This window comes from Malaclemys terrapin, chromosome 10 (genome assembly GCF_027887155.1).
Source record: "Malaclemys terrapin pileata isolate rMalTer1 chromosome 10, rMalTer1.hap1, whole genome shotgun sequence".
Lineage (NCBI taxonomy): Eukaryota > Metazoa > Chordata > Testudines > Emydidae > Malaclemys > Malaclemys terrapin.
The window spans coordinates 41,899,265-41,958,682 of NC_071514.1; the positions used below are offsets into that span (position 1 = coordinate 41,899,265).

A 59,418-nucleotide genomic window follows, 5' to 3' on the forward strand; every position below is an offset into this window, starting at 1 on the left:
TATTTCTCTGGTATATGTAGGAGATATGAGGTGTGTGTGTGTTTGGGGCATATCTTAGTACTGGGGAATATCTGGGGGGTCTGAAGTGTAGCTGGGACATGCATTTGTGTGCAGTAATACATCTGGTGAGCAAGGTTTTGTCGGTACTGGGGCTAGATCTGTGAGGCCGGGAGTTGGGGAATGGTTGGGTGTATGTGGTGATATAGGGCGGGGCTATGTGTGCTTTTATAGGTTGTGTTACTTTGTATGGTTGTTCCTCATTGGGTGCACATCTCTGGGTTGAGTGCTGTCTGCAGTCTCAGGTGTTTAGTGGGAGACCGGGGAGTGAGCTTGAGGGCTGGCTATCAGGTAAATGTGATTACTCCCTATGTAGCTGCCAGGCTGGCCCAGTGTCAGTATGTGCACTATGCTGATGTGCCAATGTGAGCAGCTAACACTGGGCTCGGGGGTGGGTGCGGCCTTGGTCATAGAGTCTCACTCCAAGGCCCCTCTCAACAGGAGAGTTTTGCTGAAGTTCCTCCTCATGCCTAAGTTACCCTTGATGAGATCTGTGCCCTAGGCTAGGAAGGGGCATCTCATTCCAGTCATTTCCCTTTTGACAGGATGGTCTTTGCTTGGTAGTTGATCTAAGACATTTCCCCCCAGCACGATGTCATCTTTCTCCAGTACAAACGTCTCCTCTTCCTCATCCACTTCTGTAAGTGATAATGAAAGCAAAATAAACCTCTTACTCAGCACCAGCTCCTCCGACCTGCCCTCGAGGCCACAAGCTGAAGATTTCACCAAGGAGCTGACCTGCCCTCTGTGCCTGGAATGGTTTAAGGAGCCGGTGATTTTGCCTTGTGGCCACAACTTCTGCAGACCCTGTATTGAGGAAATCCGGGGCAGGGCGGAGGTCTGCCTGTGCCCAGAGTGCCAAGCACAGTCCCCAGACAGGCAGTACATAGGGAACATAGTGCTGGAAAAACTAGTGGAAAAGATCAAGGGCTTTCATGTAGGGAAATGCCAGCAGAAATGCAGCAAACATGGTGAGCCTCTCAAGCTCTTCTGGAAGATGGATGGGAAACTGGCCTGCTTTCTCTGCAGAGATGTCCAGAAGCCTGAAGATCAAAGCTCCCAATTCCTACTCCTCCCAGACGCTGTGCAGCTCTATGCGGTAAGGCTTAGTCAAAGGCAGGTGTGAAACATTCTCTGCTACTTTAGCACATTTTACAGAGAGTCCTTTCCACTGAAGAGAATGTGGAACATTCGATACGTTACAGTGTTGCCAACTCCCACAATGTTATTGAAAGTCTTGCCATATTAGATATTATTCTTAAAGTCCTGGCTCCTGGAATTCTGTGATCTTGTGAGACTCTCAGCTTTCATTTCAAAGTAATAATAGGATCCTAGCCTTCATGGTTCTGAAGAAATACTTGAAAACATTACCCAAGGGAACCCCAAAGGCTCCAAAAACCAGGATGTGAATAAAAAGAACCCCACTTATTATTTTTTAAAAAATAATTATTTTAAGCCACTCTCTTGATTTTAGGGATCTGAGTCATGATTTTTACATGCTAAGCACTGTCCATGCTACAATTAAAACATGAATATTTATGCAGTATGTCACTAGCCAGAGGATTTTATCTTCATCACCAGGGCTTGAAGTGCTCACAACTCTGGAGGTGGGGTAAAGGTTTAAGCCTCCTAGGTTATAGGGCAGCTTGAAATTCTGAGGGATAAAAGTGAGAGCCAAGAGCTGCATTTACATTAGTAAATTTCATAGCTGGAATTCATCGCCAGTGGTAGCAACAGTAGAAGCTGTTGAGGATGCAGGTATTTTTACCATCATATCATCCAGCTGTATTAGGTAATAAAATTGCTTGAGCCTTGTGCATACTCTAATTTCCAGCAGTTGCACTGTCCCAGTGCTGAAGGATGGACTATGAAGTGTGTCAGTTATAAAGTGGAGTTAACATTCCACTGTGATGAACACTACTGCTCTTGGGGTAAATTCTGCCTCCTCTTTCAATGGCAGTGGAAGGCTCTCTTGTAGTGGCCCAGAACCAGCATAGTTTGTCTGTGCAGGGGACAGAACAGGAGTTGGATAGCCCATGCAGGATAGGAATATCCCTGCACACTATGAGGCCTAGTTTCAAGTGGGGCTGCCTCTGGACCCCACTGTACCAGGAATTTGGGAGCAGGGTGATCTACTTACCAAAAACTAATAACCGTGTGCTGCTCAGGCTTTTAAGTTGATTGGCTGATATCCTCAAAGGTTCTGAACCCACATTTGTATTCTGAAGGAAATGTGACTCAGTATCAGTTTTATTAATGGGATTAAATCTATTAACTAAACAAAAATAAATTGAGAATACATCTAAGCTACTATCGGTACTTTTAAACTAAACTAAAAATGGTGCATTACAACAGTCAAATCAAAATCAAATCCACACAGTCTCAATTTTGGATTGGAATTAAATAGTCAAATGAATGCTAAAAATAATCAATCCTTATCAATTCTAGAGAAGATTCTAAGAAGGTGATTCTCTATTTTGTTTTTAATTCCAACTAAAGAATTGTATCTAAACCAATCAAATTGAGGATTTAAAGCTCATCAAGAGCTTAATATGGAAGCCAATTACAAAGCTGCCTTCTTAGAATTCCTTTCTTATGTGGTGGCTAACAAGATCTGCTTCTTTTATAATACAGACTTTAACACAACGCTTTTGTACACATCCCAATGGGTAATGGTATGATCCACTATTCAGAGCTGTTTAAACCCGAGGAACTTTTCTTTCTGGTGCCTTCATTGTGTGAACTTTCTGAGGGTGCTCAGACACACATGAATGGTCATAACCACACTTTCCCACACTAAAATTAAAAAAAATTTAAGCAGCTGGGATGGCTTCCAGCTAATAAAAGTACAAAAAGGAAAAATAAGATAACAGGGGCTCATGAACTCTCAATTCTTGCAGTCTTCTGGACTCTTGTAGAGTAAGAGCTGGACCTGCAGGCAAACAGCCAGATGGTGATGTTTTGCTGGTGCAGCGCTACACATTAAAGGGCCTTATTTGGGTGCTGATCAAAGGCTGTTTGTTGATGTCATGATTTCATGTTCCCAAGATGGCCAGTCTTGGAGATTCTGGAAGGTCAGCCTTGCCTCAAGTAGCATGTTGACCCAAAAGGCAAAGCTTCTTAGCCTTATCCTTGATCCTTATAGTTTGAAAATTTTGCTTGCTCAGTCTTGCAAGGCCTCCCTCCAAGTTCTTTGGACAAATCAAGTTCTGGGCCAACCTTGGAGTCATGCAATTTGCTCCAACAAGGTTCCATTTGGGTAATTTCTTAGCAAGTGTCAGCCTGGAAAAGTCCCACTTAAATCAGGTTTCAGAGTAGCAGCCGTGTTAGTCTGTATCCGCAAAAAGAACAGGAGTACTTGTGGCACCTTAGAGACTAACATTTATTAGAGCATAAGCTTTCGTGGGCTACTGCCCACTTCTTCGGATGCATATAGAGTGGAACATATATTGAGGAGATATATATACACACATACAGAGAGAGAGCATCAACAGGTGGGAGTTGTCTTACCAACTCTAAGAGAAATTTTTTTTTTGAAGTGATAATCAAGCTAGCCCAGTACAGACAGTTTGATAAGAAGTGTGAGAATACTTACAAAGGGAGATAGATTCAATGTTTGTAATGGCTCAGCCATTCCCAGTCCTTATTCAATCCTGAGTTGATTGTATCTAGTTTGCATATCAATTCCAGCTCAGCAGTCTCTCTTTGGAGTCTGTTTTTGAAGTTTTTCTGTTGTAAGATAGCCACCCGCAGGTCTGTCATTGAATGGCCAGACAGGTTAAAGTGTTCTCCCACTGGTTTTTGAGTATTATGATTCCTGATGTCAGATTTGTGTCCATTAATTCTTTTGCGTAGAGACTGTCCGGTTTGGCTAATGTACATGGCAGGGGGCATTGCTGGCACATGATGGCATATATCACATTGGTAGATGTGCAGGTGAACGAGCCCCTGATGGTATGGCTGATGTGATTAGGTCCTATGATGATGTCACTTGAATAGATATGTGGACAGAGTTGGCATCGGGCTTTGTTACAAGGATAGGTTCCTGGGTCAGTGTTTTTGTTCAGTGATGTGTGGTTGCTGGTGAGTATTTGCTTTAGGTTGGGGGGTTGTCTGTAAGCGAGGACAGGTCTGTCTCCCAAGATCTGTGAGAGTAAAGGATCATCTTTCAGGATAGGTTGTAGATCTTAACCTGTCTGGCCATTCAATGACAGACCTGCGGGTGGCTATCTTACAACAGAAAAACTTCAAAAACAGACTCCAACGAGAGACTGCTGACCTGGAATTGATATGCAAACTAGATACAATCAACTCAGGATTGAATAAGGACTGGGAATGCCTGAGCCATTACAAACATTGAATCTATCTCCCCTTGTAAGTATTCTCACACTTCTTATCAAACTGTCTGTACTGGGCTATCTTGATTATCACTTCAAAAAAAATTTTTTTCTCTTACTTAATTGGCCTCTCAGAGTTGGTAAGACAACTCCCACCTGTTCATGCTCTCTGTATGTGTGTATATATATAACTCCTCAATATATGTTCCACTCTATATGCATCCGAAGAAGTGGGCAGTAGCCCACGAAAGCTTATGCTCTAATAAATTTGTTAGTCTCTAAGGTGCCACAAGTACTCCTGTTCTTTTTCCACTTAAATCAGTAATTGAAAACAAATGTGGTGTTTTGCATACCACAGAGACTGACATCTGTGATCCCTTAAAATTAGCAAAAATCTGGATTCATGAGACCACCTTGGGGAAGCTGGTCTGGTTGTAACCAGGTGAAAAGGTCTTGAGATGACATTGTGTCACCAGTTTACAGGAAAGTTCAAAATTAAAAAGTCATATAAAAATAACTGATTGAAAAAAGAACCCTAGCAACAACCAATCATAGAATATCAGGGTTAGAAGGGACTCCAGGAGGTTATCTAGTCCAACCCCCAATTAAATCCCTAAATGGCCCCCTCAAGGATTGAACTCACAATGCTCAAACCACTGAGCTATCCCTCCCAATCACTCAACATTCACCCAGCAGCAAAGTTAAAGATAAATTCTTCAAACTATGTCCAGTTTCATCACCTCCAGTTCCTTTAGAAGTGATGAATGTACAGTAATTTTTTCTATTTTAGCACTGGGCTATAAGTCAAGCAGTTTATCTTTTGGCATCTTCATCTTGGTAGAGGGAAGTTACTTTAAAGCCTGTCAAGACAAAAGTCATTTAAAACAAACTGAATTTGTATAGGATCTGTACTCTCGAGCTATTCCTTTCACACCTTCACGTAGTGGGAGCACAGGTGCTGCTCCTAAGGCTGGAGTGTCAGACACCAACTGGCTCCACTGAATGACCTGGGGGTTTCAGTAAGTCCCCAGCACAGAACAGGCTGCTCAGGCTGTATACTGGTGGTAGGATTTGGGCCTTTGGCTGTTCACAGTTATTCAGTGTGACTGCAGACTCTAGAAAACAATACTGCAATTGATTACATGAGGCCCATTCAAAAGGGATCTTCCCAACCATAAGGGCTAAAAAAGCTGAGATTCTCCAAATCCTAATGGGTAAGGGCCAGTCACCAGCGCAAGTTTTTGATTCGCCATTCGTCAAACCCCGATTCAGCTTTCATTAATCTTTCTCACCACATGTTTTGCTTTGTACAGATGTTTGCACTGAAGAGACATTTGCTCCCTCTCAGATTTGTCCAGCAGGGAGGTCACAAAAACGCAGTGTGTGATGTCATAATCATTTCCATTACAACAGATTGTGACGCCAGAAACCCACAGTAATGACTGTTGCAGAATTCATCGGCAGGAAGAGATAGCGTGAGAGGGATGAAAAGCTCCCCTTTGCTTTGAATGCAAATATATCTATAGAGATCTGAGACAGATACTGGCTGAGGGACTGGATTTGTGTTTAATTATTCAAGCTTACCCAGCCAAAAGTCTCTCTTTAAATTCTGTTTAGGACTCTAGTTAACTATTGTGCAGTGATTAAGATGCTAAGGGAAGTTGCTGGTATCTCCCCAGTGTATTGCGCTCTCCTGAGAGGTGGGCTGTAGGAATCTCCTCTGATTCCTACCTTTTGTATAGCCTCAGGAGTGGAGGGCTTGTGCTCTCTGGGATGAGGGAGAGGTGGAGCCCTAGGTGGGTGGCTCACTGGTCTCAGAAGGCAGAGTGCCTGCTGGCCTGTTCCTGGAGCACTTCAGGGAAACATTCACAGTGGGTGTGGAGTAGATAGCATGCATGATGATGCCCTTCTTAGAGGGGGAGGGGCGGGGGAATGCTGCACTGATCCACAAGGACAGTAACCTGGGTTTGGAGGGCTGCAGCAGCCATCAAAGAAACATTTTAAAAGAGAAGTACCAAATATGATCAGCAATAGGCTATGTATTCATGGGCTAGTGTCTGCCATTCTCTTGCCCCCCACAAGGATTCCACTGCACAGCAGCACTCCTATCTGCAGGGAGGCTGTGGACTGAGGTCACCTAACCCAGTGGCTCTCAACCTTTCTAGACTACTGCACCCTTTCAGGAGTCTGATTTGTCTTGCGTACCCCCAACTTACACCTCACTTAAAAATTACTTGCTTACAAAACCAGGAATAAAAATACAAAAAAGTGTCACAGCACAGTTACTGAAAAAAGGCTTTTTCATTTTTAGCATATAATTATAAAACAAAACAATTGGAATATAAATACTGTACTTACATTTCAATGTTCAGTACATAGAGCAGTATAAACAAGTCATTGTCTGTATGAAATTTTTGTATGTACTGACTTTGCTAGTGCTTTTTATTTAGCCTGCTTTAAAATTAGGCAAATTTAGATGAGTTGATGTACCCCCTGGAAGACCTTTGCATACCCCCAGGGGTACATGTATCCCTGGTTGAGAACCACTGACCTATTTCCTGCAGTCTTTCCATCGATTACAGAGAATAATCTATGTGCCTCTGGTACCCCCAATTTCAACTGATCTCCAACATAACAACTGGAAAAGTGCAGGAGAAAAATTAGGTCTCATTAGGCCCATCTCCCAGACATCCATTTAGCTTCAGCTAGTATAAATAACTACATACGTTACAGCATAATGCCTGTGTTTGTCATACCAACAGGAAAAGCTGATCTCCACCAGAACTCAGTTGGAGGCCACCGTGCAGGAACTAAAGACTCTGAAGAATGCCCAGCAAGAGAAGATCTCTTGTCACAAAGTGAGTAGCATTCATTCAAAAAGACCTGATTTTAATGCACTTTAGGTGGCATTCTTGATGAGATCAGCACTCAGGGGTTTCTTATTGGAACAAAGAGTCTAGAGTGAGTAGACAGTTTACTACTAAGAACAAAATGATGTGCGGTCAATATGTGGAGGTATATATTAAGCATCTTAATGCACATTGAAATGTGCCTGCATTAAAAAAATCCTTTGCTGCATGGGCATTCAAAAAAAGCACTTGGAGAGAACTTCATTGGCTTTGTCCTCTAAGTCCCTCATCAGCTGATTTTCCAGAATCCAATATGCATGTTCAACTGTTTTGGGCATCCTAGAAATGTAAGGCTGGAAGGGACCTCAAGTGGTCATTTCATCCATTCATTGCACAGAAATCCCAAAGGTCTGGATAAGTCTGATTAACATCTGAATGTTGGGGCCTTACCTGAACCAAACCTCTGTGTGTTTGAGGTTTCTCCATCACTGCTGAAGGCGTCACACCTGACAATGCACCCAAGACATCCTCTATTACCTACAAAAACTGCACACCATGTTAATTTCTTAGCAATGGGAGTAGAGTTTGGATCATTAGCTTCCTGAATGTGCAGAGTAAAGAAACTGCTCCATCAGGTCTAACCAGGAGACAGTTATAAATATCTACCATTCTTACCAGATCTGCTTATTTCTAGAGCCCTGCAAAGTGTATGTTATCAGTTCTAGAGCTGGGTGAGAAATGTTTTTCTTGTCCCACACATTTTAAGGACTTCAGAAATTGTTCCCATTCCAGAGCAGGATGAAACCAAGACTTCTCACAGTGTAATATTGGGGGTCAGGGCATTGCCTGAGATGTAGGAGACCTAGGTTCTTGTCCCTGCTGTAAATCAGGCAGAGCAGGGGATTGAATCCAGGTCTTTCATATCCCAGCAAGTGTCCTAATCACCAGGCTGTTGGCTAGCCTGAGGTACAGGTTCTCTATCTCTCTCACTTTGCCCAGAAATTCCCTTCTGGGCCTCAGAAACCTTCCCAACAAATTTTTCACCAAAACTGACCCTTTTCTATTGAAAGTTTCAGTTTTGATGAACATGCATTTTCTGGCAAAAACCATTTCATCAAAAAATTCCCGTCCAGCTCTAATGGGTTCAAAAAGGTTTGTGGAATATTTCTTTGGTTATGATTTGCAGTTCAAACTAACTCAAAGTGAACTCAGTCAGATTCACTGAGTTTCACCAGTTCTCACCGGAAAACCACAGTTGCTCCTGAAACAACCTTACATTTATTGAAATATTAATGAGTTTCAAGACAGCAGCACAATCAGGAAGCACCTGTTGACAGACTTTCATAACATGAGGTTTGCTCAGCTCTGCCTCTTTTGCATCCTCTTTTGCTTCTTGAGGATGATGCTTTGACCACTAGTAACATTTGTGTTTTGCTTTAACAGGGTAGCTAAATATAATGCTTCACAGCATGAATGGATCACTGTAGGAGTCAGGAAGGAATTTGCAGCATTTCACAATTGGTCAGGGGCATTTTTCCTTCTTCCTATGAAATATCAGTTCTTCTTTGAGTGATTGCACATATCCATTCCACTTCAGGAGTGTGCGTGCCCAGTACACAGTTGTCAGAGATCTTTCTCTCAGCGGTACCCATAGGGGGCAGTGGATGCACCCTCTGCTTCCTCGCGCAGCTGTGCGATGGCATAAACGGTAGAACTATCCTTGACCCCTCTTAGTTTCTTCTTACCGCCCATGATGGTTGTTAGAATCTGTGGTCTTGCCTTCTCAAGTTCCCCCTTTTGTATATAGTTGGTGCCTGTTTACCATGGGTTTAGTGTTAGTAGTTTGAGTGCTAAGTTTTCTTTCAGAGTATTTTTACATTTCAGTTCCCCCTTTTTTGAGTTCTGCTACTGGTACCTGGACATGCCTCAGTCACTTGGCTTCAAGCCCTAGTTTTCTTGTAATAAACCTATGCCCATGAATGATCCACACTCCAGTTGTCTAAAGTATCTGGGTGACTCTCAGGTACGAGATCGGTGTTGGATTTGTAGCGACTTTAAACTGAGGAACACAAAAGACAGGAAGGCCAGGCTGAGGATTTTGCTGATGGAGGCAGCTCTGCGACCTTTGGAGGCATCCTACTCAAAGCTTGTGCCAAGCACTTCAGCTTCTGTGAGGAGCACTCTCCCTGTGCTGGACAAATCCTGGAACTGTTCACGCTCCCCAGGACCAAGGAAGAAACATAGGGCCTGTAAGGAACTGACTGGGAGAGGGAGTCCTCTGGGTCCCAAGTCCAGCAGACATGTGGACAGAGGTGCGAGTAGTGTGCACTCCGAATTGAAGCACTCCTCGAGGCAGTCACTGGATCACAGGGTGGTTGACTCCAGCACTGGCGCAGGCCCCATTGAGTTTGGCCCCAGAAGTGGTTCCTTTGTCTTTGGTAGTGCCCTCATCAGTCTGAGGCTATCCCAGGGCTGTTCATGCCAGAGGCTTATGTGACAGCTGTGTGGGTGTGTTTGTGTGTGTTCTCTCAGTGTGCTTAGAGACATAGAATATCAGGGTTGGAAGGGACCTCAGGAGGTCATCTAGTCCAACTCCCTGCTCAAAGCAGGACCAATCCCCAGAGATTTTTGCCCCTGATGTCCAGCTCTGTGCAGACAGCTGGTGCAGCAGACCTCGATAGTACTATCCAGAGTTGTTAAGTGCTGGAGGATGGACTGTCGTTGCTTTGGTAAGGCTGTTTAGGCTGCTCAGGCTTCTGACCTTGGAGCTCCAATGTTATTAGTAGATAGCTCAGCATGTTAATGTAGCACATCTCGATGTTATTCATAAAGGAGGACCACAGGCTCAGTTCGGTGGCGAAGGCTCTCAGTCAGGTTTGTTGTCAACGATACGGACTGCTGCATTAGACCTGAAAGCTCATCCAAACATGACAGTGTGAAATTGCCTCAGGCTTTTAAAGGCATATGGCCTCATGGACATATATAGTCCAGCACATCAGAGTGTGTCTCAGGAAACTGCAAGGATGGCTGGCTTTGGTATACTCACAGACCTGTCACCCCCTAGACATGTTGGTGCAAGTACCCTCTCAGATCTTAGCCTCTCTGGACTGGTGGACAATCCCTGCCAATGTGTGTGGGGGGTTCCCTTTGCTCCTCTTTAGCCAACGTTAACCTTAGTAACAGACACTTCTGCTCTTGAATGGGGAACCCTCCTGGGTTCCCCGCACAAACAAGGTTTATGGTCCACTCGGGAGTTAGCTCTGAGTATAAATGTGAGTGAATTGAGAGCCATTTGGCTGGCATGTCAAACCTTTCTTCCCCATATCAAGGAAAGAAATCTGCTTGTTCTTACAGGCAATACAGTGGCCATCTTCTATCTCAATAGGCCAGGTAGTCTTTATGATGCTAAGAGGCAGCAAGCAGTGGGACTTTTGCATTGCCAATTCAATTGACCTCCAAGCCTCTGATCTTCTGGCTGTGCAGAACAGCTGTCAGACCAACTAAGCAGCTCATTTACGAGTCACCATGAATGGTCTCTCTATCTGGATGTCACCTAGGGCATTTTCCTGCTGTGGGAGAATCCCCAGGTAGACCTATTTACAATGAAAGCCAACAGGAAATACCAGCAGTTTTGTTCTCAACAAGATCACAGTCTGGGGTCCCTCACAGATGCTTTCCTGTCACCCTGGGCAAACAAGCTCCTGTAGCCTTTCCTCTAATCCCACTCCTACCCAGAGTGTTGTTGAAGATCGGGCAGACCATACCTGAGTTATTCTTATAGCCCCATTGTGTCCTCAGCAACACTGGTTCTCCATTCGCTTGTCCCTGTTGGGCATAGCTCCACCCCCTCCACCATTGGACCCATACCCAAGGGCGGCTCTATGTATTTTGCCACCCCAAGCACGGCAGTCAGGCAGCCTTCGGCGGCATGCCTGCAGGAGGTCCACTGGTAACGCGGATTTGGCGGCACGCCTGCGGGAGGTCCGCCAGGCCTGCGTCTTCAGTGTACCCACCGCCAAATTGCTGCCGTAACCGCCCCCTGTGCTTGGTGTGCTGGTGCCTGGAGCCGCCCCTGCCCAGACCTAATTTCTCAAGAACATGGTTTCCTGCTCCACACCAACCTGCAGGTTCTCCACCTGACAGTCTGGAAGTTTCATGGCTAGACCCTCAAGAAGAGGAGACGTGTTCAGGATGTGCTTTTAAATAGTAGAAAACTATCTGCTAGATACACTAACATGGTAAAATGGAAGCCAGTCTCCATTTAGTCCTGATGAAAAGGGGTTTCACTGGTCTGATCTTCAATACAGCATATTCCAGACTATCTGTTATTCCTAAAACAGGGTGCTGACTGTTGGTTCTAACAAAGTCCATCTGGCAGCTATTTTGGCTTTCTACCCTCCCATTGATAATTGTTCTGTAGTTTCCAATTCTATGTCAATAAGGTTTTCAAAGTGGCTGGAACAGGTGTAGCCACAGGTACAGGTACCCTGTTCCTCTTTGGGACTTAAACCTGGTAGTGTCAAAACTACTGAATTCTCCCTTTGACCCTTTTGCTACCAGATCCTAACTACATTTCTTGATGAAGGTAGCCTTTTTGGTGGCTATTACATCAACCAGAAGGGTAGGAATGCTACATGTTCTAATATCTAGCACTCAATACACTATTTTATTTAAAGACAAAGTTTATCCACCTCCATATTCAAAGTTTGTTTCAAAAGCAGTGTCTAACTTCCATATCAATCAGGCAATATGTCTTCTTTCTTCCCAAAACACATGCACATAAAGACGGGAGAGACTTCACACTTTGGGTGTCAGGAGAGTGTTAGCATTCTACCTGGACTGGACCAAGCAGTTTAGATCATCCTAACAGCTGTTTGTGGCGATGGCAGATGGATGTAAGTGCTCCCAGTCTGATATCGGAGGATATCATCTTGGACATCCTCATGTATTCGCTTGTGACATGGCTTGGCTAATATATCTCCACAAAGCAGGGTAACACCACATTCAACAAGATTTCAGGTGACCTCCACGGCTTTTCTGGCTCAAGTGCTAGACATTTGTAAAGTGGCAACCTGGTCTTGAGTACACACCTTTGCCTCCCATTATACCATCTCACAGCAATCTAGAAATGAGGCAAGGTTTGGATGGATAGTTCTACAGTTACTATTCAGGTAGATTCCAATCCCACCTCCAGATTGAACTGCTTTTGAGTCTTCTAACGTCAAATGGACATGTGCAATCACTCACAGAAGAAAAAATGGTTACTAATCTGTCCCATAACTGCTGTTCTTTGAGATATGTTGCATATGTCCATTCCGTGACCCATCCTCCTACCTCTCTATATCAGAGTCTATCTGGTAAGAAGGAACAGAGAGGTTGGAGGTCATAAGTACCGACTCCATGGGTGCTCTGGGGCTCAAGCACCCAATGAAAAAAATAGGGGGTGCTTAGTACCCATGACCCAACAGTAGGTGACAGGAGCATGTACATGGCAAACAGTGAAACCAGAAGGCAGAGAGCACCCCCTGGCAAAAACAAAAGTCAGTGACTGTATTGGGGGTGACTCTGCATTTATGCCATTGCATGGCAGCATGAGGCAGCAGATAATGTATGCGCTGCCTCAACGGGTACCTCTAAGGGAAAAATCTTTGACAATAGTACACTGGGCATGCACACACTTAAAGTGGAATGGACATGTGCAACACATCTCGAAGAACAAAAGTTACAGAACATGTTAGTAACCATTTTTTATTTGTCCTGGCTAGAGTTCAATAGCAGACTTGACAGACCAAGGGTCTGTCATAGAATCATAGAATATCAGAGTTGGAAGGGACCTCAAGAGGTCATCTAGTCCAACCCCCTGCTCAAAGCAGGACCAATTCCCAGCTAAATCATCCCAGCCAGGGCTTTGTCAAGCCGGGCCTTAAAAACCTCCAAGGAAAGAGACTCCACCACCTCCCTAGGTAACGCATGCCAGTGTTTCACCACCCTCCTAGTGAAATAGTTTTTCCTGATATCCAACCTGGACCTCCCCCACTGCAACTTGAGACCATTGCTCCTTGTTCTGTCATCTGCCACCACTGAGAACAGCCGAGCTCCATCCTCTTTGGAACCCCCCTTCAGGTAGTTGAAGGCTGCTATCAAATCCCCCCTCATTCTTCTCTTCTGGAGACTAAACAATCCCAGTTCCCTCAGCCTCTCCTCGTAAGTCATGTGCTCCAGACCCCTAATCATTTTTGTTGCCCTCTGCTGGACTCTTTCCAATTTGTCCACATCCTTCTTGTAGCGTGGGACCCAAAACTGGACACAGTATTCCAGATGAGGCCTCACCAATGTCAAATAAAGGGGAATGATCACGTTCCTCGATCTGCTGGCAATGCCCCTACTTATACAGCCCAAAATGCCGTTAGCCTTCTTGGCAACAAGAGCACACTGTTGACTCATATCCAGCTTCTCGCCCACTGTGACCCCTAGGTCCTTTTCTGCAGAACTGCTACCTAGCCATTCGGTCCCTAGTCTGTAGCAGTGCATGGGATTCTTCCGTCCTAATTGCAGGACTCTGCACTTGTCCTTGTTGAACCTCATCAGGTTTTTTTCGGCCCAATCCTCTAATTTGTCTAGGTCCCTCTGTATCCGATCCCTACCCTCTAGTGTCCTTGTAAAGCAGATTCTACAATCCTCTGAGAAGGTATAAATGGTTCACAGGATACACTGGCAATTATAAAATATGAAACAAGTGATTTGTAACTTGTGCTTTATGAGCTGGTAGCAATTAGTTATCTTAGTAAATATTTTTATCTGAAGCTGCTGAGTACAAGATATTTCCCGTTTAACAAACTGTGTGTGTTTTCCAGGAGAACAAATTTCATCTTCAGCACCACATCTCCTTAGAGTTTCTGAAACTCCACCAGTTCCTTCATGGAAGGGAGAAAAGATTAATGAATGAGCTGCAAGAGGAGGGGAAAATCCTCCTCCAAGAAATGGAGGCCAATCTAAACAAGCTCCAGGAAAAGTGGCAGCGAGCCAAGGAGACAGTGTTACGCATTCAGTCCCGGCTCTACCAGCACAGTTCTATCGACTTCCTTACAGTGAGAAATCTGGACTTAAAATATTAACACAGAGTGAAGTGTAGACTGACAGAGTCATAATTTGGGGAACATGAAGTTCTATCTGCAGAGCACATGGGAGGGAGAACTGGAGAAGGGTGATCCAAGTCACCATCATTGGTGTTTACCTCTTGATATTTCTAACCCCAGCTGATTCCTAATGAGATGCTTTAAAATATTTATTTAGAAACATTTGTCAGCTAATGCCTGGATTTTATTATGAAGGAAATGTGCATGAAAATAGGCTGATTGTTTTTGTTAAGAATTCTGCTCTCCTGCTTATTCCTCACCTGAAAGCCTGATCCTCTGTGATAATCCTGATACCAAGACCTGCATTGGGACAGCCAATGGATTGTGATTTTGGTTGGGGAATAAGTAATAGGAGCAGATGAAACCTCAGGAAGAAAGGATTCTGATTGACTTGTCCTGTGTACTAAAAGCTGAGAAATTCAAAGGAGCTAAAGTGTGCCCAACTCCTATGGACTTTCCTTGGTATTTGGGTGCCAAACTCCCTTCGGCCCCTTTAACAATCCCAGCCAAAGAGCACAGGAAAGGAAATAGAAAAAGTAGGATATATTCATGGAGCTGTTTCTAAGCAGCACATTTCCCATAATTCCCTCTAAGGGATTGGTTGCATCTCCAGTATCAAAACCAGAACAAGCTGTGAAATACCAAATATCCTGAGAAGCATGTTTGCTGAAATCACCCCTCAGATCTTGGTCAGGAGGGAGAAATGGAATATGCTCTGGAGGAAGGCTAGAGACAGTTTCAGAGGAGAGGCTATGGCAGGGTCATCTTCTCCTTCGAGAGTTCAAAAAAACTGTCAATTTCCTTTCCACTACAACATATAGCTGCCTCCTGGGGTTCTAAATACCATTAACGTGCCATACAGAATTAGACAGTTAATAAATGGCTCTTCTTACCTTTCTCTTTTTTTCCTTTGACAGGGCATAAAAACCTTCATGGAACAGTAAGTACAAGTTTATAGTATTCTTCAGTCTCTGTTAGAGCTGGGCAAATAGTTCATAACAAATCATTTAGTTGACAATTTTTGCTTCTTTCTGTTTGCAAAACCATTTATGAACAAATTGTGAAATTCTCAAATTTAGCAGTTCATAATTATTCACAAATTTCTTCAACAAATGATTGCTGGTCTGCAGATTGTTCGCAAACAGCACCACATGAATATTCAGAAAGTGGAATTTGTATAGGGTTGGTGCCATACATAAGTCACGTGGTATTGTTCTCATTCCCAGATTGGATGATTTATGCTATTAATCAATAAAAGAGTGTAAATTCTGAATTGCATGATTGGGTGTGAAATTCCACTTTCTGTTGCTGTTGATTAGTTTCACCAGCTGACATTCAGTTTTGGTGAATATTCAGGTTTCAGATTTGCTTATCCTGAGTATTTGTGCTTGTCACAATGTCTGGTATGGGTCACAGCTGAGAAGGTCAGTCTCAGGTCAGACTGTCAAAGAACTGGGCAGACACTCCCTCACTGCAGTATAACCTATAATTAGATTTAACCAAATCAGCAACAAATGTGTGCTTCTGGATCACTATACTAGCTTACTATGGAGCCACAGACAGTCCCCCTAGACACTCCAGCCTATACCACCATCCAGACGAACTGGATGTCTGTGATTAAAGCTTATTAAAACCCCAAATCACCATCTTTAGGTTTTTACAGCCACCTTAAAGAGACTTATGCTCCAATACTTCTGTTAGTCTATAAGGTGCCACAGGACTCTTTGTCGCTTTTTACAGATCCAGACTAACACGGCTACCCCTCTGATACTTAAAGAGACCGTCACTTACCCCCAGGTCAATGGATGCTCAAAAGCTCACTCCAAAGACAATGCTGTCAGTCAATTTCTTGGTAAACTAACTAAAGATTTATTAGATAAGAAAAAGAAATGAGAGTTATTTAGAAGTTAAAGCAGGTAAAATGTGTTACAGGTGAATTAGAGTTTGTAAGTCCAAAATGATAGCAGGGATGTTCAATCTGCTAGTTTTCTATACGTCTCTCTGGGTTTCCCAAATAATTTTTGGGGACCTCCATCCTTTTGTTCAAAAATTCTTTTGTCAGAATTCACCAGTCCAGAGATAGGGTAGGAAAGAGGTAGCCAGGGGGCCTTCTTCTTCCTTTTTATATGTTGACCCTTTTTGAGGGAAAAATCTTTGGTGTGTCATGGGGTCAGGCAGTTCAATCGTGTCTGTGCTTTGCCATCAGTCCTTCATATGAATTGCAAATTTTTGCTTGCACCTTCTGTGCACGTGCCCATTTGAGGTGTCTTCAGGAATGACATGCAGAGGCTCTTGTTTACAGTTCCTTTTTTATTCCTGAAGAGCTAACCTGTGGGCATTTCTCAGACTCACAACATGTTTGAATTACAAACATACAGCAACATTTCATAACTCCACACACAATGTCGATAGACACAGTACAATAAGATAATAATACTCAGCAGATTATAACTTTTCCAATTATACCTCACAAGGCATACTTTGTACAAGATTTATCACAATTTTGTAAAAGTGGTGACCATATTAGATTAGACACAGTGGTCTAATTAATCACAGTGCCAGTATAGCTTGTTTGTTAGAATGTTCACAGAAAGGAGAAACAAAAGGGCTTGAATCCAGTCAAAGAGACTTTCTTTAACATTTTACCAAAGACGCTACAATGTTTTTTGCAGCATTAGTGCATCTGTAGCCTCTGTATTTACCAGACACTGTAAACACAATCTAACAGGCAGTGTGCTTTGTGTCCTGCACAGCTTAGAGCAAAAAGCAGGCACCTTATCTCTGGGTGCACTTGTCTGTCGTGAAATGAGCCTGGGACAGTTCAAGGGTCCAATTCAGTACAACGCATGGAAGGAAATGAAATCCATCCTCGGACCAGGTAATGAGATATTGCTTCATTATTTGCTACAGCCCATTTGACCCATTCCTGCCTTTTTTCAGTCCTGGTTTTATTTTTCCTTTTGTGTTGCTGTTCCACCCTGATTTTCAAAATGCTGAGCTATTACATGCAGTTTCCCCCCTAGTTTCTTGTCTGTTTCAATCTTTAATTCACATGCAATAACAACATGCTGATATGCCTAGAGTCCCAAAACTAGAGGGAAAGGTTTAAATCTAAACAAAAAAAAAATTTAAATTTAATTTTTGAAAATTATTAAAATATTTCTAGTACTGTTAGATTTTGTAAAACTCAGAGGGGTGCTGGGAAGATAAATTCATTCATGTGTATGATCAGATATTATGATGAGAGCACCACAGAAATGCCCAGCAGGGAATTAATAGTTTTGGGATTTGGATGGTGTGCAATAAATAAGGCCTGGAGTCACACCCTGAATGAGGAGAATGAAAAACAAAAATGGAATAACTAGTAATTCACTTTATGAAGTCCTGTGGAAGAAATAGCACATGATCATGTAATTATAGACAGTATTATGATGCATACACACAAGGGAGCCAAATTAAGGTTGAACAGAAACCTTAATTCTGATATTTCCTAACATTTGAGTGGTTGGTTTTACAACCTTAATGTTTTTTTTAACATATATAAAAGAGGGCATATATAATAATATCTTCTGTACAAAAAAAGCACCATAAAGAAATGTTAAGGTTGCAAAGTCATAGTAAATTCAGGAAATGGCAAACCTTAACTCTGCCCTCTTTTGTCTACACCTTATGATTTAGCATTTTATTACATGGCCGTATCCTGTGTCTCAAGTAATGCAATATAATATCATACAAGTTTGTTATGAAATTATAATTGTACATTTGTGACATCCTGTTGTCACATGTGCCACAGCACATGTGAGACACAATTACACTATTTCTCAGATGATACAATATACCCCCCCACACTTTTCTACACTTTAGTTACATATGTGTAGCATATTGTAATATTTGTTAATGTATCTATGCTACTAGGAGTAACTCTATTTTACAGCTTTAACAGATGATCTGGCATATGTTTTCTGAGAGGCTCTGTAGATGGGACATGGCTCTTTCTGGATTCTAGTCCCAGCTGTGCTATAAATTTCTTTTATAACCTTGGGCCACCTCCCAGGTACTCACTTAACCCATTTATAAAATAGGAGAGGTGGAGGAATGTGGTGATGGATGTTTGGGAACCCTTGTTAGATATGGCTTGAGAAATGTAGTGCTAGTCAGTGGAAGAGGTAGGATTAAAATGGCTGGCTTCTTTTCTCTAGGCTAAGAGGTATTTTGGTGGGAGAGCAATGTTGTAACGTGATTAAAGAGTGAAAGCACTTAAAAGGACTATCTGATGTGGAAAGAGGAGAGGGGAAGCATCATCTCCTTTGTTTCCTCCTCTTCTCTCCACCTCTCACCTCATCCCAAAACACAAATGCAAACAATTATAATTATAATAATTGGACTTAAACTAACATTTAGTTGCTAAAATGTTGTAGAATTCCCTGTTTTTAACAGTTGTTTTTAGAGGTTTCTGGGGACCTGAAAGATGGGGCCATACAATTATGGGCCAAGGTCTTACAGGTTATGGGGGCCCAAGAACTACCCTTCAGGGTTTGGGGAAATAGAATCAGAGTGCATAGAGGAAAGTGTGGAATTAATAATAATACAAGCAAATGTAACTAACAATACAAATGTATCAAGAACAAAAATCAACAACAAAATGATTATTAGAGAACCTAACAAAATAAAATAACCCTGATGCATTGGGGACCAAAGTTTTTTGGACACAAGTGGTGATTGATAAATTGGATGGACATGGGGGAAGTAGAGAGAGGAAAAGACATTTGCCCTGTCTAGTGTAGTATCCCCTCTTTTTCTAGACCCAATGCTAGCACAGGACACCACTAGAGACAGACACAGAACATGCAACATAGAACACTGAACACAGACTTTGTCATGACACAATAACCATGGTATTTTATAACTCTTCAGCTGGTACCAGCTCTCCTGATGTTCTGGTTCAGAGCCTGAAAGATAGAAGCTTGGAAACAAATTAGCACAGTGCTTTCACCCTGGCAGAACCTGCTTGGTCTCTGCCACAGTGTGTTTGGTACTCGGGGCTGCACAAATGCTAATTAAATGGTGCATTTTTTTTGTGAGTGTAAACCCTCCCTTTCTCTCAGTAAAAGGGCGTTAACACTCCATCTAGAAAAAAAAAAATTTGTTTTAAAATTTTGAGCCATTTTGCCATGGCCTGGAGATCTGAGGCAGAAGCAGGCCTTGTTGTTAACTGTTTCAATGGCATTTTGGCCCTGGGAGGAGGAATTTACCCAAATATCCCAAATATCCCCCTTCCCAATCTCCAGAGGGGTCCCAAAGGTCTGCCCCCTTCTGGGGTCTCAAATGTTTCTTCTCCTGATGTTACTGCTGCTGTAAGATTTGAAAGTGCTGTTTTAACTCTCTGTACCCAACCTGTTTTCCAGTTTCTTTATCTGTTGCTTGCCTGGGCCCGATTCTGCTTTTTCCAATAAACAGTTTCTTTCCATGGGCACAAGCCTTGTTTTACTACTAATTTAGCAAGGAGGGTGGGCTTTTTAACTAGCACCCACCCTTCCTGGTTCCGTTTCTTAAACATTTTTTGCAAAATTGTGAAATTACCACAATATTACTTACAAAAAACAAAACAAAAAAAACAAACAAACATAAACCACACTACACTGCCCAAACTCCTATATCCTTCAGAGTTTGGCTTAACAGAACAAGATCTGCATCTTATGTTTTTAACCCACTCTGGGCCAGAGGGAGAGACGCTAAGCTTCCCTCTGTATTACTCGGTCTGCTACCACCGAGGGTTCATACACCAATTATACAAATCCTTCCCCGGATTAGATCCTTCCCCGGATCAGAGTGAGAAACACTAAGTTCTCCTCTTTAGCTCAGTCTTGCTACGGCTGAGGGTGTATGTACCTCTATAACACAATTCAAACCTAAACTCCTATATCCTTCAGAGTTTGGTTAATCCTTCCCCGGATCAGAGTGAGAAACACTAAGTTCTCCTCTTTAGCTCAGTCATGAACACAATTTAAACCTAAACTCCTATATCCTTCAGAGTTTGGTTAATTAACTGAAAGTTTACGCTCTTTTTCCTCTAGTGCCAGGCTTGCTAAAGCTGGCGGTGTGCACACCAGTTTTATAATAACTGTGGGTTCTATGCTTGCTCCCCCTTTCTCATTTTCCACCAAAATGTTATACTTAAAGTACTGCACAGGATCTTTTCAGGGGGAATAAGGCAAAACGCCACATTTATTAGTAATACATGTATTCATTAACACTGTATTATATGCATATAATATATTACACTTACACTCACACACACACACAAACACACTCCGTCTTGTTGTTACCAATTAGTTGCTCCCCTTAACTTCACTGGCCAGGTGAGTTAGATGGGGGAGGGGGTGGAGCCGGGCTTCTGCCGATCCGGATCGATGCTCCCATGTTGACAAGATGAGACCCGGGGTCCTTTGCAAGACACCTCACTTTTATAGCAGCTTTCCTCTTATGCAAATCTATACCAGATTTAAACTCTGTGTCTGTGTCCATTGGTCCTTTGTGCTGCTTTCTTTTGAGTGTTGTCCCAATGCTGCAAAGAGGGTGTTTCCAAAAGAAGGTGCTTGCTTCTAACCCCCGAGGCCGTCAGTATGTCTGCTTGTCTTTAATGAGCCCACTTGACACGTTTTATTGTCCTTGGGTCTGGCTCCCAGCCCCTCTCCAACAGTTGAGGCTGTCTGGAGGTGCTGCCTTCCATGCCTTGCTCATCCACACCTCATTCATTCAACAGGGCAATTGATTAAGAGTGGGGGTGGGGGGAAGAGCTCTTGTTCTACTGCTAGCAAACAGAAATTTTTCTTTTATCTTATTCTATCCTTAGGGGCTATAATATTATACCAAGGGCAATGCAAAGTTTCTAAATGAGGCTTTGATACAAAGTTCCATGAAAACAGAGGTCACACGTGGGTAGACCCACCACAAGGTTATATGAAGAGGCACAATGTAAAGACATATGAAAATTATCAGAGATTGATCTACAAGAGTGTCTCGCCCCCAAATAGATTTTCCCCATAGTTTTTCCTTTGGTTTGGTTGCACCTACTTTGCTGGGTCTTTTTGGTAGGGTTACCATTCGTCCGGATTTACCCGGACATGTCCTCCTTTTTGTGCTAAAAATAGCATCCGGGGGGAATTTGTAAAGCACTCACAATGTCCGGGATTTCCCCCCGGCAGAGCAGAGCGAGCGGCTGGGAGGGCTGCAGGGAAGTCCCGGGCTGGACTCAGGAGCAGCTGTAGAGGAGCCGGATCCGCCCTGCATTCTGAGCTGGCAGCTCCCTTGCAGCCCAGTCCGGCAGCACTGTGCAGGGCCAGGGACTGGGTTTTGTTGTGCTGGGGAGCTCAGCCACGTGTCCGGCTCGGCTGCACAGAGCCCAACACCCTGTTCTGAGCAGCAGGGTAAGGAGGTCAGGGGGCAGGAAGGTTCTGGAGGTGGCAGTCAAGAAACGGGGGGGGGCTTTTTGGGGGGAGTGGAGAAAGTTTTGGGCAGTCAGGGTACAGGTAGGGGGTAGGGTCCTGGGGGGCAGTTGGGGGGGGTCTTAGGAGGGGGCAGTTAGGGGACAAGGAACAGGGAGTCTTAGGTAGGGGGTGGGGTTCTGGAGGGCAGTTAGGAGCAGGGGGCCCAGGAGGGGGCAGTCAGGGGACAAGGAGCAGGGGGGGAGTGTTTGGGAGTTCTGGGGGGGGCTGTCAGGTGGCAGGGGTGGGGAGATGGATCGGAGCAGTCAGGGGACAGGGAGCAGAGGGGTTTAGATGGGTCGGGAGTTATGGGGGGGGCCTGTCAGGGGGTGGGGAGTGGTTGGATGGGGCGTGGGAGTCCCAGGGGTCTGTCTGGGGGTGGGGGTGTGGATAAGGGTTGGGGCAGTCAGGGGACAAGAGGCAGGGAGGCTTAGATAGGGAGTGGAGTCCTGGGGGGCAGTTAGGGGCAGGGGTCCCAGGAGGGGGCAGTCAGGGGACAAGGAACGGGGGGAGGGTTGGGGGTTCTGGGGGGGCGGGAAGTGGGAGAGGCAGGGGCGGGGCTAGGGCGGGGCTCCTCCCGTCCTCTTTTTTTCTTGCTGAAATATGGTAACCCTATTTTTGGAATGATTTGGTGATGAACCCTGCCATGTGTGGAGCCTCTGCTTCCTCTGTCTGCTCTGCAGTGCTTCTTAGGTCTGATTCTCCTGAGAGGCTCCCAGGCAAGAGGAGAATTTCTCAGTTCTGGGACAGTTTTGGCAGCATGCCCAGGGCCCTGGTTACTCTGCAGAAAGTACCATGTTAAAATGCTGTCTCTGATAACCATGTTTTCTCTTTTTACCAAGGTCTTTCTTTGGTGACTCTGGACCCAAAGACAGCGCATCCAAACCTCGTTCTCTCTGAAGATCTGCGCTGTGTGAGACACGATGACACAAAGCAGATGCTCCCAGATAACCCAGAGAGGTTTGATTCCAGTGTTGCTGTCCTGGGATCTGAAGGATTCACTTCAGGGAAACATTATTGGGAAGTGGAGGTGGAGAACAAGACCAAATGGACTTTGGGAGTGGTCAAAGAGTCCATCAACCGGAAAGGGAACAACACATTATCACCCAGGGATGGATACTGGCTTATAAGGCTCAGGAATAGGAATAAGTTTAAAGCTTTGGATATACCTGCGAGAGGTCTGACCCTGAGCACTAGCCTGTCTAGGATTGGGGTGTACCTGGACTATGAGGGGGGACAGGTGTCCTTTTATGATGCTAATAAGATGTCCCATATCTACACTTTCATGGACACTTTCACAGAAAAGCTTTACCCGTATTTCTGTCCCTGCTTGAATGACTCCAGTGAGAACAGCGAACCCCTGAAAATCTTCTTCAACATGTAGGAGCAGATTTGCTGATGGCTCCCCCTGTGAAGCAGGGTTCCCTAGACACCAGTAGGTCTGAAACAAGGCTCATAGATTTAGTAACTGATGTTACTAAAAATGTGTTGAATATAGCAGGGTGTGTCCCTTCCAACACACCCAGCATCACAAATGCTGTTTGTAGCACTTGTCTCTGATGCTTTCATAGGGTTTTCCAGGTTTAGGGGCAGTAGTCTGGGGAGTGGGGAGGGTTTCTGGTAGTGGCTTGATGGGAGGTTGGGACTTCTGCCATGTCCTGATTCAGTCTCACTCTATTTTGTTGATGGAAAACATTCCTGAGGCCTGGAAAATACTCCCCACTTGACCAGTTCCACTGGCTGGGACAGGATCCAGTGGGCTGGGATCTTGAAAGTGTGGAAGGTGAGTTGATCAAGTCTAGGCAGGACTGGGTAGGAAACCAGCAGGGAGCTGGGAGTAATAGAGCCAGCTGCAGGGAAGGGTGGTATTTGGGCTGAGCTGTCTCCAAGGGGTTGCCTGAGGGCAATGGAGTTGGGGTATTGGGGGGAAGGAGCTGAGGATGAGTATACTATTCTTCACTTGTTCTAAGGGTTAAGGAGATCCTCTTAGGCAAGGAAAGGGTCAACATTTCTCCTCTAAATAAGACAGGCTCAAATAGCCAAGGCTGGGAGAGAAATGTGCATTGGGACTCCTTGAGTGTAAAAGTTGCCCTTTTAAACCAAATTTTATTCCATTCAGTCTCCTCTTGTCCACCATAAACCAGTATAGAACTCTGCACAGTAACCTAGAATCATAGAATATCAGGGTTGGAAGGGACCTCAAGAGGTCATCTAGTCCAACCCCCTGCTCAAAGCAGGACCAATTCCCAACTAAATCATCCCTGCCAGGGCTTTGTCAAGCCGGGCCTTAAAAACCTCCCAGGAAGGAGACTCCACCACCTCCCTAGGTAATGCATTCCAGTGTTTCACCACCCTTCTAGTGAAATATTTTTTCCTAATATCCAACTTGGACCTCCCCCACTGCAACTTGAGACCATTGCTCCTTGTTCTGTCATCTGCCACCACTGAGAACAGCCGAGCTCCATCTTCTTTGGAACCCCCCTTCAGGTAGTTGAAGGCTGCTATCAAATCCTCCCTCATTCTTCTCTTCTGGAGACTAAACAATCCCAGTTCCCTCAGCATCTCCTCATAAGTCATGTGCTCCAGACCCCTAATCATTTTTGTCACCCTCCGCTGGACTCTTTCCAATTTTTCCACATCCTTCTTGTAGTGTGGGGCCCAAAACTGGACACAGTACTCCAGATGAGGCCTCACCAATGTCGAATAAAGGGGAACGATCACGTCCCTCGATCTGCTGGCAATGCCCCTACTTATACAGCCCAAAATGCCATTACAGATAGATTTGTTTTAAAATAATACAATTAGAAGGGGGCAGGAACAGAACCTAATACAAAGAACAGCAGTGAATTTCTGACAGCTGCACAGAGGCTATTGCTAAACACAAAAAGTAGCAAATGGAGACCAAGAACCGTACTGAAGTTTGAACAGCTAAGAGGTCACTGAAGTCCATTGGCATGAGCCAGTTTTTTAAACGAACGTAAAAGGACATCTTTTTTTCCAATGGAAACAATCATAAGGGATGAGTGAGGAGCACAGAGGCAGTCAAACCATGGCATGACTAAAATACTGGACAATGAGAAAGATGTTATAGAAAAGAAACAAGTTTACTTGAGGCCTGACCCTATTTTCATTAAAGTCCATAGCAAAACTCCCATAGAGCTCAGTGGGTGCAGATCATAGCACTGACAACTCAGAATTGTAGAGCCCTCTAAAGAAGTGTGGAAATATTGGAGAACATGTGAGAAGTGAAAATGTCCAGATTCCAGAGATCTATGAAGGAGCAGAAGTCTTTGATCTAACTAGCACCACCTGTCAACACATTACAATCTAGTAGTCCTTAACATTCAAGAAGCCCTTACATATAGAGCAGTGCTTTAGGGTAGCAGTTTTATTAAATCTTAATGACAAAGAAATAATTTTCACCCCTAAAATTGCTAGAGGAAGTTAAAGTGGACCCCTAAAATTCTGCCATGAATACTTGGTTTGATACAAGGACATATCTTTAGGAATGGAAAATACTCAGGGCCTGATTGTTCTCTGATTTACAGCAGGCTTACACCAGGGTGAGAGAAGAATGCAGTCCTTACTATAAGTGCTGGACACTTGTATTATATTGTTTTTCAGATTTAAAGTTGAAAACTTATATTACTGACAGCTTTTTTTCCTGGTTAATTGTTGTTGCTCATTAAAGTCATAATGATGATGGGGATGCATCCTTACACACTGCTTTTTTGCATCCTCTTAGAATCTAGAGTTTATATTCACTTTTTTGTTAATGTTAAAAATATTTAGCACTTACTGCAGTTCATCTGAAAGCTGTGTACAGTACTAGTATTCTCTTTTCTGAACGGAGTCTGGCCTGGCTGGACTTGTGAGTTTCCGCCAGGGGGCCATTCTTTAAATAAACTTATAATTTACATTTTCCCAGTTGAGTTTATACATACAGGCTCTCACTGTATAACTTTGCTTGAAAGCCAAGTTGTTTGTTGTCTTTGTTCGACTGATCTCTTGACTATAACGTGTTGCAGTTAATAAACAGAGAAGTTTGCAAAAGAGAAATACAATGAATATGACGCGAGGGGTGAGCGTGTCTGTTTAAGGGCGCTGTGATCAAGCCGCATTATGGACTCTCCGCGGCCCCAGGAGAGGCGGTGGGCGGGGCAGTGCGCCAGGCCCCTCCCCCTACAGCCCAGAGACAGCGGTGAGCGGGGCAGTGCGCCAGGCCCTTCCCCCTACAGCCCGGAGACAGCGGTGAGCGGGGCAGTGCGCCAGGCCCTTCCCCCTACAGCCCGGAGACAGGCGGTGGGCGGGGCAGTGCTCCAGGCCCCGCCCCATACAGCCCGGAGACAGGCGGTGGGCTGGGCAGTGCGCCAGGCCCCTCCCCCTACAGCCCAGAGACAGGCGGTGGGCGGGGCAGTGCGCCAGGCCCCTCCCCCTACAGCCCGGAGACAGGCGGTGGGCGGGGCAGTGTTCCAGGCCCCGCCCCATACAGCCCGGAGACAGGCGGTGGGCGGGGCAGTGTTCCAGGCCCCGCCCCATACAGCCCGGAGACAGGCAGTGGGCGGGGCAGTGCGCCAGGCCCTCCCCCTACAGCCCAGAGACAGCGGTGAGCGGGGCAGTGCGCCAGGCCCTTCCCCCTACAGCCCGGAGACAGGCGGTGGGCGGGGCAGTGCTCCAGGCCCCGCCCCATACAGCCCGGAGACAGGCGGTGGGCGGGGCAGTGTTCCAGGCCCCGCCCCATACAGCCCGGAGACAGGCAGTGGGCGGGGCAGTGCGCCAGGCCCTCCCCCTACAGCCCGGAAACAGGCGGTGGGCGGGACAGTGCTCCAGGCCCCTCCTCCACGCTGTCCGCCAAGCTGAGGGCCGGGAGTTCGCTCTGAGGCGCGGGTGTCGGGATGTTCCGGGGCCGCAGCGCCTGGTTCTCGCAGAGCGTCAGCCGGGAACTCCGCGATTTGTGGGGTGAGGGGGGGGCCCGAGCGGCCAGTTATTCTTGGGCCCTAGGGAGCCCCCCCCGGGGGGGGAACCGCCCGCCCGCGCTCGCCGCCGGTGCGTGCAGGCCCGGCCCTCCTCAGGGGAGCGGGGCAGGGGTGGAGGCTTTGGGGAAGGGATGGAATGGGGACGGGGCACGGGCCTTGGGGAAGAGGCGGGGCAGGGGATGGAGCCTCACGCAGCTTTCTTGCTGCCCTATGCAGCTGCGTACTTTGTGCATGGGTCGGGATGGCACTGGCCACACCCCGCTGACGGGGGCGTGAGGTGGGTGGCGGCAGGGTTGGCAGGTTTGTAGTAATTTTGGTGGTGCCCAGGATGCCCAGAGCCCGCCCCCCCCCAAACTCTGCCCCCACCTGCCTAAGGTTCTGGGAGGGAGTTTAGGTTGGGGGTTCAGGCCCTGGGCAGGGGATTAGGGTGCAGGCTCTGGGATGGGGTAGGGGTATAGGAGGGGGTGAAGGGTGCAGGCTCTGGGAGCAAGTTTGTGTGCAGGCTCTGGGTTGGGGGTGTGGCGTTTACCTGGGGTTCCTGGGGGGCCTCCGCATGCTGCTAACCCCAGGCACTGCCCCTGCAGCTTCCTATTGGCCACAGGGGCGGGACACAGACCCACCCTGCCTAGGGGCTGCAGGGAGGGGCCGGTACCACATGGGGTGAGCAGAGAGGAAGCCACTCAGCTCTGCTGTGCTGCTGGTGGTTGGTGGGGGCCCTGGGCCGTTTTAAATCACCCAGGGGCGGAAAGCGGGGCTGAGGGAGAGACTTGGCCTCAAACATGGCTGGAGCCGGGCCCCGGGCCAGGAATATTCCTGGTGCCCAGGCACCAAGGGCCCAAAAAACTCGCCGCCCATGGGCAGTGGCAAACGTTGCTGAGTGGCCCAGCTGGAGAGGGGGCAGTGTCATACCCTGCTGAGGGTGGAGGCAGGCCCTGCTGAGGGGGGCACAGGCCGGGGGTGGGAAGTCAGTGACGCACCCTGCCCTCGGGGGCTGTGCGGGCGGAAGCGCTCTGGGGCTGACTCGGTCTCGGAGCTGGGGCGCTGGGCAGGTGCCTACTGCCAGAGCAGCCCCCCTCCCCCGGCTGGGCTCTGGCCGTTGTCAGGGCTGAGTGGGCAGCAACGAGTGTCTGGCTAGGGTCACCCACCAGGCACCACATTATGACTCTGCCTGGTCTGCCCTGGGGGGAGCCACCCTCCTTCCCCAGGGCAGCCCACTCCCTCCGCATGGCTCAGGTGGGGTAAAAGGACGCTGAGGGGTCCCTGGCGAGGGGTCCCAGCTGACAGCCCATGTCCTACATGGGGCAGCGGATGGGGAGCGTCACCCCTGGAGCTGCTTCACAAGGGCTGTTCCCAGCTGCAGGCATGGCCCTGTGGGCACCATCACAGCCTGTGTGAGGATGTCTGATACTTAGCACAGGGCCAGCTGGTGATAGTGCTTACTAGCAGCTGCGTGTCCCTGTGCCCCCAGTTTCTGCACCCCAGAACTTCTGTATGGTAGTGCTTTGAGACCATCAGAGCTCATTGGGGACCAGGCTGACCGGCTCCTGGCACAGCCTGCTACAATGGGTAGGAAAATTAACTGTGATCATGGGTCGCTTCAGTCTAACTGACACCTCCATAGACTCCAAGGCCAGAAGGGACCATTGTCATCATCTACTGTAACTTCCTGTGTAAGACAGGCCAGAGAACCTCCCCAAAATAATTCCTTGAGCCACCTCTCTTAGAAAAACATCTATCACAGCCTTTGGTAAATTGTCCTAGTGGTTAATTACTCTCACTTAAAAATTTACACCTTATTTCCAGTCTAGACATGACATGCTGCCAGTACTAAAACATCTTTGGCATTTCTAAATATTATAGATAGCAATATTCTAACTCAAGGTGTTGCATCCAACACAGGAGAGTTCTGTATTAGACCTTGTCTTGACAGATAAAGTGGAACAGATCGCAGAACTAAAAATTAATGGGTGCTTAGGTACACATGATCATAACTTGATCACGTTTGTAAAGTGAAAACAGAATAAAGTCTAGACCACTAATACACACACACATTTGGTGCTTTTAAAAGGGCCGATTTCACAAGGTGAAAACAGTTATGAGCCAAATCAACTGTGAGGAAGAATTTAATCAGAAAAATATGAATAATAATTGGGAATTGTTTAAGAACACTTTATTAGATGCCCGAAAGACCATAATCAAGGAAGAATGCCAAGATGGTTAAAAAAGAGACTTGGTTTAGAGGGGAAGTGAAGACAGCTATAAAAAAATAAAATATAACAAGTGGAAGAAAGGGGAAGATGACAGTAATAATTATAAATCAGAAGCTAGGAATTGTAGAAAATTGATAAGGGAAGCAAAGGGACACCAGGCGAACTCTATGACCGACAGTTAATGTCATTGAGAGTTTTTTAAGTGCACTGTGAACAAAAAGACTCCAAACAATGATACTAGTCCAATACTAGATGGAAATAGTATAATTATCAATAATGATGCAGAAAAGGCAGAAGTGTTCAACAAATATTGGTTCTGTATCTGGGAAAAAAACTGATGATGTCATATCATATGATAGCTCTTTTTCCATTCCATTAGTATTGGAAGAGGATGTTGAATAACAGCTAAGGTTAGACATTTTAAAATTAGCAGGTCCAGTTAACTTGCATCCCAGACTTTTAACAGAGCTGGATGAGGAGCTCACTGGACTGTTAATGTTGATTTTCAATAAGTCTTGAAAGACTTAAGTTCCAGAAGACTGGAAGACAGCTGATATGCCAGTTTTAAAAGGGTAAATGGGATGACTTGGGGATAATTATAGGTCTGTCAGTCTGACATTGATCCCGGACAATATAATGGAGCGACTGATACAGGCTTCACTTAATAAAGAATGAAAAGAGAATAACATAATTAATACTAATCAACATATGTTTATGAAAAATAGAACCTATCAAATGAAGTTGATTTTTAAAGAGATTACAAGGTTAGTTGAAAAAGGTGTTGATGTATATACTTAGACTTCAGTAAAGCATTTGATTTGGTAACAAATGACATTTGATTTAAAAAACTATAATGATATAAAATTAACATGGCACAGATTAACTGGATTAAAAACTAGCTAAATGATAGGTCTCAAAATATAATGGTAAACAGGAAATCATCATTGAGTGGGTGTGTTTCTAGTGGGGTTCTGCGGGGATCTGTTCTTGGCCCTACGCTATTTAACATTTTTATCAATGACCAGGAAGAAAACACAAAATCCTCATTGATAAAGTTTGCAAATGAAACAACGTGAGGGAGTGGTGAATAAGGAAGAGGACAGGTCACTGATATAGAGCAATCTGGATCACTTGGTAAGCTGGGCACAGGCAAACAATATGCATTTTAATACAGCTCCATGTAAACGTATACTGTCACAGTTTCAGGGTAACTGTGCCTGTATTCCCCCCTATCCCCATAGTCCATTCCAGGAGTGACCAGACAGGTCTGTAGTCATTTCCTGGCTCTGGCTAGAGACCCTTGTCCCACTCCTTTCTGATTGGGATTTTAAAGCTGCACAGCTGCCTTACACTGTGACATCCCCAGCAAGTCAGTCTGCCTAACAGCCAGCATCTGTTTGTTGGTTTCTCTCAGGGGGCAATGAACAGTGAGTGTATTGCCAGCATTTACAATTAACACACAGCTCTTTCTAAGCAAGTGTCTTTATTCTTAAGGTAAAAGCATTACAGAAAAAACATATAAAATAATAAATGTACATGCTAAAAGCTTATCACCCATCAGTCTTATGGGGCCCTAGTAGGCCAAAGTCTTTCCAACCCACAAGGGTGGCCCCCGCTTCCCGGGCCAGAAGGTCCTGTCCATTTGCTGGATCAGGTTTTTATACCAAAAGCCTCTTCTTTGTTTAAATCTCTGGAAAACACAGTTTGAAGCAATATTTGCAAATACCCCTGGGGGTGATGCTTCTCTGGAGTTGTTTACAATTCCCAGAGTAATCACCTTCCACTGTTTTTAGTTTCTGGATGAGCTGTGGTAACCCTTCCCGATGGACTAGAACACAATCATACATAAACAATTCATAAATTGAATACAATGGTCCCCAAAGATACTGCATGGGATTGCAATATTTGGCACATACACATCTAGGAACAAAGAATGGAGGCCCTACTTACAGAATGGGGGATTCTATCTTGGGAAGAAGTGACTGTGAAAAAGATTGGGAGGTTGTGATGGATAATGATAATCAGCTGAACATGAATTTCCAGTGTGATGCTGTGGCCAAAAGGCTAATGCAGTCCTTGGATGTATCAATTGGGGAATTTGCAGTAGTACAGAGGTTATTTTACCTCTTACTTGGCACTGTGAAATCACTGCTGGAATACTGTGTCCAGTTCTGGATTCCACAGTTCAAGAAGGATATTGATAAATCGAAGAGGGTTCAGAGAAGAGCCAAGAGAACGATTAATGGATTGTAATACGTGGCTTATAGTGATAGACTCAAGGAGCTCAATCAATTTAGCTTAACAAAGACGGCTAAGGCATAACTTGATTACAGTCTAAGTACCTCCATGGGGAACAAATATTGAAAAGATTGGTTTATTAAATATTTAATCTAGCTGAGAAAGTTATTGTGATAAATGAAGGGCAGGGGGTGGGGGGTCATCAGATCATACCTAGAAACTACTCATTTGACACCCCAGATATGTAAGTAGATCAGGAAATGTCTAGGAAGATGTGATTAGGTTTATCCCTGTTTATTTCTTTATGGCTTATGAACTCTGTGCTAACCCCAAATGCTTTCGTTTTGCTTGTAACCTTTAAGCTGCACTTCAAGAAAACCATTCTTGATGCTTAATTATTGTATTTGCTCTTTTAAATCTAGTAATAGGCTAAGTTTTCAGATGTATTTTCTTTCTTTTTCTTTAATAAAATTTACCTTTTTTAAGAACAGGATTGGATTTTCGTATCCTAAGAGCTTTGTGCAAATGTTGTTTAATTACCTGGTGGCAACAGCTGATTTCCTTTGTTTTCTTTCTCAACTCTTCCCCGGGGGAATGAAAGGGCTTGAGGGTACCCTACAGGGAGGAATTCCCAAGTTCTTCCTGGGTTTTCAAAGGGGTTTTTGCACTTGGGTGGTGGCAGAATCTACCCATCCAAGGTCAGAGAGAATCTGTGACCTTGGGAGTTTAATACAAGCCTGGAATGGCCAGTATTAATTTTTAGAATCCTTGTGGGCCCCCACCTTCTGCACTCAAAGTGCCAGAGTGGGGAATCAGCCTTGACAGTTATTATGCGATTTAGTGGCCTGAAGTTGAAGCTGGGCAAATTCAGACTGGAAATAAGACCTACGTTCTTAACAGTGAGGGTAATTAACCATTGGAACAATGTGCCAAGAATCATGGTGAATTCTTCATACCTGGCAACTTTTAAATCAAAATTGGATGTTTTTGTAAAAGAGTGAACTAGGAATTATTTTGGGGAAGTTCTGCGGCCTGTGTTATACAAGAGAGCAAACAATGGTCCCTTCTGGCCTTAATTCATAGATTTTAATCTCTTGTTTCAAAGTGGGGTAGGTCAAAGTGCAATATGGAACTTTTAGTGCACAGCAGCGGAGTCCACATGGACACTTAGTGTGTGGCAGGCTAGTGCTTGCTGTGATCAAAGCAGGGCTTTGGAGCGGAGCCCGGAGCTGGAGCGCGGAGCAGTGGAACTGCAGGTTTTTGCCGGGAGCTGGAGCGGAGCCGGAGCACAGCTCCAAAGCCCTGGATCTAAGTGTTTGTGTGGACAAGCCCAAAGTTAGAGCAGGTTGCTGGCCAGCTCTAAAAGAGGGAGGGGGAAATGTGTCTGCAAGTCACCTTTCCTTGTGCCTTCCATTTCTGCCCTGAGGAGGGCTCATTCAGACTGTGAACCAAACTCCTGCTCTCCAAGTACACCAGAAACAGCCTTATTGTAAACTTCACTTGGCAGGGGCTGTTTTACTCTTGTGAGTTCCAGTGTGAGCCATTGGGGAAGTAGAATAGGGAATGAATGCAAGATTGTTGTCAAGGGAGAATGATTGATCAGGGCAGTTACAATGTGTATAAGTTCCCAAGAACTGAATGAACTCTTTTATATGCCACAGAATAAGAAAGTGATGGGTTAGGAAAATATGCCTTGGTCCTAAGGCCTTGAAGGTCTCCAAATACATTTTTTAAATAGTTTGAGAACTCAAAATATTGCATTTTGGAGATTTTGTAAACATTTCAAATGGCCGAACAATGGAGAAGATAAATTGTAGTAGGATTGCATTAGGCTGAGTAGGATTGATGCAGGAATTATTGGGTGAAGTTCTCTGGCCTGTGTTATGCAGGAGGTCAGACTAGATGATAATAACGATCCCTCTGGCCTTCACCCCTAGTCATAGATTTTTAGACTTGAACTGTCAGGTAAAAAGCAGAAGTTCATATTTTGTTCCTTAGGACTGGAGACATTGACCTCCACAAATATAAAGGTGTTCTGAATATACTGGGGGTAATAATCCTAAACCAAGAGTGCCATATGCGCTCTTTTTTTTGCAGTGGCTGAAGGAGGCGTGATTTCAACTCATCATGGTGCTGATTACCTGTTCAGCAGTGATGCTTCACACCCTGATACACAGAGGTACACTTTGTAGGTTTGACTCTTGTAGCTGTTTGGCTGTGTTCTCATCTGTGGAGTGTTTGTGGATATGCCCTGACCCTAATCACCCCTCCCCTGCTTCTCTAAAAGTGCCTTCAGCTAACAGAATTCTCCTTCCTTTTCCTGTTTTTGTTATGGATTATGAGAATTCCCTTACCATAGTTTTGGAAATATTGTGCATCCTGCCTCTGTTAGAGCTCTGAGAGTATATATCGTATACATCTAACCTTTTGAGTTTTTCATCTGTGCAATTAATTATATACAAAACATAATGCAATACAAACATTATTAACATTAATGAGTGTGTTAAATAACCATCTAAATATTTAATGGCAGTAAATTAAAAACACAGATGGAATTTTTAAAAGTGCTCAACTCTATTCCCATTGAATTACTTCAAAGGGGGCAGTGTTAGGCTAATACTGAGCATTTCTGAAAATCACAACCACAATAAACTGTAGGTAAGATGTCTTGGACAAGATATGTAAGGCTCATAGCAAACCACTTTGGCCTTCCCTATATGCAAAAGTTGTACAGCTTTAACTAGTACAGCTAAAGTGACACAACTTAAAGGTGCTTATACTGCATAGCTTATTCCTGTAAGGTAAGGGGAAAAAGCTATACCAGTAGAAGGCACCTATATATCAGTATAACTGCATTCATAATAGGGGTTGTACTTGTATTGCTATTTTGGTTTAAAAATATATATCACTCCCCTAATCAAAATAGTTATGCTGATACAAAATGTGTGTGTAGACCTGGCCTTTGTTAATAAAAACTTAAATGCAAAAAAGGAAAGTAGTTTAATTTTCCAAACCAGCATTAATTCTACAGTTAAATGAAATGTTTTCTGCTGTTATGCTCTCCCAGCTGGTTTTGTAGCAGTTAGCTGACAACCTCAAATCCCAGAGTGTTGCTGACTTCGTCGCTGAGGTATAAGAACGTAATCAAAACAAGAGACATAGAAAATTCAGTCTTTATAAACAAGGTGGGAGAAAAAAAATCAATACTTTCCAAATGGAAAACAGCCAAATTGCTAGGGAAAGAAATTTTACTTTCAGTCTGCTAAGTTATTACAAACAAAGGAAAGGAAAGGAAATACAAAAAACAAAAGAGGGCTTGACAGTGGGTTTTTTTTAAAGAAGAGTTGCAAAGCTTAAAATGAAGAAAAGACTGTAAAAGATCCTCAATCATGAAGTGAATATTTGTATAGATCAGTGGTTCTCAACCTATTTATCATTATGGCCTGCAGGTTGAGAACCACAGTGTCACCTGTCCAAAAACTCCCTACAGTCCCCTATGCCCAGCGCCCCCCCACCCAGAGACCCTTCCACAGAGTGGGGCCAGGAGCACAACCCTGGGCACGGCAGCTGGACCCGTGGACCCACCATGTGTGGCCAGCAACTGGACCCTGCAACCTGGACCCAGGGACCCTGCCAAGTGGAGCTAGGCATTCGGGACCCCTGGCCAGGAGCAGAGCAACCGGTGTGGACCGGCAGCCAGGATCCCGAGGTATGGGGCCAGGAGCTGAGCCCCATTTAAAACCTGGGGGTGTTGCAGCACCCCTGCAAACCTCTAGTTCCCAATGTGCTCTACTCATGCTCCACAAACTTGCCCAGAGACCCCCACTCCTACACCCTGCCCCCCTCTGGCAATCGCCTGCCCCCTGCTGGCAGGAGTGCTCCTGCAGGCTGCTGGACACTGTCTCCCCCTCAGCCAGCCCACCCCTTGCCAGACCAGAGCAACACATTTTGAATTTATTTTAGCACACAGCTGGGCCACAGCTGTGTGCTAATTGGTCCGCATGCGGGCGAGCTGTGGACCGCTGGTATAGATTAAATGTCAGCTAAATACATTTTACAGATGACACAGGGAATTGTCAATGTTCTGTTAACTTTAGCCATATGTACCACCTTCTCCTATTAATCAGGATAACGGGAATTCAACATGTTATTACCTAAAAACTTTCCCTTTTCTGCTTAGTTTTTATGACATCACTGGCTTCAGTTCTGAAGTAACACCCCATTGTGTACTATGATGATACTACTGCCACAGAAGGCTTTGGAGCATGGTGCTGGCCAACAGGTCACCAAACATTAAGTGCAGGTTTTTGTCAATACTTTGTGGCTTTGAAACAATGTAAAGATATTCACTTCTATTCAAAGGACTTGAACCATTTCTTTAACCGTTTGCACAGCCATGCCATTTAGTATATAAAATACATATTTACCTGATCTGTGGGCTCTGCCTCCTTGCTTCAGTGGGTTGGTGAGGCTGATGTGGCCTTTTTTTCCTTGCTGATTGGGGCCTTTTCCTTACTAGCCACGCACCATAAAGCAAATATATTATTTTCTTTACCAAACTCAAGCTAACTTTAATTCTGTCATTTCATAACTATCCCTACACCTTTGCAGGCATTTACCAGTCAAGTTATGAGCTAAGGATTTGTTTTCCCCAGCTGATAACACTGTAACCCTCTGACAGAACTATGCCAATTATTACCTGTCTGGCATAGTTATATGTAGTTCCGCTTGCATCAACTGTCAGGAAAAATGCACAACCCTGAAGTCAGGACTTGACAGATAGTGAAAGAGAAAATGCTTTTCATATAATTTGTTTCAAAATAAAAATGTATCTGTAATATCAGTTTCCATGCACTATATATTTAATTAATGATTTTGGATGTAAAACATGCTCTATATCGGGGTGGCCAACCTGTGGCTCCAGAGTCACATGCGGCTCTTCAGAAGTTAATATGCGGCTCCTTGTATAGGCACCGACTCCCGACAACTTTCCAATGTGCCTGGGGGAGCTCATTGCTCAACCCCTGGCTCTGCCACAGGCCCTGCCCCCACTCCACCCCTTCCCGCCCCCTCCCCTGAGCCTGCCGGTCCCTCGCTCCTCCCCCAGAGCCTCCTGCATGCCACAAAACAGGTGATTGGGAGGTGTGGGGGGAGAGGGGAACGCGCTGATCGGTGGGGCTGCTGGTGGGTGGGAGGCGCTGGGAGCGGGCCTAATGGGGGGCTGCTGACGTATTACAGTGGCTTTTTGGCAATGTACATTGGTTCTTTCTCAGACTCAGGTTGGCCACCCCGCTCTCTATTTTTTGTGACAGCTTTATATTAACTTTTGAAATATTAATATTTACAACAATTGAAACAATTTAAAGTAGGTCAGTTGCATGACAGTATTCTTATTTATTATTTGACTTATCATAGTGCATAGCAGCCCCAGTTGCAGACTAGGATCCCATTGTGCTAGGCACCATACACAAACAGAACAAAAAGACAGTCTCTGCACTAAAGAGTTTACAATCCCTTTAAACTCATTAGTCACTGTGTCCAGCCTTGGTACACTCTAGGGTTAAATTGATCATTCAAATAATTATGATTTGTTTTTTTCACATTTCTTTTTTATAAAAGCTTTTTCTGTTTTTTTTTTTCTTTCTTCTAGAATACACCAGAGCCTAGATTATATAGAGGGTAAAGCTACAATTTTTCATTCTTGTTATCTCTCTGCAAATGCAAGTGCCAGCTCTGAAATGAAACAGACAGTGGCTTTGGGTCACTTCATCCTTCCCCCTGCCTGTGTACAAGAAGGTTAGGAAAAATATAGAGCATTTAGCATACAGTTTAATCATTGTTTTAAAACCGAGACTGTTGGTGATGTTTAACATACGTGGTCAAATTACAGTGACCTCAGTCTGGGTGTACTGGGGGAGAAGGGGCATAGGGAGTGTCCCAGGACTGGAGGCATCCACAGTTCTGCAGTGCAGGTAGATCTGAATCTACTGCTGCTCGTGGTGCTTACCCCTCTACTAGGTGCAGGTCTAGGCTGGCAGTGTGAGTGAGATCATGCCCATCTCACTCACAAATGCTGCTGCTCCATGAGCTGCCCCCAGTCAGGGCATGTGACATTACACAGGTATTGCTTTGCTAATATGTTTGGCCATTTGTTTCCTAGCAGATGAGTGGATTGGAGTCACCTATGAGTTTGGGATCCTGCAGTTTCCGGTATCTTGACAGTTGATGTGGGGCTGGGCAAAAAGCTCTTCCCTTCCTTTCTCCCCATTTCTCTCTCCTCTCTCCCCTCCCCCCCCCCCGCCTGCTACTCTCCACAAACCTGATTGGTTGGGGGGGGGGGGGGAATGCCATTCCAACCCCACCTTTTTCTCTCCTCCCTGCTACTCTTCACAAACCTGGTAGGCAGAGCAGAGTGCCTCTCCAAAACAAGGACACAGAATTAACTCTGACCCTTGGGAGTCCAAAAGATTAAAAACAGGAAGAATAGGGATGGCATATTGTGTATCAAAATTAGGAATTAATATGTCTAAAAGAATATCCGATTGTGTAGCTGTCATGACAGCTGAACTGGTGGCGATAATGCTAGTGTTAAACTGGATCTGGAGTATGCACCCAGCAGCGGCAGTTGTTTTTTCAGACTCGATATTAAGCCTTATGGTAATAAGAAAGGATGCCTCCATATGTAGAAGTTATCTAATCAATTAAGGGGAGAATATAAATCCCTAGGTATTTAGGAATTATAGTTGGTGATGGCTATGGACTAGCCAGTCAAGTCTGCTATGCCATGTAAAAGAAAAAAAAGAGGGACCCCCCGGGAGGGTTTGAGTGAATGAGCAGATGGGGGACCAACCTGGGAAGATTCAGACAGGAAACAGGAAGAAGCAGAGAGCAGGAACCCTGAGCTATGGGAGACAGGGAGCTGTTTGGAGGGGAGCCAGCTTGTAAAAGGGGACTCTTATAAGTGCTCAGCCTGGACCTGACAGAACAGCTGAGCCCATGCGACAGGACCCATTATTTTGAGCTCATACCGCACACCAGCCTCAGAGAGCATGGACAGGGTGGACTGATCCAAAGGCGGGGACAGATTGCATTGGCATGGGGCAGAGTCACTGCAAGTCTAGCCAGGAGTGGGAGGCCTGTTTTGCTGTTTACTGTGCGGAGACAAAGGAGTCTGTGTAACCACTGCTAGAGATCCTGACCTAGGTACCAATCAGTGGTCATTACAGTTTTGTTTCACACTTGGTTAAAGATCATCTCTGCTAGCTGACTGATTTTTGCTGGACAGATACCACTGTGTAATACTTTTGACATTAATTTATTTTTATTCACTACAGAAATTAGAAGAAAACTTGGTAGTTTTATATGGGAGCAGATGAATGATTCCCTGATGGAACAGGTAAGGTTGTACTAAATGCACATCGGGGTGAAATCCTGTCCCATTGAAATCAATGGCAAAACTTTGCCTGACTTCAGTGGAGGCAGGATTTCATTCCAGGGCTTCAAGTTAAACAGTGGATCAAATGTTTTTGGCTTTTGGGATTTAATTGTGATAATCAAGATGTCTACTACTGCCTTTGGCCTACTGTGTATCCCCCTTCTACTGCATGGTATCCAGGAAGCAATCATTCAGAACTTGCAGGAAATGGAGTTGCAGAGGGATTCACTACCATCACCAGAAAACAATGTCCGTATTCTTAAAAATAATGAAATGGATTGAGAAAAGCCAACAATGATATAAAGCACTCAACCCACAGAAGCAGGTTACAAAGCTTTTGTGCTTTCTCTGGTTACTGCTGGCTGGGTTGGGTAGCTTAATGGTAGTCCTTTGTACTACTATGCCAAAAATTTGGGTTCAGATCTCTTGCTCCCCAGGCAAATTACTGCTATGCAAGAATCTCCTCCTGCCAGAGGCTAAGATTTCTGGACAACATGATCAACACAAGCTGCCTTATATTGCAAAGTTTGATTTTAGTGTTAAAATCCTAAGTAGTAAAAGCTTAGCCCAGCTGAAGGACCTTTCACTGTCCTGTGTCCGCAGCTGAGATAAATGGGTCTGGACTTGATAACAGTCCCAAAGTAAATTCTAGATAGGAAGTAAGGGCTGTAGATGGCAGTTACAGTAAAGGAATCACACAGCTGTGTGATTATTTCCCCCTTGAGGTGAACCCCAGTCCACTCTGTAGGGCAAGGTTAGACTGTTTTGTTTCCACTTCAGTTTTGGTGTTTGTGCGATTTTTAAAGTTTGTTTTGTGTGTGTGTGTGCATGCATGTGTAAAATTTGCATTTGATAGTGCCTATCGTGGAATGGCAGAAAATTGAAAATGATAGTTATCAGAGGAACTTTCCTTTGCTTCCTTATCAAGTCAGAAGGGGCTGTATGCATTTAATCAAAATGTATGTTGACATCCACAGCTTGATGAATTAACACCAGTTGAAATAAAGACTAGCATAAAAGAGGATGAGCAAAGAATAAAGGGCAAAAAAGACCTGGATGGAAGGTATTTTCTTTATTTCCATGTTAGGATTGCTTAGGTCCTGCTGTTTAGGCACATGAGCATATAACACAAGGGTGGCCGAATTTACTGATCTTCCGAGCCGCATACGATAATCTTCAGAAGTTCGAGAGCCGGGTGCACCTGCTTGGGGCTTCTGCCCTGTGGCAGAGTGGTGGGGCTTCCACCCTGTGGGAGGTGCCTGCTGGTGCTCAGGGCTTCAGCAAGAGCCGGGCTGAAGCCCTGAGCCACGGCAGGCACCTCCTGTGGGGCTGAAGCCCTTAGCCCCACCACCCCGCTGCAAAGTAGAAGCCCTGATCTCCTCCTTCCAGTCTGGTAGGTGGAGAATGGGGAGGCATGGGGGGCTCCGCGAGCCGCACTTTAGCCGCAGTTTGGCCACACCTGGTATAACATATCAATTGATCGATAACTCTGAATCCTAATGATTACAGTGTAAATCTCAACCATAATTATTTTGCTGTTGATCATTTTAGCAGGAACATCCAGCTAATGTATTTATCTCAGGATCCCAAACTGTATTCCACTTGTTCCCAACTGTGCCCTGCCTACTTGTCAAAACCTTCAACTTCCTCTCCTGTCAACTTCTGCACTGTGGTTATATGTTCAATACAAAAATCTGCAGTGTAATGAAAATTGAAGATGGAAGGCCAGATTGAAATAAAATGAACCTGGTATCAAAATAAATAAGACAATGGATTCTGTACCCATTGTATTATTTATTTCCATATTTAATTCAATAAAAACCTTCATTTGTGAATTTAGCAGAGGTTGCTGCAGAATTTCCATCTTGCCAAACTGGACTTCTTCAGAAATGAGGGGCTCTTGCTGGTGGAATTTAGGCCCTTAGCCTTGACTATAGATTGGCAGGGAAGGGAAAATTTGAAATTCCCACGAATAGCCGAATCCAGTAACACAGCCATTCCTGAAAGCAAGCTTTAAAAAGTAAACGAAAGAAGCAAAAATAACACTTTTTTTCTCTATAGCAGTAAAGAAAAAAGAGTATCAAAAACACCAGTGGGAGGGAAACTTGCATACTGTCCACTTCAGGATTATCCAGTGAACAACATGGTGACAGGTAAAGATTAATATAGGTGAACTTTCTGCCAAATGGAACAAATGCAAACAATGTTATGGGTGATCCTGATAAAGATTGGCCTATTCTATGCCCTGTTCATGCTTGATTTCTTTATAATGCAGGCAGAAAATCATGCAGTGTGTCTTTTCTGTGCAAATTCTATACAATCAATATTCATGCAATTCCGCATCTATTCCTAGTGAGATGTCCTTCTCACCATGTGAACTTTCTAACAGTTGGGTTCAACAAAGGGTATAGTTTTCACTGAAATTGATTTGATATTTGTTTTTGATGAATCCAGGTTGTCCCCTATTTATCACTTTAATTTCTCTACGTGTTTGCAAGTATCAAAAGTGATGCTGTATTAACATTTCTAGCAGTTTATCAGATGTTGCATCAAAGTTAAAATGACTGTCTAGTACAGAGGTCGGCAACCTGCGGCAAGTGTGCCAAAGGCGGCACGTGGGCTGATTTTTAGTGGCATACTGCTGCCAGCCAGGGTCCCGGCCGCTGGCCCCGCTCAGCCTGCTGCCGGTCTGGTATTCCATCTGCCATCCGCGCTGCTGGTCTGGCATGCAAAACCTTTTACTGGCACGCAAAACCTTAAATTAATGGAGACTTGGCACGCCACTTCCCAAAGGTTGCTGACCCCTGGTCTAGTAACTCCCTGGATCCACTTTTTCCCCTACTAAAAATAGGAGCTGTATTTGCCATTTTTTTTTTTTTTTTTACCCTTTGGGAGCTCACCTGTGCTTCTGATACTCCATCTAGTTTCATGAGTACTTTAGGGTTTGTCATTAGATGCTGATGATAAGAGAAAGTTCACATTATCTAGGTATCCTTCTAGAGGATGTGTTATGGCTGACCCTTTTCTTAGTTGATCATTATGAGAGATTCCTGAATCTGGTAAGTGCAGTATGGGGTTCTATTACAATATTTTTCATGTATTAATTATTTTCAGTATAATTCACCTACTGTGAAATTCACCCCTGTGCAGAGGGCCAACCCTATGGGCAACTTAAATTCTATTTTGAAGGCTTAAGCAGGACTAAAGTGATACATAGGCTTGGTCCTGTCTTTTCTGCACAGAAATGAATTTCTATCCTAGTAGACAAGTTCATTCCCACACTATACTAAGCCTATGTCTACATTGCCCAACAGTTTGGCCTATGGGGATATGAATAGCAGTGCATACCAGTGCTGCACTGTAGCACTCCTGTGTGAATGCAGCAGATGCAAACTAAAAGGTTCCTAGCTTGCATTAACATAGTACTCTTCAAACAAGACTACATTAATGCATAGGAACCATTCAGTGTGCACCCTATGGGGTAGAGAGAAGGATTGTCCAAGGACATCACTCCCAGTATAAAGATTCTTTCTCTCCAATTTGCACCAGTGAAAAAGCCTTTCTTTAACTTGTGTGCATACTATTAATGATTTGATAACATTTGCAATCCTGTGCTTGCTTTCCCTGGGGAAATGATGGCAGAGCTTCAGGAGCTGCATGTATTTCCCAACAAAGTGTTCTTCTCTGAAATATATTATATAATATTTGATGTAATCTCACTGAAAATAGTAATAAAGTACCAGGCATTTCTGTGTTTGTGAAACTTTGTCTGTGATTCTCCCCCACCCCATATCAACAATATTTTGTGGATATTCATTCCACACTCCAGAAAGTCCAGTAAAAAAGACTGGCCCGGGTGCTGTAGTTTCTGTAGTGTTTATACATTTTCACTTTGTAGGTTATGTCTCTTCTAGTGAGATGAAGAAATACCTTGGGGAACTACATGACTTCATTCCTGGCACTTCAGGTTACTCGGTATATTGGATTAAAAATGAAATGGACATTTTCTCTGATGTGAAAAATAAATTGAAAAGAAAACTATAAATGACATTTAAATTGTTTGTATCAAAACATAACTTGGCTTTGCTAAAACATTGCTAAATATACATATGTCCGTTTAATAACATCCCATATTTAGCATTATATATGTCCTTGTTTTCTCTCTTTGTGTTGGTTGATGGTTACTTTAAATAGCGCTGTCATGGTACTTACAGGTTTTTTTTAGTTCAGTGACTGGAGGACTGAATTCTGAGTTGAATTTCTTTGTATCATTTTTGGCCCAGGCTAACTTATTATATTGACTACATCTGGGTGTGCCTTATAATTTTTTGGATACTCATTATATTTTAACAACTGGTTACATTTGCTGTAAACAGCTTCAACTACTTAAAATTTATTTCATATTAAAATTACATATAAGGTTTCATCAAATAATTGCAAGATGTTTGCAATTTTTCGGGTAACAGACTTTGATTTCAATATGACTTCTTGAGCAGAGATTTTATTCTCACATGGCTACATGCAAAATACTCCCCAGGGTGATTCTGACTGTTAGTAAAGCAGGTGTTAGTAAAAGTAATGTAAAAGTATAATTAGGCAGTCCAAAGAAGAATTTGAAGAGCAACTAGCAAAAGACTCAGAAACTAACAGCAATTTTTTTTTAAGTACATCAGAAGCAGAAAGCCTGCCAAACAATCAGTGGAGTCGCTGGATGATAGAGATGCTAAAGGAGCACTCAAGGAAGACAAGGCCATTGCAGAGAAGTTAAATGAATTTGTTGCATTGGTCTATAGAGGATGAAGGAGATTCCTACACCAGAGCCATTCTTTTTAGGTGATACATCTGAGGAACTGTCCCAGATTGAGGTGTCAGTAGAGGAGGTTTTGGAACAAATAGATAAATTAAACAGTAATAAGTTACTATCATTTAAATCAGCTTCTGTACCAGATGACTGGAGGATAGCTAACGTGATGCCAATTTTTAAAAATGGCTCCAGAGGCGATTCTGGCAAATACAGGCCAGGAAGCCTGACTTCAGTACTGGACAAATTGGTTGAAACTTTAGTAAAAGAACAGAATTAGCGACACATAGATGAACATTATTTGTTGGGGAAGAGTCAATATGGCTTTTGTAGAGGGAAATCGTGTCTCATCACTATATTAGAATTCTTGAAGGGGGTCAACAAATGTGTGGACAAGGGTGATCCAGTGGATATAGTGTACTTGGACTTTCAGAAAGTCTTTGACAAGGTCCCTCACCAAAGGCTCTTAAGCAAAGTAAGGAGTCATGGGATAAGAGGGAAGGTCCTCTCATGGATCAGTAACTGGTTAAAAGATAAGAAACAAAGGGTAGAAATAAATGGTCAGTTTTCAGAATGGAGAGAGGTAAATAGTGGTGTCCCCTATGATCTGGAAAAAGGAGTAAATAGTGAGATGGCAAAATTTGCAGATGATACAAAATTACTCAAGATAGTTAAGTCCAAAGCAGACTGCGAAGAGTTACAAAGGGATCTCACATAACTGGGTGACTGGGCAACAAAATGGCAGATAGAACAGGAGTACTTGTGGCACCTTAGAGACTAACAAATTTATTAGAGCATAAGCTTTCGTGGACTACAGCCCACTTCTTCGGAAAGCTTATGCTCTAATAAATTTGTTAGTCTCTAAGGTGCCACAAGTACTCCTGTTCTTTTTGCGGATACAAACTAACACGGCTGCTACTCTGAAACCTGTCAAAATGGCAGATGAAATTCATTGTTGATAAATGCAAAGTAATGCACATTGGGAAACGTAATCCCAACTGGACATACAGAATGATGGGGATGGGGTCTAAATTAGCTGTATCCACTCAAGAAAGAGATCTTGGAGTCACTGTGGACATTTCTCTTAAAACGTCCACTCAATGTGCAGGGGGAGTCAAAGAAGCTAACAAAGTTAGGAGCCACTAGGAAAGGGATAAATAATAAGACAGTAACTATCATAATGCCACTATATAAATCCGTGGTATGCCCACACCTTGAATACTCAAAAAATGATCTATTAGAAAAAGTAAAGAGAAGGGCAATAAAAATGATTAAGGGCATGGAACAGCTTTCATATGAGGCGAGAGTAAAAACACTAGGACTATTCAGCTTGGAAAAGAGGCGACTAAGGGGGATATGATAGATGGCTACAAAATCATGAATGGTGTGGAGAAGGTGAATAAGGAAGTGTTGTTTATCCCTTCACATAGCACAAGAAGCAGGGGGTAATGCAATAAAATTAATAAGCAGCAGGTTTCAAACATAAGGAAGTACTTTACACTATGCACAATCAACCTGTATAGCTCATTGCCAGGGGATGTTGTGAAAGCTAAAAGTATAACTGGGTTCAAGAAAGAATTAGATATGATTCTGGAGGATAGGTCCATCAATGGCTATTGGCCAAGTTGGTCAGGGATGCCACCCCATGTTCTGGGTGTCTCTTAACTGCTGATTGCCAGATGCTGGGACTGAACAACAGGATAGATCACTTGATAATTACCTGTTCTGTTCATTCCCTTTGTAGTATCTGGCATTGGCCACTGTCAGAAGACAGGATACTGATCTAGATGGACCATTGGTCTGACCCAGTATGGCCGTTCTTATGCCCTGTCAAGGGGATAGTTCACTATCAGTGATTCTCCTTTCAGTAAGGGAGAGTTGCTGCTAAATACAATGGGCCAAATTTTGCCCTATGGCACTAGTGTGGCTCACCAGTCTCCACTGGGGTGTATGTGTGTAACTGAGGACAGAATTTCTCTCTCCTGTATTTAGTAAAAGGAGGGTGTTAAAATTATATACGTACACAAACTGAATATGGGGAGCTCCTCACTTTCACTATTAAACCTTCAAAAATAACTCAGGCTAACCCAGAGTGCTGGTAACTATTATTTATTGTACTTTGGCTCCCTCTGGTGGAGATAACTAGCACTGAAGGTTGCAGCAGAGATTAAAACCGGACCTGTGTTCCGTAAATCTTATCACACCCTCAACATTTTTATCTTTTCTTCTCACCCTTTCAGGACTTACATTGTATTTATTTATTCTGGGAAGACGTCTTTCACTGAGACTGTATGTGTGCGTTAAGCTTGGTAAACCCTAACTTTTATTAACATAGACTACACACTTCAGAGCATTAAATAGCTTGTTGATATACTATCTCTTGTGTAGGGTGAATCTCTGGTTTTAGAGTTCAGAGAGGCTGATTACCATGATTTAATTGTCTTGGGTGGAATTTTCAAAAGCACCTATGTAATTTAGGAGCACAAATCTCACTGACTTTGCTTGGTCACTTAGGTGCTTTTTGAAAACCCCACCCTAAATTTGGACCTTAGCTCCAAAGGAAATGAGATAAATTGAGCCACTGTATTTTTACCATCCAGGCAGAGGTTTGGCAGTAGATGCCTTGCAGTTTGTTCAGTATCATTTTTCTTGGGGTCTTCTAGCTACTGTACTCTATGGCTTGGACATGTCTGCTCCTATTTTTCCACCTTAATGGACTGGAGGAAGGGCTGTTTCTCCCTAATTCTTGCTGTTGCCCTTCTATGTGTTTGTCCCTTTCAGATCCACCCATATCTAGCTTAGGCACATTTTCCAAGCATGTAAGTGGGGATGTTTCCTAGAGGGTTTGTATTATAACAGTCAGACATTTATACTTATCGTTATGAAAGAGCCCAAAGCCCTTTCTAACCTCTGTGTCTGATTCTGATCCCACTTATATCAGTTTTACACTGAACAAGTGCTGATCAACCTTTGGACTAATAAAGGTACTTTCAGTTAAAGTGTCGACTCTTGAACTTTATTGGAGTAGACTGGACACCCCAGGGATACACTGGAAAATCCCAAAAGTCGGAGCTGGGATGTCAGGCAAGATGGACTGTGGGCAGGCCTGGTATGGCTGCTCTTATGTGTATGCTCTTATCTGGACTTGCTGCGCTGATGTGCAGTTAACAAGTCTTGTACCAACTTTGTCACAAACCACCATGGTACATGTGTGGTGACACTGCGCAGTTAGAGAAAGGAACAGAAAATAAAGCATTATCTTGTTTCAAGCTCTACGAAGGCAGCTGGGTGGGTACTGTGACCGGAGAGCCCATAGCTCTGATCTGGCAAGACACATCTAGCTACTGCACCAGGAAGTAGAGCAACCAGAGCATCATCCAATAACTAGATTAGCCTTTGCCTGTAACTACCGCCCCCAGATTATTTATTAACCATTCAGCTGCACCCAGGTTTTTTAACCCAGACACAGCAAATAAACTAGGGTGTCAAGGGCAGCACTGGAGGCCATCTGGGCCTAATCAAGTTCCCTTGGGGTGACATCAGGTGTCCCTTTCGCAGGGCTGAGATCCAGCTAGAGCTCCCAGGGCATGACTAAGACCCTATGGTGGGGCTCAGGAGACTGGTCATGGGTCTCTTTGGTGGCATCAAGAGCCCCTGGGGGGAGGCAAGGGATGCCTAGCTCCCTGTCTGGCTAGCTGTGTGTTGTTTGCCTCGCGCTCTGTGCCCATTTGCAGACAGAGCCAAGTGCCAGGCAAAAGATTGCAAAATGTTCGAGAGAAAAGCTACATGAAAAAAACAATCAGCAGGGGCTTGCTTGCTTATGATTGACAGCAATGGAAGGGACCGGTATAGCTTGGGGAGGAAGGGAGATCCTTCACCTAGAAGCCAAGCTGCCAGTGTGCGTATCTTCTGAAAGGAGGGTCCCAGCCAGCTTGGCGGTACAGTGCTGTGCGAAGGATTTTTGGGTGAGAACTATCTTATCAGACAAGAAGGTAACTGGGGGAGGGAGGGGTGGAGGAGGGGAGGGATTCAGCAGGCAGTGGGGGTGGAGGAGGGGAGATATGCGGTGGGGTTCTCGGGGGGGGGTAGAATGACGCAGTGATCAATAGGCAGGGGGGTCTTTGGGGGAGGAGGAGTGGCACAGAGGAAGGACACAGCAGGTGACGGGGGCAGTGGGGAGGGACTCAGCGGAGGGTCTCAGGGAAGGCTGTCCTTACCCATACACAAAGTAAGCAGCTGCGTAGGGCACCAGGAAATGTGGGGCACCAAATTTCTTGGTGCCCTGCGCAGCTGCGTGCTGCTCCAATCCCTGCTCTGGCTCTTCCCCAGAGCCCCCACCCCTGCCCCGTCCCAGCCCTGCCCCAACTCCCCTGAGCTCTGCAGCAGGGCAAGGGCTGCACTCACCAGCAGCGGGAAGTGCAGCGACCTGGCCCCAGCCCCACAGAGGCCTAGGGCCGACCCCCGCCCTCCCGCGAAGGCCTGGGGCCACACACACACACACCCCGCGGGGGGCTGCGTAGGGCCCCAGAATAGCTAGGGATGGCCCTGGTCTCAGGGGTGGGAGGGGTGGAACGACTAAGAGAGCAGCAAGGGAGGGAACTAAGCATGGGTGGGGCCTGGGGTGGAGTGTGGGAGGAGGCCGAGTGGAGGCAGGGCCTTGGGGCGGAGCAGGGGGCAGGGCCACGGTCCGGGCGCCTGGGGAGCTTCTGGGGTTTGGACAGCTTTCCCCAAATGCCAGAGCCAGGTGCTGTCCATGCCATCACACACTGAGTAAACATGAATTAACCACAACAATAAATCCCATAATTAAATAAGATGATTAGCTACAGTGCAGAGACATAATTTAACTGAGGGCGGAGGAACGTGCCTGATGGGAACAAAGCGAGCATAGCAGGGCTGAGCATCTGCCCATAGGATCTATGATCCACACACTCCTCACGCTGTGCAATAGACCAGCACCTCTTGACATAGCTGGGCAGAGTCAATATGGGCAGCTGGTGGGAGACAGGGATGCAGGTTCATCTGTGGAGCCAGCTCCTCGCTCCTTTTGGCTGTGGGTGCAGAGAGCTGGGGTCAGTTGCGGCTGTCCCTGTGTGATCTGGGGTGAGGCACTTCATCTCTGTGCCTCAACTCCCCTGCGGGAATGTTGTGAGGCTGCTGTGCTGCCTTTCAGGGGTGGGGGGTGACTCCAGGTGGGTCAGGAAGGGGCTCAGATGCTGGGGGAATGGGAGCCAGAGCAGATGCCGCCCAGCATTTAGGACAGAGATAGCTCAAGTGTAGGTGGTTGGTTACAAAACCACCTTCCAGCCAGGAGTCAGAGCAATGTCCTTGCTCTTCTATCCACGCCGCAGTGCCATATGTTCCCCGTTCTGTCTCACCCTCCCCTCCCAGTTTCATCCTGAGCTCTGTTTTTGTTTTCACAGATGGGTGGCATTTTTACATCTCAGGTGAGTGCAGCATGGTTTCTTGCCCCCCCCCTCCCCCGCCCGCCCACTGCAGGCCAGAGCCAGCACCGGCTCCGCTTCACAGGCTCTATTGTCACGCCAGCCACGTGAGGGCAGGGATGGCTTCTGGTTAAGGCGGTGCCTGGCATGCAGGAGAACAGGGATCGGAGTCATGGAGTCTCTCTGGGTCTCAAGCTGTAAAATGGGGTAACAAGTCTGCCTTTGTTTGTTGGCTAATTAGATTGTAAATTCCCCAGGGCAGAGACTAGGTCTCACCATGTGTATGGAGAGCAGCTAGCACTGCGGGGGCCTGATCTTAGCTGGAGCCTGTAGGTGCTACTGTAACACACACAATATTTAGTCCACAAATGCTAGAACCGCCCCCACACACACATACAGAAGATGTATTACTGAGTACGGTTACCAGCTTATTGCGTCCATCGTCCTTGGGGAAATGAAACGAGCATCAAGGTTCAGTCACTGAAGAGTAAGTGCCTAAGGGACCAAGGAGCACAAACCCCAGGGCCTTTCCCCAGGCACTTCAGGCTAGATTCACAAAAGGGACTTGGACTCGGCGCTGCGACACCTAACTGCTGGGGCTCTGCTGGGCCTGAGTTAGGTGCTCAGGCTCCCCAGATAACACACAAGGAGGGTTAGGCTCCTAAGACAGGGATTCTCAGACAGTGAATGGGGAGTTGCCCAGGAGTGACATGCAGCGGACAGGGGTGAGGCTGCAGGGCCAGATCCGAAGGGTACTTAGGTGCCTGACTGACAGGCTGGAGGGAGGCCCCTCCCTCTGCCCAGGATTCTCCACCACGACCCCTCTCTGCAGTTAGAAACTGAAGCCAGGTCAGCCCTTTCTCAGAAAGAACCAGAGAGGGGCGCACACCCCCACTACAGCCCCTGCGCTGGTGGTTAGGGCATTCACATGGGTTCAAGTCCTCACTTCAAATCAGGCAGAGCAGGGATTCAAATCTGGCCTGCCCACCTGCCAGGTGAGTGCCCCAGCTACTGGGTAGACTGACATACATGCAGCCAAGCCAGCCTCCAAAATTCCCAGGCTGGTCAACACCAGCTCTCTTTTGTGAGGAGCCCAAACCAGTAAGTGTGCAGAGCGGGCCTAAGGTATCGGGCCTTGCAGGCCAGCTAGGCAGGGGAACACCTGCTCTGAGAATTCCACTGGTGAGCCAGAGCCCCGGGTAGCAGGGCAGGGTCAGGATGTAAGGGCCTCTGCACGTGCCCCCAGGCAGCAACTCAGGTGGCAGCTGAGTGGGGGTGCTGTGAATGTCAGGGTGCCTGGCTGTTGGAGGTAGTTGCCTAAGTCCCTTTGTGAATCCAGGGGCTAGGCCACAGGGCTCCTGGGAATCCCACCCACCAGCTCTTCCTACCAAATCAAAGGGAATGATGAGAAGCTTCACACACTGTCTAACCCCCTTTCAGCACATCAGGGACATGCTCCTAGGAGCACGAGAAATGTCGGGCTGGAAGGGACGTGGTGAGGTCATCTGATCAAGCCCCCTGCATGAAGGCAGGCCCAAGTCAACCTAGAACATCCCTGACAGAGGTTTGTCTGACCTGGTCTTAAAAACTTCCAATGAAGGGGATTCCACAACCTCCCTTGGAAGCTTGTTCCGGTATTTAACTATCCTTAGAGTTAGAAAGCTTTTCCTAATATCTAATACAAATCTCCCTTGTTGCAGATTAAGCCCATTACTTCTCATCCTACCTTCTTGTCCTACATTCAGTGGACATGGAGAGAAATTGATCATCGTCTTTATAGCTGCTTTAGCTTATTTGACGACTTACCAGGTTTTCCCCACAATCTTCTTCTCTGAGGGCTTGACTACACTTACGCAGCAAGTTTGAGCTATTCCCCTTGTGGAGGTGGATTACCAGCACCACTGGGAGAGCTCTCTCCCAGTGCTCGCTTGTGACCACACTCACACTTCAAAGCGCTCCTGTAACAGTGCTTTGAAGTTTCTAGTGTTGACATAGCCTCAGGAATAGGTCTGGTTTTCTAAGCCTTTAAGCATTTTTTTGTTGACTCCTTTGGATGCGCACCAATTTGGCCACATCTTTCTTAAAGTGTGGCACTTAGAACTGGACAAAATACTCCAGCTGAGGCTTCACCAGTGCTGAGTAGAATGGGACAATTACCTCCAGTGTCTTACATATGACACTGCTCTTAATACACCCCAGAATTATATTAGCCTTTTTCACAACTACATCACAATATTGGCTCATATTCAATTTGTGATCCACTATAACCCCCAGATCCTTTCCAACAGTACTGCTGCCTGGCCAGTTATTTCCAATTTTGTAGTTGTGAATTTGATTTTTCCTTCTTAAGTGTAGTACTTTCAACTTGTCTTTATTGAATTTTGTCTCGTTGATTTCAGATCAACACTCCAATTTGTCCAGGTCCTTTGAAATCTACCCTGTTCTCCAAAGTGCTTCCGTCCCATGCTACTATGGTGTCTTCCCATAAATTTCATAAGCATAATCTCCACTTTGTTATATTGACTAGTACTGGAGCCAGGACAGACCCACCTGAGCGACCCCACTAGACACATCCTCCGCTTTGACAGTGAACCATTGATAACCACGCTTTGAGGGAAGTTTGTGCACACACTTTACAGTAGGTAATTTCATCTAGATCACATTGCCCCACTTAGAGCACTCAGGGCAGAAATAGGTTTTGCCACACGGATGGTTCCTTGTTCATTTGCAGAGCAGGTGTTAGCCAGGCAGGAGCCATGCTGAAAGCTGGCCAGCCTTTCATGGCATCACACAGGCACCGAATAGCTCTAAGGCAGCAGCATCTATAGGAGTCACAAGGACAAACATTTACACAGAGCCCAAGAAACACTCCCTGAACAAACCAACCTCACCCTGGTTCCCCAACTGGTGTAAATCAGTGTCACTCCGCTGTGCTATGCAGATTTCCACCACAACGTGGGCCCGCTTCGCCCGGCCTAGAACCTTGCAAGGTGCATGTGAAGGACCACCATTCTGAGCGGGAAGTGTGTTACACCCATTTTGCACAAGTGTATGTGATGATACAGGGTGCAGGGCAGTGAGACACCAGGCCCCGGATATCTGATACATGGGCGAGTTGAAGGCAAGTATAACCTGGGTGGTTTATACACAAAGGTGGATCTGAAAAAGCTGGAGAACGAGGAGGCAGAGAAGAAGAGACAGCACGAGAAGGAAGAGAGGCAGCGAGAGCGCGAGGAGGAAGAGACTAAGAGACTAAGAGACATTTTAGATTTGATTCTGGTAAGTAGTGAGGACCTTGTTGAGGAAGTGGTAGTGGGGGACAACTTGGGCTCCAGTGATCATGAGCTAATTCGTTTTAAACTAAATGGAAAGAGTACCAGAATTAAGTCAAAGACTAGGGTTTATAATTTTGAAAAGGCCAATTTTAACAAATTAAGGGGACTGGTAAGGGAAGTGGATTGGGCAAACGTATTAAGGGACCTAAAGGCAGAAGAAGCCTGGGATTACTTTAAGTTAAAGATGCAAGAGCTGTCAGAGGCCTGTATCCCCAAAAAGGGAAAAAGATTACTAAGCAAGAGACTTAGACCGAGCTGGATGAGCGACCGGCTGAAAGGGGCGATTAGGAAAAAACAGAAAGCGTACAAAGAGTGGAAGAGGGGAGGGATCAGTAAGGAAACTTACCTTAGTGAAGTCAGAGAATGTAGAGATAGAGTGAGAAAGGCCAAAGGTCGGGAAGAGTTGGACTTAGCGAGGGGAATTAAAAGTAATAGTAAGAGGTTTTACAGCCATATAAATAGGAAGAAAGCAAAGAAAGAAGAAGTGGGACCGCTGAAGACTATAGCCGGAGAGGAGATTAAAGATAATCTAGGCATGGCGCAATATCTCAATGAATATTTTGCATCGGTGTTTAATGAGGCCAATGAAGGTATTAGGGATACTAGCACCGTTACAGAGGGGCATACGGGATGGGGGATTACCGCATCCGAGGTAGAAACAAAACTAGAACGCCTTAATGGGACTAAGTCGGGTGGACCGGACGATCTTCATCCGAGAATATTGAAGGAATTGGCGCGGGAAATAGCAGGCCCATTAGCGACTATATTTAATGAATCTGTAAACTCGGGGGTAGTCCCGTTAGACTGGAGAATAGCCAATGTGGTTCCTATTTTCAAGAAAGGGAAAAAAAGTGACCCGGGTAACTATAGGCCTGTTAGTTTAACATCAGTAGTGTGCAAGGTGCTGGAGAAGATTCTGAAAGAGAAACTAGTTGAGGACCTTGAAGTTAATGGCAAATGCGATAAATTACAGCATGGTTTTACGAAGGGCAGATCGTGCCAAACGAATCTGATCTCCTTCTTTGAGAAAGTAACGGACTTATTAGATAAGGGAAATGCGGTGGACCTAATATACCTGGATTTCAGTAAAGCGTTTGATACAGTACCCCATGAGGAACTATTGGTTAAAATGAAAAACATGGGGATCGATATGAAAATCCAGAGGTGGATAGGGAATTGGTTAATGGGGAGAATGCAGCGGGTCGTATTAAAGGGTGAATTGTCGGGTTGGAGGGAGGTTACTAGTGGAGTGCCTCAAGGTTCGGTTTTGGGACCCATCTTATTTAATCTATTTATAACTGACCTCGGGACCGATTGCAAGAGTGGGCTGATAAAGTTTGCGGATGATACGAAGGTGGGAGGAGTTGCAAACTCGGAGGAGGATAGGGATACTCTGCAGGGAGACTTGAATGAGCTTGTGAATTGGAGTATCAGAAATAGGATGAAATTTAATAGTAAAAAGTGTAAGGTGATGCACTTGGGGACGAATAATAACAATTTTAGTTACAAGATGGGGACGCATTGGTTAGAAGTAACGGAAGAGGAGAAGGACCTAGGGGTCCTTGTGGACCGCAGGATGACTATGAGTCGGCAATGTGACGTGGCGGTGAAAAAAGCCAATGCGGTCTTGGGATGTATTAGGCGAGGTATATCTAGTAGAGATAGGGAGGTCCTGCTTCCGTTGTATAAGGCGCTGGTGAGACCTCATTTGGAGTACTGTGTGCAGTTCTGGTCTCCAATGTTTAAAAAAGATGAACTCAAACTGGAACGGGTGCAGAGAAGGGCGACTAAGATGATCAGAGGAATGGAAAACCTGTCGTATGAAAAGAGATTAGAGGAGCTTGGGTTGTTTAGTCTGGCAAAGCGAAGGCTGAGGTGGGATATGATTGCTATCTTTAAATATATCAGAGGGGTTAATACAAGGGAGGGAGAGGAATTATTCCAGTTTAGTACTAATGTGGACACGAGAACGAATGGATACAAACTGGCCGGGGGGAAGTTTAGGCTTGAAATTAGACGAAGGTTTCTGACCATCAGAGGGGTGAAATATTGGAACGGCCTTCCGAGGGAAACGGTGGGGGCGACGGACCTGTCTGGTTTTAAGATTAAGTTGGATAAGTTTATGGAGGGAATGGTTTAATGATAAAACATAGTAGCCAAGGAAAACCAAGCAATGGTACATGAACAGCATAATGGCCAACAAGGGTCAGGCTAGAGACTCTTGCCTATATGCTCGGGGTATTACTGATCGCCATATTTGGGGTCGGGAAGGAATTTTCCTCCAGGGTAGATTGGCTGAGCCTCTGGAGGTTTTTCGCCTTCCTCCGCAGCATGGGGCAGGGATCACTAGCAGGAGGGTCTCAGCCGATTGAAGTCACTAAAACACAGGATTGGGGACTTCAACGGTAGAGTCCAGGGAAGGGTCTTGCGGCCTGCAGCATGCAGGGGGTCAGACCAGATGATCATAATGGTCCCTTCTGACCTTAATGTCTATGAGTCTATGAGCGCGAGGAGGAAGAGAGGCAGCGAGAGCGTGAGGAGGAAGAGACGAAGAGACAGCACGAGAAGGAAGAGAGGCAGCGAGAGCGCGAGGAGAAAGAGAAGAAGAGACAGCACAAGGACCGTGAAAGAGAGCGACAGCACAAGGAACGCATGCACCAGAGAGAGCTTAAAGACAAGGCCGAGGAAAGAGAGGCCCAGCGCCAGATGCAAGAGAGAGAGTATGAGGAGCAAGAGAAGAAGAGGAAGCACGAGGAGAACATCATGAAGTTGCAGATCAAAAAATTGAAATTGGTGAGTAGCAGCCCCAACAGAATTCCATCATCATCCCTCGTAGCAAATGGGGCTACACAGATCCCTATCTGAGGTTGCCCCCAGGTGTGGGGTCTGGCGACCCTTATAGACTGAGGGGAGTGAAGGGGGCAATATCTGTGAGTCAGATTCACAGGCACGCTCCAATGACCCAAAGCAGCCATAACTGCTCAGCTGGCCAGCTAAACTGTGTTTAGAGGCACTTTGCGACACCAGAGTGGTACAGCCCAGCTGGGGTATGTCTGATGGACACGCTATGAAATTACACCCAAAGGAAGCAAGCAAAGTGGAAAGACATCCATTTAAAGGCCTTTGCAGTTTGGTACTGCTGCACAGGCACATTTACTAGCCTGGCTGGGATAACCATTCGGTGCTAGCTCCCGCCCTGGGTCTGCAGGGCCCCCATGTTAAAATGTCAGTGGGATGGGCCAACACCTCATGGGATAAGGAGAAAGTGGGAGGGTCTGAGAAGGAGGGATAAGGTGCATCCAGAACCCACGCAAAAATCGCCAAACCATTGTAGACATTTCTTTCCATGTCCTGGACAAAGAGATTAAATAACATTGAAACAAGACCAGATCCCAGCAGGACCCCCACTGGTAACACCCTCTAGGATGATGGTTCCTGAGTGACAAGTACTTTCTGAGGTTCCGTTAGCCAGTTTTTCAGCCATTTACTGGGTGCTATAATGTTTTTGTGTAATGCTGATTTTTTTAGTCAGAATGTCATGCAGTGCTAAGTCAAATGTCCAAAGTCCATGTATACGATGTCAACACAGTGACCATTATCAGTCAAACTTGTGATCTCATTTACAACTGATTATCAGATGTGTTTGACAAGAACTACTTCCTATAAATGATGGTGATTGGCAATAATTACATCGCCATCCTTTAATCATTACTCATCCCACAACAAACTTCCCATGATCTTGCCTGGAAGCAATGTCAGACTTACCCGCATCGTCCCATTTACCCTTTTAAAATATTGGCAGAACATTAGTTTTTTTCCAGCCCTCCAGATCTTCCTGTGTTCCAAGGTCCAGGTGCTGCTCTAGACTAGGATGGCCACTCTTGACCAGACTCCCTGGTGATGGGCACAGTAAGAGCCTAGATACACAGAGGTACAGTAGTGGGGGTGGGGGTAAGAGGGAATGATACTTCACAGTCTGACGTGCCTCCTCCGAAGACCTCATTGCACCTTCCAACTCTAGAGGTGCAAGTGGCCAAACTTACATCCCCTGCTCCCTCTCTGCAGCAAGCCCCATAGCTCCAACTAAAACGGCTGCTGCCCCAGCCCTAGTGCCCATCTCAGATCCCCCTGACCAGCCAATGATCTCTCTCTCTCTCGTTCTCTCTCTTCCTCACAGCGCATTCGCTGCAAAACTAACCTCTCATCCAGTAAGAATTCCCCAAAGGGCAATCTTCTCCAAGATATGCTCTCATCCATCACATGCCCCACTATGCCTGATGCTGTTGAGAATGGTGATGACAGCAGTGACGACGATGTTGATGACAGTTCAAGATAGAGAACCCTCCATTCTTAACCCTTCTGAACGGAGGAACTGTGATGCTCGATGTATTGTCACCTAACCTGCCCAGCACCAAGGACATAGTCCATTTCTTCTCTCACCTTCCCTTCCCCTTTGGAATGCTTTTCCCACCCAGGAGTTTATTTCTGACTTTTCCTTTTGCTTTTCTGAGTCCTACTTATTGGCAGTGCTAATAAAGACATAAGCGACAGAATGTTGCGAGTGCTTCTTATGAGTCTAATCCTGCTCCCCTGGACATCAATGGCACAACTCAGATGTTGGGAGCAGGAACTGGCCCATTATGCGTATTCTGGCCAGACATTAGCCCCTTCACACTCAAGACTTGGAGCGTTTACGGCCAGAAGGCCCCATTGGGATAATCGAGTCTGGCCTCCCTCATAAGCGAGGCAGAGAATCTCACCCAGTGATTCCTGCATTGAGACAATAGTGTCTGGTTGAGCTCGAGTAGATCTTTTAGAAACACACCCGGCCTTCATTTAGAGCCTGCCAGGACGTCCCTGGTAAGTGGTTCCAATGGCTAACTGCCCTCATGTTTAAACATTCGCACCTCACTGCCAGTCTGAATTTATTTAGCTTCAGATTCCAGACACTGGCTCTTGTTCTGCCTTTGCTATAGCAATGAGCCTTCGCCGAGCAGAAATCTTCTCTAGGTACCTGTAAGGCCATGATCAAGTCACCTCTTTATCTCTTCTTGGAAAACTAAGTAGATTGAGCATCTGAAGTTTAAGGCAGCGTTTGCAACTATTGGTTCATTCTTTTAAGTCTTTGCTGACCTCTTTCCAATTTTTCAACCTCCTTTTTGAGGTTTGGACACCACAGTTGACCACGGTATCCAGTCTTGGTCTCTCCAATGCTGCATGCAGAGGTCATGCTAACTCCCCACTCCTGGAAGCCATCCATCCATTGTGAGCCCAGTTCTACCATTCCCCAACCTACAACTGCTCCAGAACTTAACTAACCCAGGTGAGTGTCCACATGCATAAGTGTCCTGTGGCAAGAGCATCAGAGCCTTCCCCGCTCCTCCTCTTCCCCTGGAGGCTTCACCCCTGGCCAAACTGGAAGCCAGAGTGGGGCCGGAGAGCCCATCCCACCCCCTGCCTCGGGTGGGCCGAAAGCAGCCCCCATCTGTATCCCTGTCCCCAAGACCCCCACCCAGAGCAGGTGGAGGGACCCAGGCTCCCCACAGCTGCCTGGCTGTGTAGCTATCCCTGAAGCAGCTCTGGCTGGGGGGGGGCAGGGCCTCAGAACTGCAGCCTAGCAATGGTAAGAACCGTGCAGGTAGCTGTGGGGAGCCGCAGTAGCCCCTCCAACTTCTCACAGTGCAATGGGCTCAGGTGGTGGGGACATGGGCCGGGAGCTGCTCTAAGCCCTCCCTGCCCCAATGGGCAGGTGGAAGGTCTGTGTGGCTCCCACAACTGCCCATGCTCCCCAACTGGGCTCCATGCTGGCCTGATCGGGGAGTGAGGGGCGGGGGCCGCCCATCCACTTTCAAAAAGTGGGAAAGCTATGGACCCCCTAACTCCCCCAGTGCCGGTGCCACTTTCCTGCGTCACAGTAACAGGGCTAGCTGTGCCTCTGTCCCCTTCTGGCTTCACTGAGTGCACCCCCCTGGTGCCAGGCCTCTGTCACTATCTATCTGGGGAGGGACTCAATTGAGTCTTCCATTCTTAGACCAGCCCCCGGGCTACAGCACCCGGCAGATCACTGTGCTTACTCAGCAGGTCTGCCTGAGTCTGTAGGGTTACCATTCGTCCGGATTTACCCGGACATGTCCTCCTTTTTGTGCTAAAAATAGCGTCCGGGGGGAATTTGTAAATCACTCAAAATGTCCGGGATTTCCCCCCTCCCCGGCAGAGCAGAGCGAGCGGCTGGGAGGGCTGCAGGAAAGTCACGGGTTGGACTCCGGAGCAGCTGTAGAGGAGCTCCTCCCCCCCTCCCTCCCTGCATTCTGAGCCGGCAGCTCCTCCTCCCCTGCAGCCCAGTGTCCCGGTCCGGCAGCACTGTGCAGGGCCAGGGACTGGGTTTTGTTGTGCTGGGGAGCGCAGCCACGTGTCTGGCTCGCACAGAGCCCAACACCCTGTTCTGAGCAGCAGGGTAAGGGGGCCAGGGGGCAGGAGAAGGGGCAGGGAGGTTCTGGAGGGGGCAGTCAAGAAATGGGGGGGGTCGGGAGTTCAGGGGGGGACTTTTTGGGGGGAGTGGAGAAAGTTTTGGGCAGTCAGGGTACAGGTAGGGGGTAGGGTCCTGGGGGGCAGTTGGGGGGGGTCTTAGGAGGGGGCAGTTAGGGGACAAGGAACAGGGAGTCTTAGGTAGGAGGTGGGGTTCTGGAGGGCAGTTAGGAGCAGGGGTCCCAGGAGGGGGCAGTCAGGGGACAAGGAGCGGGGGAGTGGGGGGCTGGGAGTTCTGGGGGGGAGCTGTCAGGGGGCAGGAGTGGGGAGAGGGATCGGAGCAGTCAGGGGACAGGGAGCAGAGGGGTTTAGATGGGTTGGGAGTTCTGGGGGGGGCTGTCAGGGGGTGGGGAGTGGTTGGATGGGGCGTGGGAGTCCCAGGGGTCTGTCTGGGGGTGGGGGTGTGGATAAGGGTTGGGGCAGTCAGGGGACAAGAGGCAGGGAGGCTTAGATAGGGGGTGGAGTCCTGGGGGGCAGTTAGGGGCAGGGGTCCCAGGAGGGGGCAGTCAGGGGACAAGGAACGGGGGGAGGGTTGGGGGTTCTGGGGGGGCGGGAAGTGGGAGGGGCAGGGGCGGGGCTAGGGCGGGGCTC

At 45.8% G+C, this 59,418-nt stretch overlaps 3 protein-coding genes across 7 annotated transcripts; all 3 read left to right on the top strand.

Annotated features, from left to right (window-relative positions):
- The first annotated feature begins 649 nt into the window (after positions 1 to 649).
- Positions 650 to 23,247, top strand: TRIM69 (tripartite motif containing 69). Its single transcript, XM_054042245.1, has 6 exons — positions 650 to 1,156; positions 7,157 to 7,252; positions 14,098 to 14,331; positions 15,297 to 15,319; positions 17,133 to 17,257; positions 22,706 to 23,247. Exons 1-6 carry the CDS (start codon positions 650 to 652, stop codon positions 23,245 to 23,247), a joined length of 1,527 nt encoding a protein of 508 aa, XP_053898220.1.
- Positions 23,248 to 26,695: 3,448 nt separating this feature from the next.
- TERB2 (telomere repeat binding bouquet formation protein 2) lies at positions 26,696 to 42,865 on the top strand. Of its 5 annotated transcripts, none has more exons than XM_054043077.1 (7): positions 26,696 to 26,822; positions 33,385 to 33,475; positions 36,938 to 37,083; positions 38,622 to 38,683; positions 39,700 to 39,785; positions 40,784 to 40,875; positions 42,621 to 42,865. In XM_054043077.1, the coding sequence occupies exons 1-7, from the start codon at positions 26,759 to 26,761 to the stop codon at positions 42,764 to 42,766; spliced, it is 687 nt and encodes a 228-aa protein (XP_053899052.1). In that variant the 5' UTR covers positions 26,696 to 26,758; the 3' UTR covers positions 42,767 to 42,865. The 5 variants fall into 5 exon arrangements, with proteins under 5 accessions (XP_053899052.1, XP_053899053.1, XP_053899055.1 ...); XM_054043078.1 differs by having other exon boundaries at positions 40,787 to 40,875; XM_054043080.1 differs by having other exon boundaries at positions 36,938 to 36,966.
- A 1,478-nt stretch (positions 42,866 to 44,343) lies between these two features.
- LOC128843920 (protamine-like) lies at positions 44,344 to 56,849 on the top strand. Its single transcript, XM_054041061.1, has 5 exons — positions 44,344 to 47,488; positions 48,947 to 48,970; positions 52,121 to 52,246; positions 54,800 to 55,095; positions 56,480 to 56,849. Exons 1-4 carry the CDS (start codon positions 47,357 to 47,359, stop codon positions 55,067 to 55,069), a joined length of 552 nt encoding a protein of 183 aa, XP_053897036.1. The 5' UTR covers positions 44,344 to 47,356; the 3' UTR covers positions 55,070 to 55,095; positions 56,480 to 56,849.
- The last annotated feature ends 2,569 nt before the right edge of the window (positions 56,850 to 59,418 follow it).

Coding starts and splice junctions, on each gene's coding strand:
- TRIM69 (XM_054042245.1), top strand. CDS start 650: ATGTCATCTTTCTCCAGTACAAACGTCTCCTCTTCCTCATCCACTTCT. Junction 14,332..15,296: donor GTTCTATCGACTTCCTTACA/GTGAGAAATCTG, acceptor TTCCTTTGACAG/GGCATAAAAACCTTCATGGA. Junction 17,258..22,705: donor GAAATCCATCCTCGGACCAG/GTAATGAGATAT, acceptor CTTTTTACCAAG/GTCTTTCTTTGGTGACTCTG.
- LOC128843920 (XM_054041061.1), top strand. CDS start 47,357: ATGGAAGGGACCGGTATAGCTTGGGGAGGAAGGGAGATCCTTCACCTA. Junction 48,971..52,120: donor GTGGCATTTTTACATCTCAG/GTGAGTGCAGCA, acceptor TTATACACAAAG/GTGGATCTGAAAAAGCTGGA. Junction 52,247..54,799: donor ACATTTTAGATTTGATTCTG/GTAAGTAGTGAG, acceptor AATGTCTATGAG/TCTATGAGCGCGAGGAGGAA.
- TERB2 (XM_054043077.1), top strand. CDS start 26,759: ATGTTCCGGGGCCGCAGCGCCTGGTTCTCGCAGAGCGTCAGCCGGGAA. Junction 38,684..39,699: donor ATGATTCCCTGATGGAACAG/GTAAGGTTGTAC, acceptor TGACATCCACAG/CTTGATGAATTAACACCAGT. Junction 39,786..40,783: donor AAAAAAGACCTGGATGGAAG/GTATTTTCTTTA, acceptor TTTTCTCTATAG/CAGTAAAGAAAAAAGAGTAT.